Source organism: Chiloscyllium plagiosum, unplaced genomic scaffold (assembly GCF_037043375.1).
Source record: "Chiloscyllium plagiosum isolate Xiang-an unplaced genomic scaffold, Cpla_swu_hap1 HiC_scaffold_35, whole genome shotgun sequence".
Taxonomy (NCBI): Eukaryota; Metazoa; Chordata; class Chondrichthyes; order Orectolobiformes; family Hemiscylliidae; genus Chiloscyllium; species Chiloscyllium plagiosum.
In genome coordinates, this window is record NW_028270173.1 from 11,385,627 (window position 1) to 11,444,903 (window position 59,277).

The following is a 59,277-nucleotide window of genomic DNA, read 5'->3' on the forward strand; positions in this document are numbered from 1 at the left end:
CCAAACTGCCCCGTGGCCCAACATTTCAAATCCCCCTCCCACTCTGCCGAGGACATGGAGGTCCTGGGCCTCCTTCACCGCCGCTCCCTCACCACCAGACGCCTGGAGGAAGAACGCCTCATCTTCCGCCTCAGAACACTTCAACCCCAGGGCATCAATGTGGACTTCAACAGCTTCCTCATTTCCCCTTCCCCCACCTCCTCCTAGTTTCAAACTTCCAGCCCGCACTGTCCCCTTGACCTGTCCGGACTTGTCCGACCTGCCTAGCTCCTTTTCCACCTATCCACTCCACCCTCTCCTCCCTGACCTATCACCTTCATCTCCTCCCCCACTCACCTATTGTACTCTATGCTACTTTCTCCGCACCCCCACCCTCCTCTAGCTTATCTCTCCACGCTTCAGGCTCTGCCTTTATTCCTGATGAAGGGCTTTTGCCCGAAACGTCGATTTTGCTGCTCGTCGGATGCTGCCTGAACTGCTGTGCTCTTCCAGCACCACTGATCCAGAATCTGGTTTCCAGCATCTGCAGTCATTGTTTTTACCTCGTAGCATCCGGGAGTATCAGCCTGTAATTTTGTGCTTAGGACACTGAAGCGGGTTGTGAAATATTGGAGCAGGATATTTCTTTTTTTGGTTAAATCGATGTGGCGTCGAGGTTTTTTCTCCTCCACAAGTTGACTTGCTTTGCTTCAAATGGTTCAGTTGTTCACACTGATGAGAAATGAAATGAATTTGCTTCTTGTGATTCTTTACGTTTAGAAACCTGTAAAAGCCCCATCCCAACCCCACAAGCACATCCCCTCTCCTCCCATCTCCACGGCATCTTGTTTTCAACAGAAGACAGACAAGGCCGAGGGGCCGGGGGCTGGGGGAGATGAAGCCGAGTGGCGCGGGAAGTGCACTGTACAGTTGCTAGGGACGCCAACGTGGTTGCTGGGGAAACAGGATGTGACATTCTCTTCTGGACGTCGCGCGCAGCTGCTCTGCTCCGTTTCAGCTGTAAGTGACGGGGAAATGGAGCAGGGGCAGACTCTGCTCTCAGGCTAAGGGTTTACAACGGGGGACGCGGCGACAGGCATAGGCAGCAGCTTTTAGTTGTGTTGCTCTCCCCCTCCCCCCGGGATATCCTCTCGAAAGGCAGCGAAATGTTTGCCTGGACCATGCTGGCGTTGTCAGCCGCGATCGTCCTGCGAGCAGCGCAATCCTACAAGCCGGTCATTGTGGTGCACGGTTTGTTTGACAGCCCAGGGGATTTCAAATTGTTCCAAGGTTTCATCAACGAGGTAAGCCGATGCCGCTGTTTTCGCTGTGCCCAGGGCCTGATTTCCCGCATGATCATGTTGGATCATAGCCTCCCGCCCCCCTCTCTCTGCTCTGTCAGTAGCTGTAAATTGAGGATCAGCCCCTCTGCTCTGAAATATGAGCTGTTTTGCTCTAGGAAAAGGGGGGTGTCGTGTTACACAGGCACCACACTGAATCTGCACCAAGATCCTGGATTAGGGCTAAATTACCAAATCGGAACCGAATGTCTACAAGTTTATCAAGTGTATCCCTGGTGGAAAGTGAGTCCGTTCATGGGATTTCAAAGACTTAAATGTGGTTTGACATGAAATATTCCGCAGACTTTAGCTGGGAGCAATTTTCCCAAGTAGCCAAAGGCAGTTTATTCGTTCAAGTTTTGACCTGACGGTTGAGAATTTATATAATGCGTAAGAAAAACGTCGTGGTTTTTTTTGCAGTGACTGGAATCTGAAATGCAATGTCAGAGTAATTGGTGGAAACTGAGTTAATCGAAAAGGCAATTAGATCTGATTTGAAACAGAAAGAAGTGTAGTGCTGTGGGGAGCAGCGCTGGGTGAGTTACGACTTGGAAGGGCAGACGCAGATATGACGGACTGAATGGCCTCTTCTGTGGTGTAACCGTTCCATGATTCTAGACCTTCTCCGAGATTCAGCGTCTAGTTTAAAGGCACAATCACCCCTTTTACCCCGCTGTGTCGGAGAGGCACTCTGCGATGAACTTGATGACGTTCCCACAGGCTCCCTCGCTCAACTGTGCCTTCCAGCGTCACATTGTCGTCAAGATACTTGCTCAGACAGAGAAGTTTAAAATAATATCTTAAGGACGGGGGGGATAGCGAGGCTTTGGCAGGGAGTTCCAGAGTTTATGGATAGGGAGCGGAAAACTCAGCGGCTGAGGAGTGATATAAATAGTCAATATATCTGAATTGGAGCAGTAACTTAAACCGACTGTGTCAGGAGGGAAATACGTTGGATTGAATAGAAAACAGTAGTTGTGTACTGCCAACTTTCCAATAACTTGGTAAACTCAGCAGGTTTGGCAGCCTCTGTAGAGAGGAAACAGAGTTAATGTTTCGAGTCCTGTGTGATGTTTCTACAGAACTGAAGGAGAGCTGTACCAGAGTCGAAATGTTAACTCTCTTTCTCTGTGCACAGATGCTGCCAGACCTGCTGAGTTTCTCCGGTGTCGTGTGTTTGTTTCCGATTTCCAGCGTCTGCAGTGTTTTGCTTTTATTTTGTTGATTTTGCAATTGAGCAGACTGTAAATGCAACACCACATTTTATCCCCTAAGCTTAGTGACTGGTGGCTTGGTTGAACTTACCCTCAAAATCTTCAAAGCAGACACTGGAAATTTCAGAGTTTGCCAAAATGAAGGAGAAAATTCGAAATATTTGAATAATCCAACTAATGTTCTGGGATTTTGGGTTCAAATCTAACCGTGGTGGATGGTGAAATTTAAGTACAATAAAAATCTGGAACAACTAAATCAAAGGTGTTCTATTGGTGACTATTGTCGATTGTTGTAAAACCCATCAGGTTCATTAGGGAAGGAAATCCACCATTCTTAGCTGGTCTGGCCTACATGTGACTCCATCCTACAGTGTTATGGTTGTCTCTTAACTGCTCTCTGGACAATTAGGAATGGATAATAACACCCACACACCATGAAGCAATTTTCTAAAGGTTCATAGCACTCTTGAGTGAATAATTTCTCCTCCTCCTCCTCCTTGATGGCTGCGTTCTTATCCTGGGTGTATCACCACTAGGTGTGGACTTTTCATCTGAATGAAACAGTCCCTCAGCATTTACCAAGTCTCACTTAAGGATTTTGTTTCCACTGATCTACAGAAAATATAAGCCCATTCCAATCAGTCTCTCCTCATAAAAATTCAGTTGTTCATCCCAGGAATTAATTTGATTGTTGTTGGAAAAATGCAATAAGTTTATAATTGACAAGCAGTTGAACAGAAAAATAATCATGTAAATTCCAAGCTCTGTGAAGGAAAGTACACCAAGTATTTACTCTCTGACATTGAGTGATTTACACTCATTTCATCTGTTGGGCTATATGAATCTATATGCTGTGGATGTTTTAGGAGCATTAGTCACATGGGGAGTGTGTCATTCTGACCATAATCCATCCACAAATACTTGTTTGGCTGGTATTCCTCAATGATTGCTCTGACCCAGCATAAAAATACAGATAAGAAAGCGCAGCTGTGAGAATTCATGGCCGAAATTGATTTCTCCCATGGAAAGCCAATGACAAACATGACCTGGATTCTCTATGGTTTCTTGGTGGTTGACAGTCAAATATAGAAAGGAGAACTGTATTATCAGTACAGTAATAAGCGAAGAGGGAGTGTGTTGATATGAGAGGGAGATGAGTTCAGGCTGAGGATCTGGAGATAAGTTATTGCTGTTTGTGTACTAGGTGAGCAGTCAGATATTTGGGGTTCAGTTGAGGAGTCTTCTCTGTAGTTGAGACTGAGATGTGTTACTGCAATAAAGATATAAAAGCCTGCATTGAGACTTTCCTGACCTCACATGCTTTACAACTAATTAAGTGCCTAGTATGGAGCAGCACGAGGCTCAGTGGTTAGCACTGCTGCCTCACAGCGCCAGGGTCCCAGGTTTGATTCCAGCCTTGGGCAACTGTCTGTGTGGAGTTTGCACATTTTCCCCGTGTCTGCGTGGGTTTCCTCCGGGTGCTCCGGTTTCCTCCCATAGTCCAAAGATGTGCAGGTCAGGTGAATTGACCCTGTTAAATGGCCCATAGCATTAGTCAGAGGGAAGTGGGTCTGGGTGGGTTACTCTTCGGAGGGTCGGTGTGGACTGGTTGGGCCGAAGGGCCTGTTTCCACACTATAGGGAATCTAATCTAATCTATAAAAATATGGGAAACATGACAACCAATTTGTGCACAACAGGATCCCATTAAGAGCTGTGTGATAATGATGAGATTGTCATCTTGTGGTACTGGTGGACGGCTTGACCAAATTAAATGTTGGTGTTAATTTTAAGTAAGATTCTGATCTTTAACCCCTAGCTGTATTCAGAAGTAGGCTTTGGCTGTGCTAGCTAGCAGAACTTTGTTTTATTTTTAAGAAGCAAGCCGAAGAGAGATCAGGGGCATGAACATCATATGAACTGGAAGATTTGTTTTGTTATTTGCATCCACAGCCATAGGTTGTTTAACAAACATACACTGACTCCATCCTATTTTTCCCTCCCCACCAGCACACCCCATCCTCACCAAAAAAAGAGTCAGGACATTTCACTTGAGATATGAGGACAAAAGCTAGTCTGATACAGCCAACAGAGCTCAGAGGAGGATATCCCCTGTTTGTGCTGTCTTTTGTTTGAGATATTAATTGCAAGTTCTGTTTGTCATGTCAGATAAATATAAAAGATCCCTCAGCCACAATTTGAATGTAGAATGAGGGACACAGACTGTGTTTTACTTGACCTGAAGTCCTTGGTGAAATTAGTTGCTTAAAAAGCTGCTTACTTTTTCTGAATTTAAAAGCCCTAAAACTTTATGCGCTGTGTAGAATTCAAAATTAAAATCACTTAATGAGGTATAGAACTGAGATCTGAAAGCATCCTTTTGTGCTCGTTTTCTTAGCCAAATCTTTGTTTAAAACTCCAGGGCAGGATCTGTCACTATTCATTCCCCAGTGACTCTGGGCACTGAGACATAAAGTGCACTTGTCAATTTGTGAAGAATGCTGAAGGCAGCAGATCAGGAATAATCTGTTTGACTACACCAAGAATTCTTTTGGCACACTGCCGAAATGATCAGCTGCCTACCCGATCTGAGATGGTTCAATTGACAGACGATTCATCTCGGTGCATTCTTCCAATTTTTATGTTTATTTCTCGTTAACAAGCCACACCTAAGTGAAGAGTTTCAATTCTCTCTCACTTGATTTGCTTTTAATTATTTTATAGATGGATTTCTGCTCTTTCTCTGAAGCAAATTGCACAACAAGTCGCTTTTCAGGGAGACCTGTATAGTCAATCAGATTGGGAAGGATATGAGATCAGTACCTCATTCTAATTGCTGACTTGTACATTTTAATTATCCTCTAGGATTTACTCCTTCCAGCTGACCCCTCTCCTCTTACACACACACACGCACACCCACCCACCCACCATTGTATTGCCATTGGTTTGACATCTTGTGAATTGGTCGGATGCTGCCTGAACCGCTGTGCTTTTCCAGCACCACTCTACCCCAGAATCTGGTTTCCAGCATCTGCAGTCATTGTTTTTATCTTGTGAATTGTGAACTGGTTTGAACTGGCTACTTGGGAGTCATGTACAACTCGGAAACAGACCCTTCGGTCCACCTAGTCCATGCTGACCAGATATCCCAAACTAATCTAGTCCCATTTTCCAGCACATGGCCCATATTCCTCTGAACCGTTCCTATTCATATACGCATCCAGATGCCTTTTAAATGTTGCAATTGTAGCAGCCTCCACCACTTCCTTTAGCAGCACTACCCTCTGCATGAAAAGTTGCCAGGTCCCTTTTATATCTTTCCCCTCTCACCCGAAACCAATGTCCTCCAGTTCTGGATTCCCCACCTCAGGAAAAGACTTTGTCTATTTATCCTATCCATGTCCCTAATGGTTTTATAAACCTCTAAGGTCACCCCTCAGCCCTCAACACTCCAGGAAAAACAGCTCCATAGCTCAAATCCTCCAACTCGGGCAACATCCTTGTAAATGTTTTCTGAACCCTTTCAAGTTTCACAACATCCTTCTGATAGGAAAGAGACCAGAATTGCACGCAATATTCCAAAAGTGACCTAACCAACATCCTGTATAGCTGCAACATGACCTCCCAGCTCCTATACTCAATGCTCTGACCAATAAAGGAAAGCATACAAAATCCCTTCTTCACTGGATGTAGGATTGCTTGCTGAGCTGAAAGGTTCATTTTCAGATGTTTCATCACCATACCAAGTAATATCATCAGTGAGGAGAAAGTGAGGACTGAGATGCTGGAGACCAGAGCTGAAAATGTGTTGCTGGAAAAGCGCAGCAGGTCAGGAAGCATCCAAGGAGCAGGAGAATCGACGGTTCGGGCATGAGCCCTTCTTCAGGAATGAGGAAAGTGTGCCAAGCAGGCTAAGATAAAAGGTAGGGAGGAGGGACTTAGGGGAGGGGGCGTTGGAAATGTGATAGGTGGAAGGAGGTTAAGGTGAAGATGATAAGGTGAGGGTGATAGGCCGGAGTGAGGGTGGGGTCGGAGAGGTCAGGAAGAAGATCGCAGGTTAGGAAGGTGGTGCTGAGTTCGAGGGTTGGGACTGAGACAAGGTGGGGGGAGGGGAAATGAGGAAACCGGAGAAATCTGAGTTCATCCCTTGTGGTTGGAGCGTTCCTAGGCGGAAGATGAGGCGCTCTTCCTCCAGCCGTCGTGTTGCTATGGTCGGCAATGGAGGAGGCCAAGGACCTGCATGTCCTTGGTGGAGTGGGAGGGGTAGTTAAAGTGTTCAGCCACAGGGCGGTTGGGTTGGTTGGTGCGGGTGTCCTAGAGGTGTTCTCTGAAACGTTCCGCAAGTAGGCGGCCTGTCTCCCCAATATAGAGGAGGCCACATTGGGTGCAGCGGATGCAATAGATGATGTGTGTGGAGGTGCAGGTGAATTTGGTGGATATGGAAGTGTCCCTTGGGGCCTTGGAGGGAGGTAAGGGGGGAGGTGTGGGCGCAAGTTTTGCATTTCTTGTGGTTGCAGGGGAAGGTGCCGGGAGTGGAGGTTGGGTTGGTGGGGGGTGTGGACCTGATGAGGGAGTCACGGAGGGAGTGGTCTTTTCGGAATGCTGATAGGGGAGGGGAGGGAAATATATCCCTGATGGTGGGGTCCGTTTGGAGGTGGCGGAAATGACGACTGAGGATACAATGTATATGGAGGTTGGTGGGGTGGTAGGTGAGGACCAGTGGGGTTCTGTCCTGGTGGCGATTGGAGGGGCGGGGCTCAAGGGCAGAGGAGCGGGAAGTGGAGGAGATGCGGTGGAGAGCATCATCGATCACGTCTGAGGGGAAATTGCAGTCTTTGAAGAAGGAGGCCATCTGGGTTGTTTGGTATTGGAACTGGTCCTCCTGGGAGCAGATGCGGCAGAGACGAAGGAATTGGGAATATAGGATGGCGTTTTTACAGGGGCAGAGTGGGAGGAGATATAGTCTAGGTAGCTGTGGGAGTCGGCCGGTTTATAGTAAATGTCCGTGTTGATTCGGTCGCCCGAGATAGAAATGGAGAGGTCTAGGAAGGGGAGAGAGGAGTCCGAGACGGTCCAGGTGAATTTGAGGTCGGGGTGGAAGGTGTTAGTAAAGTGGATGACCTGTTCAACCTCCTCGTGGGAGCACGAGGCAGCGCCGATACTGTCATCGATGTAGCAGAGGAAAAGGAGGGGGAGTGGTGCCAGTGTAGCTGCGGAAGATGGACTGTTCCACATATCCTACGAAGAGGCAGGCAGAGCTGGACCCATGCGGGTGCCCATGGCTACTCAACATACGGCGAGACATTGAACAATTTTTCCGCCGCCTTCGCCTCCGCGCCTACTTCTTCAACCAGGATTCTCGCCCACCCTCTCGCCTCCAACACTCCCCATCCACCTGGACACCTCGTGCTGGCCTCTTACCCGCCCTCGATGTCTTCATAGCCAACTGCTGCCGCGACATTAACCGCCTCAACTTCTCTACCCCTCTCACTCACTCCAACCTCTCACCCTCGCAATGTGCAGCCCTCTACTCCCTCCGTTCCAACCCCAACCTCACCATCAAACCTGCAGACAAGGGAGGCGCGGTAGTAGTTTGGCGCACCGACCTTTACACCGCTGAGGCTAAACGCCAGCTCGCGGACACCTCCTCCAACTGCCCCCTTGACCATGACCCCATCTCCCACCACCAAACCATCATCTCCAAGACCATCCATAACCTCATCACCTCAGGGGATCTCCCATCCACCGCCTCCAACCTCATAGTCCCACAACCCCGCACCGTCCGTTTCTACCTCCTGCCCAAAATCCACAAACCTGACTGCCCCGGCTGACCCATTGTCTCAGCCTGCTCCTGCCCCACCAAACTCATCTCTGCATACCTTGACACGGTCCTGTCCCCGTTAGACCAAGAACTCCCCACCTACGTTCGGGACACCACCCACGCCCTCCACCACCTCCATGATTTTCGCTTCCCCGTCCCCAACACCTTATCTTCACCATGGACATCCAGTCCCTGTACACCTCCATCCCCCATCACGAAAGACTCAAAGCCCTCCGCTTCTTCCTTTCCCGCCGTACCAACCAGTACCCTTCCACTGACACCCTCCTTCGACTGACTGAACTGGTCATCACCCAGAACAACTTCTCTTTCCAATCCTCCCACTTCCTCCAAGCCAAAGGAGTAGCCATGGGCACCCGCATGGCCCCCAGCTATGCCTGCCTCTTCATAGGATATGTGGAACAGTCCATCTTCCGCAGCTACACTGGCACCACCACCCCCCCCCATCTTTTCCTCCGCTACATCGATGACTGTATCGGCGCTGCCTCGTGTTCCCACGAGGAGGTTGAACAGTTCATCCACTTTACCAACACCTTCCACCCTGACCTCAAATTTTCCTGGACCGTCTCGGACTCCTCCCTCCCCTTCCTAGACTTCTCCATTTCTATTTCGGGCGACCGAATCAGCACGGACATTTAATATAAACCGACCGACTCCCACAGCTACCTAAACTATACCTCCTCCCACCCTGCCCCCTGTAAAAGCGCCATCCCATATTCCCAATTCCTTCGTCTCTGCCGCATCTGCCCCCAGGAGGACCAGTTCCAATACCAAACAACCCAGATGGCCTCCTCCTTCAAAGACCGCAATTTCCCCCCAGACGTGATCGACGATGCTCTCCACCGCATCTCCTCCACTTCCCGTTCCTCCATCCTTGATCCCCACCCCTCCAATCGCCACCAGGACAGAACCCCACTGGTTCTCACCTACCACCCCACCAACCTCCATATACATCGTATCATCCACCGTCATTTCCGCCACATCCAAACGGACCCCACCATCAGGGATATATTTCCCTCCCCTCCCCTATCAGCGTTCCAAAAAGACCACTCCCTCCGTGACTCCCTCGTCAGGTCCACACCCCCCATCAACCCAACCTCCACTCCCGGCACCTTCCCCTGCAACCACAAGAAATGCAAAACTTGCGCCCACACCTCCCCCCTTACTTCCCTCCAAGGCCGCAAGTGATCCTTCCATATCCACCACAAATTCACCTGCAACTCCACACACATCATTTACTGTATCCGCTGCACCCGATGTGGCCTCCTCTATATTGGGGAGGCATGCCGCCTACTTGTGGAACGTTTCAGAGAACACCTCTGGGACACCTGCACCAACCAACCCAACCGCCTCGTGGCTGAACACTTTAACTCCCCCTCCCACTCCACCAAGATCATGCAGGTCATTGGACTCCTCTATCGCCAGACCATAGCAACACGACGGCTGGAGGAAGAGCGCCTCATCTTCCGCCTAGGAACGCTCCAACCACAAGGGATGAACTCAGATTTCTCCGGTTTCCTCATTTCCCCTCCCCCCCACCTTGTCTCAGTCCCAACCCTCGAACTCAGCACCACCTTCCTAACCTGCAATCTTCTTCCTGATCTCTCCCCCCCCACCCCCACTCCGGCCTATCACCCTCACCTTATCACCTTCACCTTAACCTCCTTCCACCAATAGCATTTCCAACGCCCCTCCCCAAGTCCCTCCTCCCTACCTTTTATCTTAGCCTGCTTGGCACACTTTCCTCATTCTTGAAGAAGGGCTCATGCCCGAACCGTCGATTCTCCTGCTCCTTGGATGCTGCCTGACCTGCTGCGCTTTTCCAGCAACACATTTTCAATATCATCAGTGAGCCTCCGGATGAAGCACTGGTGGTATGGCCCCTTTCTATTAATGTGTTTAGGTTTTCTTGGGTTGGTGATGTAATTTCCTTACAAATTTGTTTCTCAATTTCCTGGTGACTATTAGGGGATCTATGATACAATCCTAATAAGGTGATCATCCCTTTCTTATTTCTCCGTTCCACCCAAATAACTTCCCTGGATGTATTTCTGGGAATATTCTCCCTAATTACAGCTCTAGTGCTATCCTTTAACAAAAACATCCCTTCCCCTACCCCCACTCCTCTCTTGCCTCCCTTTTTATCCTTTCTGTAGCATTTGTATCCTGGAACATTAAGCTGCCAGTCCTGTCCATCCCTGAGCCATGTTTCTGTAATTGCTATGATATCCCAGTCCCATGTTCCTAACTGTGCCCTGAGTTCGTCTGCCTTCCTGTTAGGCCACTTGCATTGAAAGAAATGCAGTTTAATTTATCAGTCCTACCTTATTCTCTGCTTTATCCCTGCCAGCCCTGATGGTTGATTCGCTTATTTTCTCAACTGTACCAGTCTCAGATTGATCTCTTTCCTCACTATCTCCTTGGGTCCCACCCCACCTCCTAACTAGTTTAAGTCCTCCTGAGCAGCTCCAGCAAATCTCCCTGCCACTCCCCTTCCAATTCAGTCCTTCTTGTACAGGTCACATCTACCCCAGAAGAGATTCCAATGATCCAAAAATGTGAATCCTTCTCCCATACACCAGCTCCTCAGCTATGCATTCATCTGCTCTATCCTCTACTTCTGGCCTCACTAGCTCATAGCACCAGGAGTAATACAGATGAGCCTACCATTGAAAATCTTCTTTTTAAAATTCCTGCCTTGCTTTCTATATTCTCCCTTCAGAATCTCATCCTTTTCCCTTCCAATGTCGTTGGTACCAATGTGTACAATGACCTCCTGTTGGAACCTCTCCCCTTTGAGAACATTCTGCACCCTCTCTGTGATATGCTTGGTCCTGGCATCACACCATTCTGAATTTTCACTGCTGGCCACACAAATGTCTGTCTTTGTCTCTGACTAGATCGCTTGGAACCTGACGTACCCCTCATTGCATTAGAGCCTATCTTGTTAATAGAAACTTGGCAGTTCGTGCTACATTCCCCTGAGAATCCATCACCCCCTACATTTTCCAAAACAGCATACTTGTTTGAAATGAGAATAGCCACAGAAGATCCTGCACTACCTGCCTACCTCTCCTATTTTTCTTGGAATTAACCCATCTACCTGACTCTCTCTGTGGTTTTTCTCCCTTCCTATAACTGCCATCCATCACACCCCCAGCTCTTGTAAATTACTCACTGACTCTACCTGTCGCTCCACCCGATCCAGTCAATCTGACAAGATTTGCAGCTAACGACATTTATTGCAGATATAATCCTCAGTAACCCGTAAATACACTCAAAACTCCCACATCCGACAAGAAGAGCATATCACTCTACTGAAGGTTTTGCTCCTTCCAATTTACAGACTCAGAAAATTGCACCATCTTATTGCTCATCAAAATACTGCTTAAGGCTGACTTAAAACTTATGGTTTATATTTTTAAAATTTAATCAAGAGACACATCCCAATAAAAATATATAATCAAGAAAGAACCCACTCAACTCACTACTGTCAATTTACAACAAGGCTATTTACTTATCTGTTTGTGCTGTGACCTCTCCCAAACAGATTCCTCTAAAACCAGTTGTGAATTTTATTTGTTAAGTTTTCCTGGACACACTCCGATATTCAGCGATACATAAATTCAAACAGCAAAGGCAATAACTGTGCAGATTCACAGCTGTGTCAGCAGTATAGGTTTCTTTCTCTCTCTCTCCCTTACAGACCATGTGCTTGCTGCCTTTGTCTGCCTTTCTTTTAAAAGTGCCATTGTTTTGACTTTATTTTTTCTCCAAAGTTCCAACAAAATTACAACGGCATATAAAACAGTAATTGCTGCTCCTGGAATTCGAGGAAATCACCTTCAACACCTAAAATACCTCAAATAAAGGGAGCAGCTACTACAGCTACAAATTTTTCCCATCTTCCATCTTGGATTACTCAGTGGAGCCAAATCACGAACAAAGTGTACCTGCTGACCTTCAGTATGGAAGGGAAATGGCTGTGCAGCTAGAGAGGGCAAGGCAGATTCGGCTGAGTACCATGTGCACTTTAATCACATGGAGCTAAATTCTCAGAGGCTTCAGGATTGAGACAACTATTGGAAATGGAAAGGACAAGAGATTTTGACCAAGCCATGTCAGGTAGCCAGAGAGGAGATTGAGGGCAAGTGTTGGGGTAGACTGTGATGTTGCAATGCTAAGGGAATATATGTGAAGTTTCTAGAGGCAGTGAAGGCGATGAGTTATACTGAATGAAAAGTGTTGAGATATAACCCTGCTGTGATACAGAGTATAATTTCAACTAACACCACCATGAAGGATTCTATTGGATCTCAGATGGAATGATTGCTTCACACCCTCAGCCCGATACTTTTCAGGAATGTTAGTAAGACGGTAGATGTGGGGCAAGAAGTAGGCCTTTTGGACGATTGTGTCTGTTCTGCCATTCAATTAAGTTCAGATCAAAAACCAATCCTGTACTTCAATTTCCTGCCGTATCCCTGAACATCTTGATTTCCTTACTTAAAAATCTGTCAGTATCAGTCTTGAATATGGTTAATGATCCAGCCAAATGGAAGGTAAAATCAAGTGATGTCTGAAATGAGAGACCCGTTTGATCGCATGTGATTCCCAGTGAATGGTTTGGGCTCAAGTTAGCTGTTGAACGTCAATGAAGTTCAAATCTTCTGTCCATAACTACAGAGCTTCCAGGCAGGGTGAATGGTTAACCATCATAGTAATTCTAAGGTGCTTCAGCTCCTATGGCTGAGGTTAGGTTGCAAGGTTCCTACTTTGAGATTAATAAACATAAATATGGACATCGATTGAATCTGGTACCTTTCTTGTCACCATGTCCTCAGCGTTACTTGGGTTTAACTCCCCATCCACAGGACTATTGAGAGTTTGAAATTTTAAATTTTAGTTTAAAACTTGTTTGAAACTATGCAGTCTTTAGACACACTGAAATGTTGTAATCTTCACACTGGCCACGTGAGGGCTGTGACATCTGTATCATGTTGCTGAGAGGAATGGAAGTTGGACTATTTCAAGGTGAGTAAATATTTGTGGATGCAAAGGATTTACCCACAGTAACATCAGAGACTGAGTTTACTTTGCTGTTTATTTACAAACAGCCAGTTAGCATGGCTGTTAAACAAGGTCACCCTTAAAATACTTAGTAAATAGCCAATTCTATCTTTTGAATTTCTGGGACAATATTTGCTCAGGGGAGTTGCTGGATTTATAGATGTTGAAATTTTATTTGCATCAGCTCTGTGGGTTTGTAACTTGTTCAGTATCACTGCTATTTTAAAGTTGATGTTCTCCTTGTTCACACTGTCTGGCTGCTGACTTATATCTTCAATCAGGGGAAATGTAGAATAATAGTGTAGGGGAATGGGTCTGGGCGGGATACTCTTCGGAGGGTTGGTGTGGACTTGTTGGGCAGAGTGGCCTGTTCCCACACTGTGGGGATTCTATGATATCTGGACACATTGTGTGATGCAGTTCAGATGGAGGCTATTTCATCCATTGGGCCTGTGGCAATTCTTTGACTGAATTTTCCAGTTGATTATCCTCTGTTCTTTTCACCACTGTTCTGAAAGTTTTCCCATTAAAATATTCAACAAAGTCCTTTAACAAAACCTGACAGCTAAATCTGCTCCCACCATCCATTCAGACAGTGCATTCAAATCTGTGACAATTTGCTGTTTAAACTTTACTGTTTCCTTGTATAGTTCCTGGTTGTTCCACCACTCTGATTAGTGACTTTCAGTTGCCACGAGAAATAGTTTATCTTTTGTATTCACTCTATTAAAAACTTGTACGATTTTCAACATCTTTATCAATCTACCCTTAACCTACAAGGAACGCAACTAGACTTTCTTTGGGGTGTCCATGTCCTTCACGTTAGTACCATTGTAGTGAACCTCCTCTGCACCTTTTCAAAATGTGATGCCAAGAATTGAACATAGTCCTCCAGCTGAAGTGTAACCAGTGTTTTATAAAGTCTCTCAAAGCCCACTTCATCACAGCTTACCAGGGCAGGGAGGGGGCAGTTAATGAGAAAAGGTTGGTCAGTGTGGCAACCTCTTTGTATTAATTATTCCAGGCTTATTGTTTCTTGAAGGGAGAATTGAATTGAAAGTGGGAAGGTTATGCTTCAGTTATAGAGTAAAACCACATCTGGATTGATGTGTACAGCTTTGATCACCTCATTTCAAAAAGAATGTGAAAGTGTTGGATGTAGTTCAGAGAAGATTTACTGGAACGGGTGGATAGTCTTATGAGGACCAGTTTGATTGGCTAGGTTTGTATCTGCTAGAAATCGGAAGATTCATTGGATTAGAATATAAGTTCCTGAGAGGTGTTAACTGAGTGGATATGGAAGAATGTTTCTTTTTGTGGGAAACTCTAGAAACTAGGGGTCACTGTTTAAAATAGGCAGTGCCCTTTCAAGAGAAAGATTTCTTTTCCCACAAAGGGTTGACAGTATTTGGAATTCAGGGAGGGGAAAGTGAGGACTGCAGATGGTGTCAGAGTCAAAAGGTGTGGCGCTGGAAGAGCACAGCCGGTCAGGCAGCATCCAAGGAGCAGGAGAGTCGATGTTTCGAGCATAAGCTCTTGAGGAGTAATCGGGTCAGCCGTGATTTTATCGAATTGCGGAGCACTCAGTGGATTTGCACAACTCCTGCTCATAACTCATACATTTGTATGATCATATATTTCTTTTTTATATTTACACATGGGATAAGGGCATCAGTGGGTGGACTGGCATTTATTGCCATCTCTAGTTGCCTTTGGGAAAATGATGGTGAGCTGCCTCCTTGAGCTGCTACAGTCCTGAGGATGTTTGGAAAACACAATACTGTTAGCAAGAAAGTTCCAGGATTTTGACCCAGCTACAGTGAAGGAACAATAATACATTTCCAAGTCAGTACGGTGTGGTTTTGGAGGTGTTGGCCTTCCCGTGTATCTGCTGCCATGGAAGTAGTTGTGGTTTTGGAAGGTACTGCCGAGGGAGCCATGGTGAACTTCTGCAGTGCATCTTGTAGATGGTGCACCCGATTGCTTCTGAGGATCAGTGGTGGAGGAAGTGAATGTTTGTTTTGGATGTGGTGCCAGTCAAGTGGGCTGCTTTGTCTTGGATAGTGTCAAACTTCTTACTGAAGCATATAAGATCCTATGGGGACTTGACAGGGTAGATATTGATAGGATGTTACATCTTGTAGAAGACACCAGAACTCAGAGACATAATTTACAAATAAGGGGGCAGATATTTTAAGACAGAATTGTTTTCTCTAAAGGTTGGGAGTCTTTGGGTGGTGGAGAGGGAGTGATTGATTTTTGGTATTTCAGAGGTAAATAGATTCTTGACTACTAAAACGTCAAAGATCATTGGGTTCTGGAAGAATGTGGAGCTGTGGCTACAGACAGACCAGATAGAATTTTATTGAATATCGAAGCAGGCTCAAAGTAACTATGGCTAAGGTAACTAGAGATTGAAATTAATGGATAGTATTCATTAAGGTTTTAAACATTTTGTCACAAGGTTTTGGAGCATAAGCCTTTTTTTTTAAGATTGAATAAATTTTTGTCTTGGTATCCGTAGTTTCATTGGGTTGCAGAATATGGGCGTTCTCCCAAACAGACTGCAGTTTAACAGGAGCTGCACTGCAGATGTAATGGATTGGCCATGAAATCACTTTGGGATCTCCCAAGAATGTGTTAGACAGAGGGGAATGCTCATGATTTTATCCCTGTGAGCTATGAAACCTTTTCTTTAAATTGTTTGAAGGAATTTAGCCGTGAGGAATCCTGTGTACTTACTAATGAAAGGTTTCTGTTTTGTTTCTGCCTACGCTCAGACACATCCAGGTACCAACGTGACTGTCATCGACCTGTTTGATCACACACAGAGCCTGAAGTCACTGTGGAGTCAGGTGGATGGATTCAAAGCAGCCATCTATCCCATCATGCAGAATGCAGCGAATGGGGTTCACATGATCTGTTACTCCCAAGGTATGGCTCTACGAGGGGTTTCTCTCAGAATGCTGATAGTGTGATTGATTAATGCATTTCACCATGTTTTCACCATGTAGATTTGTGGCATATGTGGCTGTTATTTATTTGGCTGTTATACTCACTCCACATGACCTGGCGAAAATGGAAATGCTGAGATGATTTCTCCTGTCAATTATGCCTATATACCTGTAGTGTGGTTTTTGAAATGGAGTGGGATAGTTCTTACTTATATAACTTGCCTTTTGCTGCTGGGTCAAAATCCTGGTACTGCTTCCCCATCAGCTGCATCACGTCAACTGTGGTGATTCAAGAAGGTGACTCAATGTCACTTACTCAAGTGCAATCAGGGATGTGCATTAATACTAATCTTAAATGAATTTTTTTTTTAAAGTGCAGAGGTAAAAATTGCCAGCTGAACTTATGGTTCCAGTCTTCCCTCTCCCTCCTTCTCTTGTACCTTTCATGACCAGTTGAGGAGTTTATTGAGTAGAACTAGCAATTTTCAGGGGGGCTTTGTTGGGCAGAGGTTTCTTGTGTTGAAAGAAGGATATTGAACATTATTTTTTGATACAGCATCCTCTCCACTTCTGCTACTCTGGCTGCAGTACTGTGAGAGTTTGCTCTTGAGGGGTTTGGAAATCTCAGCTTCCTGAAAAACCGATTGGTGTTTCCTCCTTATTTCTGTCAAATGTTCTTGAAGAAACTGAGTGTATGTTTTCTATTCTAGGTGGCTTGATCTGTCGAGGTATCCTCTCCACGATGCCAGACCACAATGTGGACACCTTGATATCCCTGTCCTCTCCTCAGCTTGGCCAGTATGGAGGTGAGTTGCAGACTTTCTGTCGCTCCCATTGTGACAAGACACTTGAATTGAGAAGTAGAAATGACTGGGGCCAGCTGGGGATGAGGCAGGGGATAGGATATACAGTGGGGCAGTGTACAAGCTGAGTGCAGGCAAACTGGCTGTATTGTTTCACTTGGATCAATCTCGCGTACTCTCAATCAAATGCCAAAGAGATAGGGACCTGAAGCACAAACTACCCTGAGTGCTAGCATTTTGTATGCAGTCAGAAGTTCATAGGGTCAAGTGCTGATTCTGAGGATTGAATATAAAATGCTGGCTGACACTGCAGCGCAATGCTGAGGGGTTTCTGCACGATTATCTTTCAGCTGCGATGTTAGCTGGAAACCCTGCCAGTCCCATCAGGTGCCTGTCGGAGATTCTATGACACCATCAAAGTGACATCACTAAAAAACAGGTTTCCATGTCTGAGTATTTCACTCTGTCTGAAGACTCAATTAGTATGTTGCACAGACAAGGAAAGTGTCCAAGCCACTTCAATTCTTCCTGTTTTTCAAAAATGTGCACAAATTATTGGGATGTGGGCGTCCCTGGCTCAGCCAGCTTTTACATTCCAACCCTTATGGCCCAGTTAAAGGTTAACCACGTGCTATGGGTCTGGAGTAGGCTAAACCAGGTAAAGTTGGCAGATTTCCTTAGGAAAAGGACATTAATGAACCAAGTGGGTTTTTACAACAATTGACACTGATTACATGGTCAGCAACTGGCTAGCTAGTTCATTCCAGATTTTTATTGGATTTATTTGCCCTTTTGGGATTTGAACCCATGACCCCAAAACATTAGCCTGGGATGTTAGATTACTAGTGACATTGTGACTGGGCTGTTGCCTTCCCTATATATAACTGCCCAACTCTGGTGGGGGATATTTAACAAATTCTTGATGGAAATAGAGAGCCAATGACAAAAAAAGGACAAATGCATCAACTAAAGGATATCCTTAGTTACAACAAGTAAATAAAGCCTTCAGCTAAGCAACTGACACAGGGGCAATGGAAGATGGTGGGTAAATGGAGTTGAATCATGGAACAGCCATGAATGTGGTGGATGACAGAACAGACTCGAGGAGGCGAATGGCCTCCTACTTTCCCATGTTGCTCCAAGAAATAGCAAGAAGGGGAAATCTATGAGAAATACCAAAGAATCAGAATGCAAGATCATAACAAAGTTACTGTTATTACAGCTGTGATGGGAATGTGCTGATTACCAAGCCCCAACACCCCACCAGTAGGTGTACATTTGTTGATTCAATTATCAAAATGACCAAATATTTCAATTCGTTACCATTATAAAGTAAAAGAAATATCACAAAGCTTCTGTAACTGAATAAAAATAAGCTATTTATTATGAGCAAAGATTATTCCCAAGATCTGAGAAAGAATGATTAATTTATAAATTATGATCTGGAATTGAAACTATGCTCCCTTAATTCCACACACATCTACACTCCAGTACAACAAAACAAGTCTCCGCTGAGATGTTGGCTTATTTTCAAAACACAAAAGGGAACGAACCCCTCCATTGGACCAAAGACTTGGGAACGGAGGATAAAATGTGATGACGTTTTACTGTCGTTGAATTTCTTGTTGATAAAGCTAAATTACTGAAAGCTGTAGAGTGTTGATAAATGTACAGTTTGGATTCCAATCGATTTGGATTTGAGTCATTAAGATTGTCACGGACTGTGACCTTAGGGTCTAAAAAGCAGGCAGAAAAACTGGTATCTGGAGCTCCCAGAGATGACTTTGAAGAATCAGAACTTTGAGAGAGAGACAGAGAGAGAGAACTCTTGAGATGTTGTCTTTACTTCCTCAGAGAGGGTTACTATGAGCATAGGTTTGGAGTGCTCTCAAAGTCAGGATTTTTTAAAAAGATAATTAGGGTAGTAAATCTATTCCCTTATCTCCTTGAACTTTGCTTAGCTGACTCTTCCAAGTCACTTGATTTACAATAAGACAGCAGGCAGCTTACAGTACATCAAATTATTGGCTTCAAGAAATCACACATTGTAATCTTTTTCAAACCACAGAATGTCCAAATAGTATAAGACCTTATAGTAAATCCTAGACAGTCTCCAAATAAAAAGAAAATGTATTCTCAACGTTATCTCAACTGATTACGTGCTCCAGCTATGATTTTTTTTTATCCTGGCTAAATGCAGAACAGTTGTGGAGCTTTGCCCTCTGATTGGCCCAATAGGATAGTCTATCTGGAGTGTTAACTATATCCAGTGTGAGCTGATGTACCGGTGAGTCCAGGAGTTGGTGCCAAGAATTACATGTTGCTACCAAGAATTCACGAACAATCCTGCAGAGATTAAAACAAGTCATTGGCAGGAAGACAAAAAAAAACTGTGGGAGGATCTAAAAAGATTAGCCCAGTAGGCAAGAACAAATCACACAGTGGCTTAGTGGTTAGCACTGCTGCCTCACAGCACCAAGGATTGGGGTTTGATTCCAGCCTCAGTCTAGAAGAGTATCAAAGCTGTAGGAGAATACTTAAGAGGGAAATCAGGAGGGCAAAAAGTGGACATGAAATAGCTTTGGCACATAGAATTAAGAAGACTCCACAGGGTTTTTACAAATACATTAAGGACAAAAGGGTTACTAGGGAGAGGATAGGGCACCTCAAAGATCAACAAGGCAGCCTTTGTGTGGAGCCGCAGAAAATGGGGGAGATACTAAACGAGTATTTTGCATCAGTATTTATTGTGGAAAAGAATATGGAAGATGTAGAATGTAGGGAAATAGATGGTGACACCTTGCAAAATGTCCATATTACGGAGGAGGAAGTGCTGGATGTCTGGAAATGCATAAAGGTGGTTAGGATAAATAGGCAAAGTCTTTTCCCTGGGGTGGGTGAGTCCAGAACTAGAGGGCATAGGTTTACGGTGAGAGGGGAAGGATATAAAAGAGAGCTAAGGGGCAACATTTTCACACAGAGGGTGGTGTGTGTATGGAATGAGCTGCCAGAGGAAGTGGTGGAGGCTGGTACAATTGTAACATTTAAAAGGCATTTGGATGGGTATTTGAATAAGAAGGGTTTGGAGGGATATGGGCCAGGTGCTGGTAGGTGGGACTAGATTGGGTTGGGATATCTGGTCGGCATGGAGGTGTTGGACTGAAAGGTCTGTTTCCATGCTGTATGTCTCTGACTCTATGACTGAATGACTGTATGTGTGGAGTTTGCACATTCTCCCCGTGTCTGTGGGTTTTCTCTGGGTGCTCCAGTTTCTTCCCACAAATATGTGCAGGTTAGATGAATTGGTCGTGCTAAATTGCCCATCGTGTTCAGTGATGTGTAGGTTAAGTGCGTTAGTCAGAGGAAATGTAGAGTAATAGCGTAGGGGAATGGGTCTGGTGGGATACTCCTCTGAGGGTATGGACTTGTTGGGCTGAATGGCCTGTTTCCACATTGTTGGATTCTATAAACATCTATTCAATGAACTAAGTCAGATAGAATATAATGGAAAGTGACGTGTGAATGTGTTCATTTTGCATTAAAGTAAAAGAGTGATGAATAGTGAAAGCGTGAGAAATGTTGGTATTCACAGGGACCTGAGTAACTGTGACGTGAATTTCAGAATATAAACAGGCAGGTACAGCAAGCCGTTAGGAAGCAAATACCATGTAAGCTTTTTTAACAGAAAGGTCGGGATATAAGATTAATGAAGTCTTTTTGTTAGCTGAGGATTCTGGTAAAAGATCACAGACCTGAAATGTTAACTGTTTCTCCCTGGTCATTCAAAATGGCTGCCAAACCAGCTGAGTATTTCCGGCGTTTTCTGCTTTTAGTTTAGGTTTCCAACACCTGCAGGATTTTGCTGTGTTCTAAAGGACGTTGGAGAAGGCAGATCTGATGCAGTGCATGTACCTAAGATAGGATACATTAGATGCCTGGAGTGTGTGAAGCAAAGGTTCACGAGATTGCGTGCTGGTATGCATCGAAAAGTGTGGCCCTTCTTCAGGCAGGGCTTATGCCCGAAACATCAGCTCTTCAGATGCTGCCGACCTGCTGTGCTTTTCCAGCGCCACACTTTTCGACTCTGATCTCCAACATTTGCAGTCTTCACTTTGTCCTGCATGCCGGGATGAGGGGAGTATCCCAAAATAAGGAATGAACAAGCGAGATTTTTATTCCCAGGATTTTCAAAGAGTTGATCTAATTGAAGTATCCGACATTTTGAAGGGCTTGACCAGGTAAATGTTGAGAAAACCCTTCCCCTGATTATGGGTGGCACGGTGGCACAGTGGTTAGCACTGCTGCCTCACAGCACCAGAGACCCGGGTTCAATTCCTGACTCAGTGACTGACTGTGTGGAGTTTGCACATTCTCCCCGTGTCTGTGTGGGTTTCCTCCGGGTACTCCGGTTTCCTCCCACAGTCCAAAGATGTGCAGGTCAGGTGAATTGGCCATGCTAAATTGTCCGTAGTGTCAGGTAAGGGGTACACGTAAGGGTATGGGTGGGTTGCGCTTCGGCGGGTCGGTGTGGACTTGTTGGGCCGAAGGGCCTGTTTCCACACTGTAATGTAATCTAATAATCTTATCTAAAGCAGGTTTGCAAGCTCAGACTGAATGGTTCCTCTCTGCCCTGAGCTGTCAACGTTCCAGCCTTCAGAACTGACTGAGGGTGATATTGAGGGTTAGTGCCAGAAATTCCAGCTTCCATTTTAGTCCTGCTTATGTTTTGTTGCTGAGCCTCATCCTTCTTCACTCAGTTTTAAAACACAGGACAAGATCAGCTGTATTGTGATAGCTACTTGCTACAGATTAAAATAGTTACCTCTGTGTGGAGACATTGTGCAGCCAGGATTGTGTTACTCTGTTATCTTAAGGCAGTTGATAATATCTGTTTACATTCAGGTTGCTGTTACTCTGAGAGAGCACCGTTAATATTCCCCAGAGAGAGCAGGGGATTTGAATCTTGTCTCTGCCGAGATAGCAATTCGTCTAAACACACTCAATCCAAAGAACAGTTAGTATTCCTTGTGGGGAAACTGTCAGTGTAGACCAACGGGAACCTAAACTTAACTAGATTTAACTCCTTTGAGATATCAGTTATACAGGCCTGGCTGTGCAGTATCTTCACACAGAGATAACCATTTATCAGGAGTGATCTGTTTGCTAAATTTAAATATTATTAAAATAGTTTGTGTCTGCACACTGAAAGCAAGTCCTGATTCTGGTGATTAACTCACACAGGCATGGTCTGGTGAAAACTGCTGAGAAATTTGGTTGTCATAGTAAGGGAATCCCTTTTTAGTGTAGCACTCTCTCCATTTTAGACAGGAGGGGGATTACAGTGCAACGTTGCACCGGTCCCGGAACCAAACACCAGTCTCCTGCTAAATCTTGCATGTGTTTGACTGGGAACAGACACTTTCTATGTGCCTGGTTATGTCTGTGATAGGGAGTAACGACTAAGCCTCCTATACATGAGCACACACATGTGTCTGAGAATAATGTCTGCATCTTCATGTCCTTCTGAAAGTTGTGACTGATCCTCAGTGTGTGATTTCAGTGACTGAGTCGCTTTCTGTTCAACAGATACCAATTACCTGAAATGGCTTTTTCCAAATTATGTGAAGTCCAATCTCTACCACTTCTGTTACACACAAATCGGACAGTGTTTCTCCATCTGTAATTACTGGAATGGTGAGTAACAAATTCTTTTGTGAAGAATATATGTACTAAGTGGCAGTACATCACACACTGTTTGTACTTTGACTGTGTACAGAGAGTGTGTTGGACACTGTTTCTGTGTACAGTAAGTGTCAGTGCTGCCTCTGTGCTCTCTTTGTGAGAGAGAGAGAGAGAGAGAGAGAAACGATTGGTGGTTGTTTAATCTGAGTGTTACCATATCTCAGGTGAAGGGAGAGGATGAAACCTTCATAGTGTCTCAGCTGGTACACAAATTGAACTCGTGCTATTGGCGTCAAACCGACTATCCAGCCAACTGAGCTAACTGACCTGTGCTTTGAAAACAGTTTGAATGTAATTAGAATCTCATGTGTCCGACATATCTGAGTTGTTTCTGTGTCTGTTTCAGATCCTCATCATCACAAACTTTACCTCAATAACAGCAACTACCTGGCCTTCCTCAATAATGAGAGGGAAAATCCGAATGCAACAGGTAAAGTGGAGATGGATCACAGAATGGTCTTGGAACCGGATTCCTGTGGAGTAGGGATGAGTCCACAGACCCTTCCAGGGAGGAGCCCTGGAAGTTTTGATCCTATTTCTGATATTCAGTTTTTGCCAGTCGATGGGGGGGGGTGATAGGGTCTGATTTATACAGGAGAGAAACTGGAACCCAACATGACCTTTTGAACCTAACACTGAGCTCAAACAGACCACACTTTGATTTGCTGCAAGGACCTGAATTTGCATGTCGGAGTCACAAGAAGGTGTGGTAGGTGTAAACTCTCTTGAAGGATAGAAAAGCTCTATCAAACTGACATGGTCTGAAGTTATTTAAACCCTGAGCCCTTTAAACTCATTCTTGAAAAGAAAACTGGCAACAGCTTTCAGTGAGAGTTTTAAAACAAAAACCTTTTGCTGGACTACTTCAATTAATCATTATTTCAATTGGAAGGTTCTAATTTCACAGATTGATTGACAGTTTAGAATATTGCTGAAGAAAAGAGGTGTTGTGTCAAAGATTTTTGTCCTGCATTCATCAGGGAGAGTTGCAAGAACAGCAAGTTAAGGGAAAAGCTATCATTAAAATTGTATGAGGAAAGTGGTAATTAGCTAGCAATTGGACTGTGATTGGTAGAGGTGTTGCCATGGAGAAGGCTCCCAATGATGATGATTGACTGTTAACTGCTGAGCTTTGTTTAAATTTTAAACCAGACAGATTGAGTGATAAACTGGTCAGGGATCACCTCAAGATGTGAACCAGTGAATAGCTGTCATGTAGTTTATTGAGTTGATATGGGCATTGTGGACTTTTTATTGACAGTATTCTGTATATTAATATATGTAGCACTTACTTCTTTTGCAGATCCCTTTAGATCTGTGCCTTCTTGATCTTGTTTCTGATATAAAGTGGAAACACTTTCTGTCTATTTACTCTATCCAGTCTGCTATGATTTTGAAAACTTCTATCAGATTGGTTTGTGTCACATAGACAGGGTGATTAAAAAGGCTTTTGCCTTCATTGTTCAGTCCTTTGAGAATAGAATTTGGAAAATTTTATGTTGAGGTTGTGCAGGACATTGATGAGGCCGCTTCAGGAATACTGTGTCCAGTTCTGGTCGCCCAGTTATCGGAAGAATAATATTAAGCTGGCGAGGGTACAAAAGGGATTTACTGAGATGTTGCTGGGTAAGGAAGCTTTGAGTTATAAAGAAAGGCTGGATAGCCTGGGACCTCTTTCACTTGAGCGTAGGAAGTTGAGAGGTGATCTTATAGAGCTTTATAAAATCATGAAAGATGTAGATAGGGTTAATGGTAGGTATCCTTTCCCTAGGATGGGGGATTTCAAGATTAGGGGTATACTTTTAAGGTGAGAGGAGAGTGATTTTAAAAAAAACACGATGAGCAAATGTTTACACAGAGGGTGGTTTGTGTGTGGAATGAATTTTCAGAGGAACTGGCAGATGCAGGCCCAGTTGCAATGCTTAAAGGGTATTTCAATAAATACATGAACAGGAGAGGTTTGGAGGGACATGGGCCGGGAGTAGGCAGGTGGGACTAGTTTAGATTGGGATTATGTTTGCACAGACTAATTAGACCAAAGAGTCGGTTTCCATGCTGTATGACTATGTAACAATCTTCAGAACTGCCGTTCTCATTCTGGGAACCATTCTTCTGCACTGTCTCCAATGCATTGATATCTTTCCGATAAAGTGACGCTCAGAACTGTCCCAATACTCCAGCTGAAGCCTGACAAACATCTTGTTTATATGCAACATCACCTCCTTGCTCTCGTACTCTGTGCCCCGCTAGTAAAACTGTATGATTATTCACTGTACATTCCACTGTCCTACCGTTTCAATTATCTCTGCGCAATATACACCCAGCTCCCTCTGCTCCTGAACCCACTGCATATACACCCAGGTCCCTCTGCTCCTTGACCCACTGCATATACACCCAGGTCCCTCTGCTCCTGAACCCACTGCATATACACCCAGCTCCCTCTGCTCCTGAACCCACTGCATATACACCCAGGTCCCTCTGCTCCTGATCCCAGTGCTATACATCCAGGTCCCTCTGCTCCTGAACCCAGTGCTATACATCCAGGTCCCTCTGCTCCTGAACCCACAGCATACACACCCAGGTCAATCTGCTCCTGAACCCACTGCAAATACACCCAGCTTCCTCTGCTCCTGATCCCACTGCATATACACCCAGGTCCCTCTGCTCCTTGACCCACTGCATATACACCCAGGTCCCTCTGCTCCTGAACCCACTGCATATACACCCAGCTCCCTCTGCTCCTGAACCCACTGCATATACACCCAGGTCCCTCTGCTCCTGATCCCAGTGCTATACATCCAGGTCCCTCTGCTCCTGATCCCAGTGCTATACATCCAGGTCCCTCTGCTCCTGAACCCACTGCATATACATCCAGGTCCCTCTGCTCCTGATCCCACTGCATACACACCCAGGTCCCTCTGCTCCTGATCCCACTGCATACACACCCAGGTCCCTCTGCTCCTGAACCCACTGCAGAATTCTTCCAACCAAACCTCTCACTTCTCTACGTCAAATCTCATCTGCCCACTCCACCGAAGCATCTGTGTCCTGTGGAGTTTGACACTGTTTTCCTCATAGTTTACAATTATTCCAAGTTTCATTTCGTCTGCAAACTGCGAAATTGTCCCCTGCATCCCAGGACAAACATCATTAATATTTAACAGGAAAAGCAAGGATCCCAACATTACTCCCGAGGAAACTCCACAAATGACCCTCATCCAGTCCAACTGGAGTTGTGCAGAACTCCAGAGGAGAGTAAAGTAGTGTCTGACCCACCGTCCCCACCCAGTCCCACAGGGAGGCAGTGTCTGACCCACCGTCCCCATCCAGTCCCACAGGGAGACAGTGTCTGACCCACCGTCCCCACCCAGTCCCACAGGGAGGCAGTGTCTGACCCACCGTCCCCACCCAGTCCCACAGGGAGACAGTGTCTGACCCACCGTCCCCACCCAGTCCCACAGGGAGACAGTGTCTGACCCACCGTCCCCACCCAGTCCCACAGGGAGATAGTGTCTGACCCACCGTCCCCATCCAGACCCACAGGGAGGCAGTGTCTGACCCACTGTCCCACCCAGTCCCACAGAGAGACCGTGTCTGACCCACCGTCCCCACCCAGTCCCACAGGGAGACAGTGTCTGACCCACTGTCCCACCCAGTCCCACAGAGAGACCGTGTCTGACCCACTGTCCCCCCCAGTCCCACAGGAGACAGTGTCTGACCCACCGTCCCCACCCAGTCCCACAGAGAGACCGTGTCTGACTCACCGTCCCCACCCAGTCCCACAGGGAGACAGTGTCTGACCCACCGTCCCCACCCAGTCCCACAGAGAGACAGTGTCTGACCCACCGTCCCCACCCAGTCCCACAGAGAGACCATGTCTGACCCACCATCCCCATCCAGTCCCACAGGGAGACAGTGTCTGACCCACCATCCCCATCCAGTCCCACAGGGAGACAGTGTCTGACCCACTGTCCCACCCAGTCCCACAGGGAGACAGTGTCTGACCCACCGTCCCCACCCAGTCCCACAGAGAGACCGTGTCTGACCCACCGTCCCCATCCAGTCCCACAGGGAGACCGTGTCTGACCCACCGTCCCCACCCAGTCCCACAGGGAGACAGTGTCTGACCCACTGTCCCCACCCAGTCCCACAGGGAGACAGTGTCTGACCCACCGTCCCCACCCAGTCCCACAGAGAGACCGTGTCTGACCCACCGTCCCCACCCAGTCCCACAGAGAGACCGTGTCTGACCCACCTTCCCCACCTAGTCCCACAGAGAGACAGTGTCTGACCCACCGTCCCCACCCAGTCCCACAGAGAGACCGTGTCTGACCCACCGTCCCCACCCAGTCCCACAGAGAGACCGTGTCTGACCCACCGTCCCCACCCAGTCCCACAGAGAGACCATGTCTGACCCACCATCCCCATCCAGTCCCACAGGGAGACAGTGTCTGACCCACCGTCCCCACCCAGTCCCACAGAGAGACCGTGTCTGACCCACCGTCCCCATCCAGTCCCACAGGGAGACAGTGTCTGACCCACCGTCCCCACCCAGTCCCACAGGGAGACAGTGTCTGACCCACCGTCCCCACCCAGTCCCACAGGGAGACAGTGTCTGTTTAAATTCAATTCAGTTCGATTCAAGTTGCTGGTTGTTTATCAGTGTTTGACAGCTATTTTTGGTTTCTGAGTTGTTGTTGTTTTTGTCCTTGTTTTTATTAGAATGGAAGCAAAATTTTCTGAGGATCAAGAAACTTGTTCTGATTGGTGGACCAGATGACGGGGTGATAACTCCATGGCAGTCAAGGTAAGAGTCTGTTCCTGATGGGGTGTGGAGTGTGAGTGGCTACATAGCTGGAGACTACCCTCTGATTCTAGTACCAATCTCCCTCCAACTGGGCCACAGGCTCCAGACTCCGCCCGGACTGCGTTCCTGAGGCTGGAATACCCTGTCCCAGACGCCACCCGAATGGGTACCTGAGGCTGGAATACCCTGTCCCAGACTCCACCCGGACTGCGTTCCTGAGGCTGGAATACCCTGTCCCAGACGCCACCCGAATGGGTACCTGAGGCTGGAATACCCTGTCCCAGACTCCACCCGGACTGGGTTCCTGAGGCTGGAATACCCTGTCTCAGACGCTACCCGGACTGGGTTCCTGAGGCTGGAATACCCTGTCTCAGACGCTACCCGGACTGGGTACCTGAGGCTGGAATACCCTGTCCCAGACGCCACCCGAATGGGTACCTGAGGCTGGAATACCCTGTCCCAGACTCCACCCAGATTGGGTACCTGAGGCTGGAATACCCTGTCCCAGACTCCGCCCGGACTGGGTTCCTGAGGCTGGAATACCCTGTCCCACACAGCAATGTGGTTGACTCTGAACTGCCCTCTGGACAAACAGAGAGTGGGTAATAAATGCTTGTTTAGCCACCGACACTCACGTCCTGTGAGTGAATTTTAAAAAGGGGGATGATTTGGGATGGAGTATGTGTGTGCTCATGAAAGGGCTGTTCATTCTGTAAGGTGTTGTCCAGGGTCTGGAAGCAGGTTACACAGCACACCGAGATTTAACAACGTCTCAGGACAGCTATGATCTATTGACAGCGTAGGATTCATTCAATCGGACCAAATTGCTCACAAAAACATTAGCCCTTTGTGGTGAGGAATGTTAAAACATTCCCAGTCCTTTGTGAAAGGTGATTGCAGGAGTGAACAACTGAGGCTGACGATCAACCAGGGGCCTTTTCTCATGTCCTTCTCCCAACATCTGTCTGTCTCTCTCTCACACGCACACAATCTTTTCCGTCACACTCTCTCCCTTCCTATCTCACACTCTCACACACTTTCTTTCACATTTACGCTCTCACGCAAGTGCACACACACACTTTGTCGCTCTTTGTCTCTCTCACTCACTTTCTCTCTCTCACACACTCACTTTCTTTGTCCTCTCTCTCTCTCTCTCTCTCACTCACTCACTCACTCTCAAAAATGTTGCCATTTTGCCTCCCCACTTTATGTTACGAGATGTTAATTAAAGCCCCTTTCTGTTTCTCTTTCAGTCAGTTTGGATTTTACGATGAGAACGAGACAGTGATAGAAATGAGACAACAGCTGGTGAGTTTTTGAGTGCTCACATCAGTGAGTCGCAACCTGAGGGGTGGGGGGGGGGGGTTGTCATCCTGGGGCAGCGTCTGTGAGGGAGGTGATGTGGCTCAACACAGGCCAGGGTCTGAGGGAGGTGACGGAGGGGACCACAGTCCAGGGTCTGAGGGAGGTGACGAAGGGGACCACAGGCCGGGGGATGGGGGAGGTGACGGAGGGGACCACAGGCCGGGGGGGTGGGGAGGTGACGAAGGGGACCACAGGCCGGGGGATGGGGAGGTGACGGAGGGGACCACAGGCCGGGGGGTGGGAGAGGTGACTGAGGGGACCACAGGCCGGGGGATGGGGAGGTGACGGAGGGGACCACAGGCCGGGGGGTGGGGAGGTGACGGAGGAGACCACAGGCCGGGGGGTGGGGAGGTGACTGAGGGGACCACAGGCCGGGGGTTGGGGGAGGTGACGGAGGGGACCACGGCCGGGGGATGAGGAGGTGACGGAGGGGGCCACATGCCGGGGGGTGAGGGAGGTGACGGAGGGGACCACAGGCCGGGCGATGGGGGAGGGACCACAGGCCGGGGTGTGGGGGAGGTGACAGAGGGGACCACAGGCCAGGGGGTGGGGGAGGGACCACAGGCTGGGAGGTGGGGGAGGTGATGGGGGTTCCCAAACATCACTGTCAGGTTGATGGGGTCTTCTCCTATTTCTTCCATAGAATGTCTGGGCTGTGAGAGATGTGGCCATTTTCTCCAAGTCTCCCCTCCCTCTGTGTTATTCTGCTGTAAATGGTTACATTTCATCTTTAAACAGATCTTATTAATTTTCTTTATTGTCACATTGGCACCTCACTTTGTTATTCGTTGCCTCAGTATTGTTCCAAAACTGTTTCATTGGTATCAGTTCTTCCAGGTGGTCATTTCAGGTTATTTCAGTCTGGTTGGTTTTCTCTATAACTGTGTATTCTGTGGACTGCTTTCTGTATTTCCCGTTTCACTTGTGATTTTCACCATCTGAAGTATATTAGTTTTGGTAATAGTGACATGAAGAAATGCTTTACTCACACACCGAGTGGTTAATGTCTGGAACAGAATGTTTGTCTGTGAGGGAGTGAGGTGGAGGTAGATCCAATTGAAACATTGAACAGGAGGATAGACTGTTATCTGAAAAACTGGTGTTTATAGAGAGGCAGGAGAATGCCATTTGGTGAATTGTTCATTTGGAAATCTGGTGCAGACATGATGAGCTGAATGGACTCCTTCTGTTCTGTAACTCTTCTGTGATACTGTTGTACATTTCTTTTGTGTCTTAGCTGCTTGTGATGAGCAGGTATTATGTCCTTGTGTTCCTGTTCTGTGTATCTGGAGGGTGATAGGATCAGAGGTGAGAGTGTTGTGCTGGAACAGCACAGCGGGTCAAGCAACGTCTGAGGAGCAGGATAATCGATGGGCCTCCTCCCTTTTCCTGATGAAGGGCTTTTGCCTGAAACGTTGATTCTCCTGCTCCGCAGATGCTGCCTGACCTGCTGTGCTTTTCCAGCACCACACTCTCGACTCTGATCTCTGGCATCTGCAGTCCTCACTTACTCCTGTGTGAGAGGATCATCCTGGTTGAATAATTGGGGCCATTGATGGATAGTTTGAATCCTGCAGTGAGTCACTCCCCTCCTGACTCCCCACTTCCCTGGATGAGTACAGCTGCACCAAACTCAAGAAGTTTGACACCATCCAGGAAAAGCAGCACATTTTATTGGCATCTGCTTCACCAGCTTCATCACTCACAGCCTCCGCAGTGTGCACCAACTGTCAGAATATCCAGGAATTGAGTCGATTCTCCTGAAATCTCCCAGGGCGATCCATTCTGTGGTTTCCACTCTTCCCCTCCACCTCCACAATCAGAGGGAAGTTGCCTCATAGATTGAATGGTAGAGAATTGTAAAGTACTCCACCTCCAATCAGAGGTTGGCTCTCTCCTGTACTTGCTTCTGATAGCCATAATGTGGAGGTGCCGGTGGACAGGGCTGGACAAAATTAAAAATGACACAACACCAGGTTATAGTCACTTGTTAGCTGAAGAAGGAGCAGCACTCTGAAAACTTGTACTTTATTTGGAAGCACTAGCTTCAGATTGCTGCTCCTTCGTCAGGAGCTGGTGTCTATAACATGGCATCGACCTGTTGGACTATATCCCGGTGTTGTGTGATTTTTAACTTTGCTTTTGATAGAGCCAGCTGAAAACCTGGAAGAGAAACAGCTTGTGATTGGTGAGCAGCAAGGAACATCAGTGCTGGAGAGCAGGTTTTTTCCATGAGATGGGAATGGCAGGCTGGAGAAGGAGGATCTTTTGCTGGACTCTGTTTCCTGGAGTGGATGTCAGCCAAAGGAGGTCAGGGGTAGAGAGAGAAGAGGGAGGCTGCAAATGGGAAATGGCAGCTTGCAACCAATGTACGGCTAAATGGGATCGAGGACATTTAAAATCACCACCGAGATACTGAATTCCTTACAAATCAATATGGAACATCTTATTGAGGGCTGTATAATTTCAGATGTTTCTCTCTTTGGAAAGGTGTGGTTAATCCTCCTACAATAAACCTTGCCAATCATTAAATTTGAATCTGAGATTGAGATCCGGGTGCACTAACAGGGTTGTAAACCAGCTAGTTAAATCGTTTCAGTTTTATATCAGTGCCATGTAAATGTAGGAGCTGTGTCCTTGCCAGAGGAAGATGTGGTTAGTTCGGCTAATGGTTTTTGTGTCTGGAATAAAAATCAATTTTTAAAAATAAACTTTGTAAACTTATGCTGTTATCTTGTGCCAGTCGCTGTAGTTTCTAGGAAATTAGTGCTTTCTTTGTGTTTTAGTTTAATGGAGAGTTGATTATTATTGAGGATATTAGTTAATCTACTTCTGCATCTGTGTATCCAAATACATCAACACAAACAGAGAAGGTAAAGATACAGTGAGACAGCATTAGAACATAGAAAAGTACAACACAGAACAGGCCCTTCAGCCCACGATGTTGTGCCGAGGATTATCCCTAATCTAAAATAAAATAACCTAACCAACGCACCCCTCAATTCACTGCTGTCCATGTGCATGTCCAGTAGTCGCTTAAATGTCCCTAATGACTCTGCTTCCACCACCACTGGCAACGCATTCCATGTATTCACAACTCTCTGCGTAAAGAATCTACCTCTGACATCCCCTCTATACCTTTCCCCTAATAACTTAAAATTTTGACCTCTCGTACCAGTCGATCCTGCCCTGGGGAAAAGTCTCTGGCTATTGACTCTATCCATGCCTTTGTATACCTCGCTCAGGTCACCTGCCTTCCTCCTTCTCTCCAGAGAGAAAAGTCAGAGCTTAGTCAACCTCTCTTTGTAAGATAAGCCTTCCAGTCCAGGCAGCATCCTGATAAACCTCCTTTGCACTCTCTCTCTCTCCAAAGCCTCAGTATCTTTCCTATAGTAGGGCGACCAGAACTGGACACAATATTCCAAGTGTGGTCTCACCAGGGACTTGTAGAGCTGCAGCAAAACCTTGCAGCTCTTAATCTTGATCCCCCTGTTAATGAAAGCCAAAACACCATATGCTTTCTTAACAACCCTATCCACTTGGATGACAACTTTGAGGGATCTATGCACTTGAACACCAAGATCCCTCTGTTCCTCCACACTGCCAAGAATCCTGTCTTTAATCCTTTATTCAGCATTCAAGTTCGACCTTCCAAAATGCATCACTTCGCATTTATCCAGGTTGAACTCCATCTACCATTTCTCTGCCCAGCTCTGCATCCTGTCTGTATAATGTAACTGTTGTTCCAGAGAAAATCTCAGGAGCATCGGAAAAGAATTATTTTGACATCTACAAGATGCCATATAATCATTGGAGCTCCTTAGTCAGCTCTTTGCAAATCTACCATTTAGAAGGACAAGGGCAGCAGACATAGGGAACATCCCCACCTGCTTCCCTTAGTATCACTGGGTCAAAATCCTGGAACTCCCTAATGGTGTTGTGGATCTCCCTGTACTAAAGGGACTGCAGCGATTCATGCAGGCACCTCTGAAACATTTTCTTCGGGGCCATTCGGAATTGACAGTAAATGCAAGTTTAGCCACATGCCCCACGAAATGTTTATTCTTTTTTTAAAAAAATGTAAATTGAAAGTAGAATCAGACAGTGCAACTCCAGCACCACCTGTCTGAGGGATAAAATTAAGTTTTTTCAGCCGGTGCAGCAGCACCACCTAATGTCTTTATGATGGTACTGCATCGACATATTTCATTGTTTAACCTTTACTGTTAGATTGTATAGCAGCTTACTTAGTGCAACAACACAACTGGTTAGCAAAGCAGTAAAACTAAAGCCACAAACTTTCTGCATTTTCTAAGAATATTTTAACGTATCTTGGTGGGGACAAGAGAAACTTATTCAGGATCTAAATTTAGATTTATTTATGTTAGGTACGTCAATTTCTTTTACTGTCCGAGCTTTAGTCACGACTTCACTTACAATCGTAGGTGTACTGAGTTACTTTGTCAAGATGTTTATTAAATACGGTGATGATGAACAATTTTGAAATATAAACATCATTTTACATGGAGACACACTGCCACCTCGAGGCTGAAATTTAAGTTTTACAAATTTATGTATGTCCTGCATGACTGGATTTGAACAGCTGATTGTACTGTTATTTCACCCAAATATTTTATTTATAGTTAACAACCTATTTCTGAAAACTGCATTCCTAACTTCAACAAGAAACTCTAGCGTGAGAGATGCAATGCTTCCTCCCTTTTCACCATCCAAGTTCCCCTCGGTGAAACTGACTTACAGTACTTTACTTATTTCATGTTTATATATTGTAGTTATGCAGTCTGAATTCACATTGCCAAATGGAGAACTCGTCTGTTCAGCCAACTAGCATCATCCTTAGGTTCTAGATACCTGTCTTTTTAATTCTATCTTTCACTTAACAAAATGCTGGAAAAGCACTGGTCTGGCAGTGCTTGTAGAAAGAAAAAGACTGACTGTGTTTTAGGTCAGTGAGTCATAGTCGTAGAGTCATAGAGATGTACAGCATGGAAACAGACCCTTCGGTCAAGCCCGTCCATGCTGACCAGATATCCCAATCCAACCTAGTCCCACCTGCCAGCACCCGACCCATATCCCTCCAAACCCTTCCTGTTCATATACCCGTCCAAATGCCTCTTGAATGTTGCAATTGTACCAGCCTCCACCGCATCCTCTGGCAGCTCATTCCATACACATACTACCCTCTGCGTGAAAATGTTGCCCCTTAGGTCTCTTTTATATCTTTCCCCTCTCACCCTAAACCTATGCCCTCTAGTTCTGGACTCCCCAACCCCAGGGAAAAGACTTTGTCTATTTATCCTATCCATGCCCCTCATAATTTTGTAAACCTCTATAAGGTCACCCCTCCGACGCTGCAGGGAAAACAGCCACAGCCTGTTCAGCATCTCCCTGTAGCTCAGATCCTCCAACTCAGGCAACATCCTTGTAAATCTTTTCTGAACCCTTTCAAGTTTCACAACATCTTTCTGATAGGAAGAAGACCAGAATTGCACGCAATATTCCAACAGTGGCCTAACCAATGTCCTGTATAGCTGCTACATGACCTCCCAACTCCTGCACTCAATACTCTGACCAATAAAGGAAAGCATACCAAACGTCTTCTTCACTATCCTATCTACCTGCAACTTCACTTTCAAGGAGCTATGAACCTGCACTCCAAGGTCTCTTTGTTCAGCAACACTCCCTAGGACCTTACCATTAAGTTATAAGTCCTGCTAAGATTTGCTTTCCCAAAATGCAGTACCTCGCATTTATCTGAATTAAACCTGTTTGGTTTCTCCAGCGCTTTTGTTTTTTATTTTAAATCGAGGGCCGATTTGTTCTATGTTCATGATTAGGATAAATAGATAAAATCTGTGGTAAGGGACTCCAGAGCTAGAGGGTTTAGGGTGAGAGGGGAAAGATCTAAAAGGAACCTAAGGGGCAACTTTTCCCCACAGAAGATGGTACGTGTATGGAATAAGCTGCCAGAGGAAGTGGTGGAGGCTGGTACAATTGCAACATTTAAGAGGCATCTGGATAGATATAAGAATTGGAAGAGTTTAGAGGGACATGGACCTGGACCATCTCTGACACCTCCCTCCCCTTCCTGGACCTCTCCATCTCCATCAGTGACGACCGACTTGACACTGACATCTTCTACAAACCCACCGACTCCCACAGCTACCTGGATTACACCTCTTCCCACCCTACCTCTTGCAAAAATGCCATCCCGTATTCCCAATTCCTCCGCCTCCGCCGTATCTGCTCCCAGGAGGAGTGGTTCCACCATAGAACACACCAGATGGCCTCCTTCTTTAGAGACCGCAATTTCCCTTCCCACGTGGTTAAAGATGCCCTCCAACGCATCTCATCCACATCCCGCACCTCCGCCCTCAGACCCAACCCCTCCAACCGCAACAAGGACAGAACGCCCCTGGTGCTCACCTTCCACCCTACCAACCTTCGCATAAACCAAATCATCCGCCGACATTTCCGCCACCTCCAAACAGACCCCACCACCAGGGATATATTTCCCTCCGCACCCCTCTCCGCCTTCCGCAAAGACCGTTCCCTCCGTGACTACCTGGTCAGGTCCACGCCCCCCTACGACCCACCCTCCCATCCTGGCACTTTCCCCTGCCACCGCAGGAACTGTAAAACCTGCGCCCACACCTCCTCCCTCACCTCTATCCAAGGCCCCAAAGGAGCTTTCCACATCCATCAAAGTTTTACCTGCACATCCACTAATATCATCTATTGTATCCGTTGCTCCCGATGCGGTCTCCTCTACATTGGGGAGACTGGGCGCCTCCTAGCAGAGCGCTTTAGGGAACATCTCCGAGACACCCGCACCAATCAACCAAATCGCCCAGTGGCTCAACATTTCAACTCCCCCTCCCACTCTGCCGAGGATATGGAGGTGCTGGGCCTCCTCCACCGCCGCTCCCTCACCACCAGACGCCTGGAGGAAGAACGCCTCATCTTCCGCCTCGGAACACTTCAACCCCAGGGCATCAATGTGGATTTCAACAGTTTCCTCATTTCCCCTTCCCCCACCTCATCCTAGCTTCTAACCTCCAGCAACTCGATCCCCTGACCTGTCCGGACTTGTCCGACCTGCCCAGCTCCTTTTCCACCTATCCACCCCACCCTCTCCTCCCTGACCTATCACCTTCATCTCCTCCCCCACTGACCTATTGTACTCTATGCTACTCTATCCCCACCCCCACCCCCACCCTCCTCTAGCTTATCTCTCCACGCTTCAGGCTCTCTGCCTTTATTCCTGATGAAGGGCTTTTGCCCGAAACGTCGATTTTGCCTGTCCTCGGATGCTGCCTGAATTGCTGTGCTCTTCCAGCACCACTGATCCAGAATCTGGTTTCCAGCATCTGCAGTCATTGTTTTTACCTCCTTAGAGGGACATGGGCCAAGTGCTGGCCAATGGGACAAGGTTAGGTTGGGATATCTGGTCGGCTATGGGCGAGTTGGACTGTTTCCGTGCTGTACATCTCTATGACTCTGACTTGCAGGTTTTTCTGATTTTATTTCGGATGCTCAGCATCTGCAAATTTTTAGTTTGGTAGCACAGCCATGATTCCCCATCAATGATACTTGGCGGTAGTGCCGGTGGCGGCCCTACACCACCGTTCTGCATCGCCGTTCAGAAATCTCAGCGCCACTTATTGCTCGCAGTACCGCTCATCGCCAGAAGGTGGTAATATTGCACCAAACTTTCTGCAACTGGTATTAAACTGTTGAAGTGGAACTCGCTGGGACTATCCCGGGGAAGTGGAGAGAGGGGGGCTGTAAGAGTACAGTTTAAAAATAAGTTTTTAAGATGGGGTATGGGATTTTATTTTTTTCATTCAGAGAGATGTTAATTAGTTTCTCCCCAAGAAGGCAGTGGAGGCCAGATCTTTGAATTTCTTTAAGGCAGAGGCTAGATTTTTGATAAGCAAGTAGGTAAAGGGCATGGGAAGCAGATAGGGAAATGGAACTGAGACAGAAATAGGTCAGCGACGATCATTACCAAATGGCCGAACAGGGTCAAAAGGGCTGAATAGTTTGCTCCTATTCCTAATTCCTCTGATCCCATGTTTGGACAGAATGCTCTTTAACAGTTCTTTGAAAATATGCACACTTTTGCAGAACAATAATGTGAACATAAAGTTGTGAAAAGTAACTTGGGAACTGCCCCGGTAACCTTAACTTACTCAACCACTTGCTGTCCCATCCCAACATTATCTGAAAGAATGAGTCTGGCTCCTGGGGAACACTGAGCACAGGCAGTTCCACTTCACCACCACCTCTCTGACCCACACCACTACAGCTGTGAAGTTGTCCAACAAACACTATTGGACAATCGAAAACTTCCACCTGCTAAATGACAAAACGGTCCAAATAGTTGATAACTGGATAACAGCGGTTAAATTCTGAGGATTTTAGGTCTCATTTCTTTATAATTTAGAAAGTTACGGGTAATCTGATTAATGTTTTCAAGATATTAACAGGAAACAACAAGGGAGTAAGTGAGAAATGGTTTCCACTGGTTTGGGATTCTAGAACCTGGGCACGTAGTCTGAGAATTAGGGCCAGACCATTCAGGAGAGATGTGATGATGCACAACTAACTACAAAGGGTGGGAGAGATTTGGAACTCCTTTCCACAAACAGCAGTGGATGCAAGATCAGTTGTTAAGTTTAAATCTGAAGTAGATTTTTTGTTTATTATACAAAGGTATTAAATGGTATGGGGCCAAAGACAGGTACATGGAGTTCGGCCACAGATCAGCCATGATCTCATTGAATGATGGAGCAGGCTCGATGGGCTGAATGGCCCCCCCCTCCCGTTTATCTCTCCACCCCAGAGGCTCCCTGCGTTCATTCCTTATGAAGGGCTTTCGCCCGAAACATTGATTGTCCTGCTTCTCGGGTGCTGCCTGCCTTGCTGTGCTTTTCCAGCACCACTCTAATCTGGCTTCCTCCTGTTCCTATGGCCTTTGGTCAATACTGTAGATGTCACTCCCTCACTAGTAAACCCCAAAACCTGCTCCCCATTCTCTGGTTGGGTTTTGCAGCCACCGAGTTCTGTTTAACCTCACTCAGAGCTTCAGACCATACATTCCCATCATCACCAAATCACCTGACTCTAGTCCTGCCCATCGACTGAAAACCTTATTAATTTCTTTATTCCCTGAGACTCAGTAATGCCTTCTGATGACAAGCCTAAGATCTGTAATTCCATCTAATTCATTTGATCTCTCCACCCATTTTGCCTTGTTTGATCATCTACCTTAATGTGCTTCAGAGTTACATTTTTGTTTGATCACATTCCTGTAAGGTTTGTGGAATATTTTACTCTGTTAACCTTGCTATGTAAATGCAACTTGTTGCTGTCATCACTTTCCTCCCTCAATAAGCATCAGCTGACCTTGCATCATGTCCAATCCACCATCAACCCTGTGCTCACTGACTTGCATTGATTCTAGATTCCCAAACATGTCTTGTTGAAACTCTAATCCTCCTGTGTAAGGTCCACGATCTTGCCTCCACCCAACTTTAAACAGTTCCAGCCTTTAAACTTTACAAAAGTTACCCTTCTGATTCTGGTCTGCTCCCCATCCCTAATTTTCATCGCTCCATCTTTGGTGACCGTGCCTTCACCAGCTGTGTCCAAACTTTTGGAACAATCTTTATCTACTCCTCTGATTCTCTAACCCTTTTCATCCTTTTCAATGCTCACACTCCATGTACAAGGCTTTGGCCACCTGCCCTAATATCTTTCCCTTTGGTTAGCGGATATCATTGTCATCCTGTGAAGATCTTTTCTTCATTAAATCATCAGCGAAAAGCACAGTTTAACTTTAATGAGAGAATGATTGATTGATTCTCCCAGAAATACAGAGCAAGTGCAGAGTGGATTATAGAATCCCTACAGTGTGGAAACATGCCATTTGGCCCAACAAGTCTACACCGATCCTCTGAAGAGAATCCCACCCAGACAATTCCCCTACATTTATTCCTGATTAATGCATCTAACCTATACATCCCTGAACACTATGGGCAATTTAGCATGGCCAGTTCACCCTAACCTGCACATCTTTGGATTGTGGGAGGAAAGTGGAGCACCTGGAGGAAACCCGTGCAGACACTGGGAGAATGTGCAAACTCCACACAGACAGTCGCCCAAGGCTGAAATTGAACCCAAGGCCCTGGTGTTGTGAGGCAGTAGTGCTAACCACTGAGCCACCGTGCCACTTCTGATGGGGTCAATTAAGAGAACACTAACATTTCTGTTTTAAACATCTGAGTTTACCTGGTCCCTTTGTGTTTGAAAGCCCACCTGCAGTCCGGTCTACAGTTCAGTGCACACAGTGCAGTGGATTTAATACCTCTGGCCATGTTTAAGCATTTATTCCTCTATCTTCTCAGGGGAAACCGCTCGAGGCCAGTGACTGTTGTTCCTGTGACAGTTATTAATGCAACGTGAATGTTTATGTTTCCTCTGTCTTTTGTGTTCTCTTTATTTCTCTCGACCCTGACTCATTTTTAGCTGGTTACTGGCCACTGGGCCAGCGTTCCAGAGGCAGGGTAATCTCCAATGTTTGTTCTATGTCATGGAATTTAATCAGACAGTGTGTGAGGCGAATTACAACCTCATCAACATTTGATTGTGTGTTCAAGTCAAAGTCAAGTTGTATGGAAGTTGAAAATGAAATAAGATAAAACACGTGTTCTCTTTCCATCCAGGTTTACATCAAGGACTTGTTTGGCTTAAAAAGTCTGGATAACCAGGGAGCCATTCACACTTTTACAGTGAACAATGTGCATCACACCAAATGGCACTCCAACCGCACTGTATTCGACAATTACATTCTCAAATGGCTCACGTAAAAGACGTTAAGCAGGACATCCATGTTGCAAAGGACAGGCGAACTGTGAACTTGGAGTGTGCAACAACCAAACTGAACCTCGGAAAGATGGCTACTCTGCAGGGGATGGGGGAAACTCTCCAGATCTGGGAGGATTCCTGGGGTGCCCTCTGGTTAAATGCATTGACAATCAACAGTGGCCACTGATCAGAGGGGACTCAAGGTCATCAGTGCTGATTCCAACAGCCTTGGAGTGATGGGGAGGGGGATTGTCGAAAAGGGTGGGGGTGAGTGTGGAAATGAGTGGAATAACCACAGCCACTGAAGAAAGATACTCCACACTGAGAATCAGCAACAAGTTTAAAGATTTAACTTTTGCAACTTCTGGCTTTTTGTCTCTTACATCTTCTTCAGTGAAATGGTAGGGAACCTACATGGATGCTGCTTTCTAAAGTGTGTGTTACTCTGAATCAATACAAGCTATTTTTTCAAATTATTTTTAAACATGAGAATAACATTCAAAGACTACCTCTGGTATTCTGCCCATTAGACATACACAAAATGGAGTGGGAAAGGGAGCAGGGAAATGGATCCTTGGAGCTATTCCTGACTTGTGTAAAGGCTGTATCTAAACATCAAGGATGGAAGTTGGGTTGTGAATTAATTTGTAGTTCGCCTCATCATTGAATATAAATGTCCACCCTGATGCCTCCTTTCCTATATTTCCTGAACAGGTTAATAACAGGTTGTTGCTGTAGCATTTACTCATTACATCTGACTCTTCAATTCCCCCCTCCTGTTTGATTTCCCTTCCTTGGTAAAGTTCACTGATCAATCTGGTCTGGTTTGGCTTTGTTCAGAGTTCACCTCTCCTTTAGTGATTTGGACATCTAATCTTTTAAAGGGAAATGTAATTTTCTTTTGAAGGGAAGAAAAATGTTTTCTATATCTGAACTTTTCAAATGAATAATTTTGAATGAATGGAGGGTTTTTAAGCGTCAGTAAGGTTTTTGTCTTTTATATAAAAATTATGAAAGGACTTTGAAAACAGGAAAATGTTTGGTTTTGAATAATTATTGAATGCCTCAGGAATATGAGGGTGCCCAATATATGCGATGGGAGTAAAATCAGTTATACAGAAGGGAAGATGTGGCTGGGATTGGAGTGAGCTCCTTATTCCGGGTGTACCACTTTTTCCAGGAGGGATTGCTTTTGTACTGCAAGAGACTGGCAACGTGCTACAATAATTTACTGTACATAAATGGAATATCAGGAACTTATCACCATTCCCACCCATCACTTTAATTATAGTGAAGGGCTAATAGGGAATGATCTGCCTGTTCTAGAGGAAAAAACATTTGTTCAAACCTCTTTACAACTTGTAAACACTACTGACCTCAACCTCCTCTTATGTATTGGTCAATATTTGGTCATGGGAATTACTGTTTAAATTGGAGCAACTAGTTGTCCAACATTTTCCCACTATTGATTGTGTTTTCAATCTTGGGTTCTATTCAATGAGCTGTCTTTAATCATTCCCTTGAGACACCCTCGTGGTATTGCTGAGGGAGTGGGAGGCGGTGGGCAGTGGTAGTGCCAATGCCTCAAGTAAGTTCTTTAGAGGTGAGGGAGAAATTGTGGAACAAAAGGTTGCAAGAATTTAATAGAGAGCAGATTCAGCATTACCCTAAAAAATGTCTTTACTCGCTTTTCAGTCAATGCTAGAGTCAATGTGGGCATTGTCAATAGAAAATGAAATAGAAGGAATTGGGGATCTGAAAGAAACAAAATACTGGGAATACCAAGGGTGAATCGTCAGTGTCTGATAACAACATCAGGAATGGTTGCTAAAATGCAGGTATTAGAATTCTCAGACACAGTCTTATTTTTTCCTAATCATAAAAGTAAGTGTTCAGTAATGAGTTTATGAAACTCAGGGTATGAAAACACTAAGTCTGTATTTAGTTTTAACTAAGAGTGTGCAAGGAGACTATTTACAAAGCTCACTGACTTAAGATTTAGTTTGCAATATTGCAGTTGATTGAGATTTTATTTTCTTGAAGTCCAGCTTTCACTGCAGTTGCACCTGTATCCTGGATCTCTGGGAGTTCTCTGAGCATCACCATCAATAGGAATATCTGATGAAAAGTGATCGAACTGAAGCATTGACTGACTGACTGTTTTTCTCTTCTGTCTACAAACACTGCCTAGCCGACTGAGTACTTCCTGCATTGTTTGCATTTTTATTACAAACATAACTCCTCAATGTTGTATTTACATAGGAACAGGAATGGGCCTTTGTTCAGTGAGATTGTAGCTGATCTGCCATTCAGTCTTCTTTAATCTGATAAGTGTTCATAAGTGATAGGTTTAGAGATATTTTACAGTCTATCTCGGTTAGTTTAGCTGCATGAACAACAGCCCTAAATTGGGATATTATCCAACAAACACTTTCCAATCCTGTTGAACTTGTCAGTTCATTACTTTTTAACCTATTTATGTTAAACTGCCAATGTCGCCTTGTTAGATAGTACATAGAGGCTTTTGATGGGCGTGCACTCATTCAGTGCTAACTCAGTATCTTTATGGATTTTTGATCTGTTCACAGATATACAAGGCTTTGTGTTTGACAAATGTTAGTTCGTGTGAAAGCATGAGCAACAAATTAAGGATATTTTTACTCTCAGCCACATTGTTATCTAAACAATGGGGGAGTAATTTAGTTTGCAAGGGGCAGGGGTGGCTCAAACAATACAATACAATATTGTGCATTCAGTGTTAGTGTGCATTTTACAGTTCCTGCCATCATTCAGATATACTTGGTTACTCTGTTTCCGGGGTTTTAACAGCATTTTAACTTTTTTTGTGTGGTTTGAAACTACTATGGGCTTAGGTTCCTGGGAGTTGCCTGGGTGAGCAGTGTCTCTCATACAGACATATTTTAACAAGTGGCTGCACACTCTGGGAAAGATCAGACATTACTGATCCCTCCAGTTAGACATTGAAGTGTTTTGAGTATTCACTTGGTCCTGTCAAATAGAGGGTGAAGTGACACACGTCCCACACAGCTGTTGTCCCAGAACAAGGCTCGCTGGCAGTTTTTGCCAATTCCATCAATAATTAATACTGATTCTGGTTCTATCCCCTCACCATTTTCATGGAGTTTGGATTAATTCTGGTTGGACAGCAGCATGACTTTTTCATGAAAAAGCTGGAATATTAATTAGTTGGTAAAGTTGATCGTGGCGAACATAACTGGAGCCTGCTGTAATCCAGTCTGACGGCTGATGCTGTGAGGTTTCTATGTTTGAAAGAGAGCACTGTGCCCTTCATGATAAAGTGGAACCCTAGATTTTCATCTCCAGGTGCCTGACTGCCTCACTGGGCCCTCATCCTGGAAATGGGAATACAGTTGCTGATCTGTCACTGAACTCTCCTGCTAACTTGCTTGCTTGGTTCCTGTTATGCAACCTTCTGTAAAGAATCTGGGGAATACTCAATCTTTCCGTCCCTTTCCCAGAGAAGTTAGGAAAAGAAATACCTTCACACAGAAATTGTTCAAATGTTTTCTGGTTATGAAGATGCAGTGTGTAGTTGATATTCAATAGTTAACAGGCCAGTCCTTTCCCCATGCAATCCTTAGTTTAAGAATATAATGAAGGTTGAGTTATCCATGGTGATAGCTGATCCAAGGAAGCAAATTGCTCCTTTCGTGTTGATTTTGAGAGTTCCAATGCACCTCCAATCGAAGGAGGTTGGTTTTGATTATTCTGTGATGTTTTGAATAAGTCGGTGCCTGTGATGGTGGATGGTGACCTGCTGAGATAGTGTCGGTGGTAAGGCTGGCATCATTGTGGTGAGGGGCTTCATCATTTGCTACATGTGTAATTCTGCCGGATGCTGCTACCAGCTGCTGTACTGGAATAACACTGAGGGAATGAAAACATTCAACCTGAATCAACAAAATGTACTAATTATCAACAAGTTATGCTTTTCCTTAATTTATTGAGCCTTGGTTTTACCATTTTCTGGAGTGTTTGTAAATTATTCCAATGTTGCCTCATTCTCCTACTGTCTAATAAAAGTATTTTAAAGAAGAATTTGTGACTAATGCAAACCTTGCTCAGTTCAGTGTTTCAGGTTGTGTCAGACTCCCTGGCTGAGGGACTTGTTCAGAGCCTCTGCAGCTGTGCTTGGTACCTCTGCCACGTTCAGTCTTCCTGATTAAACTATTATCTCACCATTGTATATATCCCAGGACTGAATTTCTTCAGTCACATTCCAGGGGTTAGACCTTGTTCATCTAGTCAGCTGGAGCAGGGATAAGGCCATTCAGCCTGTTGAGACTATGCTGGCTTATGCAAAGAGAGGCCAGAGTCCCCTGTTCTGTCAGAGTCTAACACTTCCTTCTTTTTTCAAGTAATGATCTCCTTCCCTTTTGCTATCACATCAGTATTGTTAGTGTTTTATTTAATCACTGAAGTGGTCAATTTGTTTCTCTTTCTCACTATTATCAAGAACAAAAGAGACTTTCACTGCATTTCATAAATAAACTCAAATATGATTCATTTTTTAAATGCAAACATATTCTTACAATAAATGGCAAGACTGGTTAACAACTAAGCTATATTCCCTTAGTTTGCAAGCCACGACAGACAAGATAGTACAACATTGTAATGGTGATATATTGTGTTATCGGTTATCTTTAACTTATTCACCAGCTCACTAGAGGTACAGTTAGTAAGTTTGCAGATGACACCAAAATTGGAAGTGTAGTGGACAGCGAAGAGGGTTACCTCAGATTACAACAGGATCTTGACCAGATGGGCCAATGGGCTGAGAAGTGGCAGATGGAGTTTAATTCAGATAAATGCGATGTGCTACATTTTGGAAAAGCAAATCTTAGCAGGACTTATACACTTAACGGTAAGGTCCTAGGGAGTGTTGCTGAACAAAGAGACCTTGGAGTGCAGGTTCATAGCTCCTTGAGAGTGAAGTCGCAGGTGGATAGGATAGTGAAGAAGGCGTTTGGTATGCTTTCCTTTATTGATCAGAGTACAGGACATTGGTTAGGCCACTGTTGGAATATTGCGTGCAATTCTGGTCTGCTTCCTATCGGAAAGATGTTGTGAAACTTGAAAGGGTTCAGAAAAGATTTACAAGGATATTGCCAGGGTTGGAGGATTTCAGCTATAGGGAGAGGCAGAACAGGCTGAGGCTGTTTTCCCTGGAGTGTCAGAGGCTGAGGGGTGACCTTATAGAGGTTTACAAAATTATGAGGGGCATGGATAGGATAAATAGACAAAGTCTTTTCCTTGGGGTCGGGGAGTCCAGAACGAGAGGGCATAGGTTTAGGGTGAGAGGGGAAAGATATAAAAGAGACCTAAGGGGCAACTTTTTCACACAGAGGGTGGTACGTGTATGGAATGAGCTGCCAGAGGAAGTAGTGGAGTCTGGTACAATTGCAACATTTAAGAGGCATTTGGATGGGTATATGAATAGGAAGGGTTTGGAGGGATATGGGCCGGGTGCTGGCAGGTGGGACTAGATTGGGTTGGGATATCTGATTGGCATGGACAGGTTGGACTGAAGGGTCTGTTTCCATGCTGTACATCTCTATGACGCTATGACCGTATATTCCCAGTACCATTTTTACAACTCCTTAAAACCAGGAAAGTAAAGATTGGAAAAAAACTGATCAGGCAGGGATTAGAGGGCAACACTGAGGTGGATGTCCTGGTACTACAGACTGAAATGCACACTGTGCATAAGCCTTCTCCCCCTGAGAGAATAGCAAGGTAGTCTAAGCAAATGTCTCCGCCGAAGAAGAGGCCAGTGGAGACATGGGAAAGCCTACATTGGTTAAGGGGAACATACCCGCTTCATCCCTGGGACAGCGTACAAATTCTGAGCGTCATTGTAACTAAAAGAGAAGGACGCTGTCTCTGTGAGGCAGTCTCAGCGTACGAACAGGAGCTGCAAGCTGGCTGGATAGCAATATCACAGTGGGTACAGGGGTATAACCAGCATTAGACCGATTGGATAAAATGCACAGTTTGCTGTCAAATACCCACAGAAGTCCCAGAATATGAGGAAAGGTTTGCGATGACCTGGGAAGAACATGCAGGAGTCCCGTTTGTACAGGATGACCAGGATTTTGAAGGTTGTGATTATGGCCCACCGAAGTTTGCTTTTGCAGCCGGACTTAAACCTGAGCTCACTAGCATGTTAAAGCTTGCCAAAGTGGATTGGGACCAGAGGGGGAGTAATTACTATGACTAGGTGGGCAGAGCCCACCAGCTCAACTGAGACGTGGGTGCCAAATTGCGCGCCCTTCAGGCAGGACCAATGAAACAGACCCCCCCCAATTACCCTAGGAAGACCCAAGACAAGCGCCCAGGGAAGTGTCACTTCTGTGGGAAAGAAGGCCGCTGGGCTGGGGGACACTGGCAAAAAGGAAATGGGAGAAGTTGTCTAAGAAGCAATGAGGAAGAGGGGATGCTGGAATTTGGGAGTAACACCAATCTCCCAGAACAATTTAAAAATAAACTAAGCATCCAGTAGCAGCAGAAGTTGACAAAAAACCTGCAAGAGCCTGCCCAGTGCCCCTCTGTGCTCCTGCTGGCTTTATGCCAGAACAGGGGAGACTGACTCTATATGAACATTGGAGATTGAGTGCCTTTTGGACACAGGAGCAATATTGATGTGCCGACCCCAGTGGTACGAGACCAAACTCCTGTGAGATGGGATAGCGAGAACAGCTTACGGAGCAGGAACTGACAGGATTATAATCAAACGGACTGAACCCATACGCCTTGAATTCGGTTCCCAGGAGCTACCTTTATCTGGATAGGACCTGTAACCCAGCCACTCCTTGGGATAGATAGCCTCACCCAGCTGAATTCCTCTTTACATTTCAGTGATGTACGGGTAACAAGGTCCATTAGAACCCTACAAAGGGAAGTACTAAAACACCAACCCATTGGGGCTAAAGACAAGGTTGACTGCAGATTATCAAAAATGGAACCTGCCACCGTTACAGGAACACCTCCACCTTGTACCAGACAGGAAAAATGAAGTGTTTTGAGAAGATTTGTAGCTCAGGTTGAGGTTCTGGATGTTACCTGATATGTTGACGAAACATCTGAAACCAAACCTTTCAGCTCAGCGAGTAAACCTACATTCAAAGGAAAAATGGACTTTAGTAAAAACCCACAGTATCTCTAATAGCCTGATGTGGCTGTGGGAAATGGATATTAACTACAGCTAACAGGAAAACCAAATGATTTGTCACAACACACTGCACTGTCACAGTATCGGGGAAGCCTATCACCTAGAGCATCTGCACAGCCAACAGAGTTATGGGCTCTGACTGAAGCTGCAGAACAGCAGTGGGTCAGTCTGCCAACGTTAACACAGATACCCATTATGCTGCAGACTGTCATCTTATTGTCTTACTGTCAGCTACTCACCGATGCTGTAAGTTCTGCTTCCTCACAGGTGTCGGCTGCCCCCACCGGAGGTGAGTGGGTTCTTGTGAAAAAGGCCCACAAGGAGCCCTTAGCTGTGAAGTGGGAAGGACCATTCCAATGCTGTCAAGGTCCAAGGAAAGGAAGCCTGGATTCATGCTTCCCACATCAAACAGAGATGTCTGAATACGGTGGGACCAGAGACTGACTGACCACCATGATGTTTGTTCTTGTTAATCTAACTGTGCATATCTCTTTTTGTAAAGTGTAGTTGCCAAAATGTTAAAAGTATGTAAGCTTGGATAAGACTTGTGTGATTCTCTTCAAAAGGTCTCAGTAGAATCAAAAGTGAGGGCTGAGGGATAGTGTGTTATGAGATATTGTGTTATAGGTTATCTTTATTCATTCATTCACCAGCTCGCATTATTTAACTGCATTTTCATGCCTTATCAGCCCTTGCTACAAACAGTGTTTACCTCTAAATATGTGTAGCATACAGAACAATACCACCCCCATCAAGTCTCCATGAAACATTATAATATTAATCAGCACTTACCAACCATCTCCTCGACCTGAATAGATTCCCCAATTCGTAATTACCTGTTAAATTCCTTTTAACTGGGCCATGTCCCTTTAAAAACTGACTAAACAGTGCTTCACTGAAGTTGCACGAATGAATGAAACTCATAACTGGCAAATAGTAAATAACTCTCACAACCCAGCTGCAGTAATAAGTTTAATATCCTTTATTCTTTTATTAAGTACAGGTACAATTTCTAACTTATTTGTTTGTTCAATATATCATTTCAGTTGCATGACACTCTAATCTTTTGCTATAAATTCTGTGTCTTATGATCTTAGACTCCACAACCACCTGATGAAGGAGCAGTGCTCCGAAAGATAGTGCTTCCAAATAAACCTGTTGGACTATAACCTGGTGTTGTGTGATTTTTAACTTTGTCCAACCCAGTCCACATCAACTCCTCCACATCAACTCTTAAATACGCAAGCAGACCGGACAGATACTCTTAATCCCACCAGATGTAGCAGCCAGCATTTAGCACGTTTTAACCCATCTCCTGTCTCATCGAGTCATAGAGTCATAGAGATGTACAGCATGGAAACAGACCCTTCGGTCCAACGCATCCATGCCGACCAGATATCCCAACCCAATCTAGTCCCACCTTCCAGCACCCGGCCCATATCCCTCCAAACACTTCCTATTCATATACCCATCCAAATGCCTCTTAAATGTTGCAATTGTACCAGCCTCCACCATATCCTCTGGCAGCTCATTCCACACACGTGTGAAAATGTTCCCCCTTAGGTCTCTTTTATATCTTTCCCCTCTCACCCTAAACCTATGCCCTCTAGTTCTGGACTCCCCGACCCCAGGAAAAAGACTTTGCCCCTCATAATTTTGTAAACCTCTATAAGGTCACCCCTCAGCCTCCGACGCTCCAGGGAAAACAGCCCCAGCCTATTCAGCCTCTCCCTGTAGCTAAAATCCTCCAACCCTGGCAACATCCTTGTAAATCTTTTCTGAACCCTTTCAAGTTTCACAACATCTTTCCGATAGGAAGGAGACCAGATTTGCATGCAATATTCAAACAGTGGCCTAACCAATGTCCTGTACAGCCGCAACATGACCTCCCAACGCCTGTACTCAATACTCTGACCAATAAATGAAAGCATACCAAATGCCTTCTTCACTATCCTATCTACCTGCGACTCCACTTTCAAGGAGTTATGAACCTGCACTCCAAGGTCTCTTTGTTCAGCAACATTCCCTAGGACCTTACCATTAAGTGTATAAGTCCTGCTAAGATTTGCTTTCCCAAAATGTAACACATCGCATTTATCTGAATTAAACTCCATCTGCCACTTCTCAGCCCATTGGCCCATCTGGTCAAGATCCTGTTGTAATCTGAGGTAACCCTCTTCGCTGTCCACTACACCTCCAATTTTGGTGTCATCTGCAAACTTACTAACTGTATCTCTTATGTTCGCATCCAAATCATTTATGTAAATGACAAAAAGTAGAGGGCCCAGCACCGATCCTTGTGGTACTCCACTGGTCACAGGCCTCCAGTCTGAAAAACAACCCTCCACCACCACACTCTGTCTTCTACCTTTGAGTCAGTGCTGTATCCAAATGGCTAGTTCTCCCTGTATTCCATGAGATCTAACCTTGCTAATCAGTCTCCCATGAGGAACCTTGTCGAACGTCTTACTGAAGTCCATATAGATCACATCTACTGCTCTGCCCTCATCAATCTTCTTTGTTACTTCATCAAAAAACTCAATCAAGTTTGTGAGACATGATTTCCCACGCACAAAGCCATGTTGACTATCCCTAATCAGTCCTTGCCTTTCCAAATACATGTACATCCTGTCCCTCAGGATTCCCTCCAACAACTTGTCCACCACCAAGGTTAGGCTCACCAGTCTATGGTTCCCTAGCTTGTCCTTACCACCCTTCTTAAACAGTGGAACCACGTTTGTCAACTTCCAGTCTTTCGGCAGTTCACCTGTGACTATTGATGATACAAATATCTCAGCAAGAGGCCCAGCAATCACTTCTCTAGCTTCCCACAGAGTTCTAGGGTACACCTGATCAGGTCCTGGGGATTTATCCACCTTTAACCGTTTCAAGACATCCATCACTTCCTCCTCTGTAATCTGGACATTTTGCAAGATGTCACCATCTATTTCCCTACAGTCTATATCTTCCATATCCTTTTCCACAGTAAATACTGATGCAAAATATTCATTTAGTATCTCCCCCATTTTCTGTGGCTCCACACAAAGGCCGCCTTGCTGATCTTTGAGGGGCCCTATTCTCTCCCAATTACCCTTTTGTCCTTAATATATTTGTATTCTCCTTAATTCTATTTGCCAAAGCTATCTCATGTCCCCGTTTTGCCCTCCTGATTTCCCTCTGAAGTATACTCCTACTTTCTTTGTACTCTAAGGATTCACTCGATCTATCCTGTCTATACCTGACATATGCTTCCTTCTTTTTCTTAACCAAACCCTCAATTTCTTTAGTCATCCAGCATTCCCTATACCTACCAGCCTTCCCTTTCACCCTGACAGGAATATACTTTTTCTGGATTCTTGTTATCTCATTTCTGAAGGCTTCCCATTTTCCAGCTGTCCCTTTACCTGCGAACATCTGTCTCCAATCAGCTTTTGAAAGTTCTTGCCTAATACCATCAAAATTGGCCTTTCTCCAATTTAGAACTTCAACTTTTAGATCTGGTCTATCCTTTTCCATCACTATTTTAAAACGAATAGAGTTATGGTTGCTGGCCCCAAAGTGCTCCCCCACTGACACCTCAGTCACCTGCCCTGCCTCATTTCCAAAGAGTAGGTCAAGTTTTGCACCTTCTCTAGTTGGTACATCAACATACTGAATCAGAAAATTGTCTTGTACACACTTAAGAAATTCCTCTCCATCTAAACCTTTAACACTATGGCAGTCCCATTCGATGTTTGGAAAGTTAAAATCCCCTACCATAACCACCATATTATTCTTACAGAAAGCTGAGATCTTCTTACAAGTTTGTTTCTCAATTTCCCTCTGACTATTGGGGGGGTCTATAATATAATCCCAATAAGGTGATCATCCCTTTCTTATTTGTCAGTTCCACCCAAATAACTTCCCTCGATGTATTTCCAGGAATATCCTCCCTTAGCACAGCTGTAATGCTATCCCTTATCAAAAATGCCACTCCCCCTCCTCTTTTGCCTCCCTTTCTATCCTTCCTGGAGCATTTGTATCCTGGAACATTAAGCTGCCAGTCCTGCTCATCCCTGAGCCATGTTTCCGTAATTTCTATGTCTCCCAGGACTGAAGCCCTTCAAACCTTTGGTGTTACATTGTTTTATCTATAGTATACACATAGTAATGGAATTTTAATATATGCAAGAACTGTGTGTAAAGGGGATGTTGTAAGAACTATATTTCTGATCTTGCTGCCTCAAACTTGTGCTGTGATTGCTAAATAAAGAGGCTATTTTCACCACTCATCAATTTCAGTCATTATTTGAAGACATCCCACAACAGTATTTTTTTAAAAATGCAAAGGTGGGGGGGAGGGAATCCAAGATGGCGGCACCCTGTTAGGATCGTGTTTGCTGGACTCTGCACCACAACACCAACCGACAGAGATTGAACCTGTCTCTTTCACTTTACCGTGAGTAATAATGCAGTAAAGGAGCTAGAAACTGGAAAAGAATGACTTATCTTTGTCCTTGCAGCTGGAGAATGCCAAAAAAGAGGAGGAGGCTGGGCCAGAGGCGGAGCCCAGCCCACTGAAGCTGGCCTGCAAAACACAGAAATCAAACTTGCCAACATATACAGAAACTACCCAGAGTGCTCCAGTCTTGACCATACAGGCTAACATAAAAAAATCAGACATGGCCAACCCCTTCCTAGGCCAGAGAGTACACTCCCTAAAATAGTTTTTCACAATCAGCTCCCAGTCTAATTAGCACTGCAGTCTCAACACCCTAAGGGCAGGCTCATTTCCCATTGAAACCAATTCCACATCAACAAACAGGCAGACCGAGAGGCTCTGGAAGACTTCACTCACAGGAGGAACACAATGGACACACCTGGATGCCAGGAAAGGGACATTTGCACATATTTGCGCAGCCAGGGCATACATTGAAGAATCATCCAGAAGACCCACTAATGGAGATGGCCGGAATCTCCTGTGTCAATTCCAAATGAATTGCTACTGCCAGACGCTTGATTAATTTCTGTTCTGTTTTATTCTTGTTTTAGTATTTTCAACATTTTCACCATTGTACTGTAACTGCTTTACAATAATCACCTCTGTGTTATACCCCCTATAAAAATATATCAACATTTCTGTTCGGGGAAGAGCATTTGGCCATCTGTGCAGAGAATCAGTTCTGTGTCAGCCTGGTTAATTTCTCTTCCCACATTACTTCGTGTCATAAACTGCTTGTCAATTTCACTACGATCCTTGTTTGCGGTCTCTGATCCAATGGACTCAATTCTCCGACAAGCGCACAGAGTAGAGATGAAATACAGGCACATGAAAAACACTGGTAGTCAACAATAAGGAAAAGCTATTGGTATTTTATAGGTATCTTGGGGGCAAGATAATAATCAGGGAAAGAGTAGTGGCCAGTAGCAATGTTTGTGAGGAACCAGAAGTCATAGCTGAGATTGAAAAGGAATACTTTGCATTTGTACTCACTATAGGGAAGGACCATGTAGGTGTGGAAATCAGGGAGGGGAACTGTAATATATTTGAGCAAATTAGCATTGAGAGGGCAGATGTATTATGCAGTGAGGGGCAAGGGAGGAGATTGCGGAGATTTTGACATTAATTTTCAACCTCTCTCTGTGAGGATGAGGGTTCCTAAAGTACTGGAAGTCAGTTAATGTGGTCCTATAATTAAAAAAAAGAAAGGTAGGAATATACCAGGAAACTACAGGCCAATAACTCTAACATCAGTGGCCAGAATGCATTGAAAAAGTCTGAGGGACAGAAAAAACTCCACTTGGAAAGGTCAGGATTAATCAAGGGGCTTAATTAGGGGAGGCAATGGCCTTAGTGGTATTACAGCTAGACTATTAATTCACAGACTCCGATAATGTTCCGAGGACCTGGGTTCGAATCCCGCCATGGCAGATGGTGGAATTTGAATTCCATAAAAACCTGGAATTAAGAATCTAATGAAAACATTATCAATTGTTGAAAACACCCATCTGGTTCACGGTGTCCTTAATGGAAGGAAACAGTCATTCTAACCTGGTCAGTCCGATACGTGTCTTTAGACCATGGAAATGTGTTGACTCTTAATTGCCATCTGGGCAGTTAGAGATAGCCAATAAATGCTGACCTAGCCAGCAATGCCTACATCCCACAAACAAATAAAAGACAAGGATAGACAACAGGGCTTTGTCATATTATAAAAAATATGGTTGATTTTTTTGTGGTGGTAACTAGGTGTGTAGATGAAGGCAGTGCAGCTGATGTAGTCCACATGGACTTCAGTGAAGCTTTTGACAGGGTAAACTCTTGCATGACAGACTGTTTAAGATCCTATTAGCACATAGGATACAGGCAATTTGATCCAAAATCACCTGAATGGCAAGAAGCAGAGGGTGAAGTCGAAGGTTGTTTTGTGACAGGAAGCTTATGTCCTGAAGCAAAGCACAAGGTTCGGTGGTAGGTTGCTTGCTGTTTGCAGTATACATTAATGATCTAGACAAGCTTAGCTTCCCAATTATGTTGGAGGGGCTAAGTACGATTTGTATGTTTGTGGATTCTACTGATAAAGTTAAGAAGGCTGAGTAGGCTACTTTCCGTGTTGGATCAGAGGCTGAGGGTTGACCTTATCCAGGTTTATAAAATCCTGCGGGGGATGGATACAGCAAATAGCAAAGGCCTTTTCCCCAAAGGGAAAGGAGTCCAAAACTAGAGGGCACAGGTTTAAAGTGAGAGGGGACTTGAAAGGCAGAGAGTGGTGTGTGTATGGAATGGGCAGTCATTGGAGGTGGTGTAAAATGATGCCATTTAAAAGACATTCAGATAGATACATGAATAGGAAGATTTAGAAGGACATGAGCCAAATTCTCACACATGGGACTAGGTCAGGTTGGGCTGTCTGTTCAGGTGGAACAAAAGGTCAGTTTCTGTGCTGTATAACTCTATGACTCTATGAATGTTAAAGGTAGAATCAATAAGTTTACAGAATACATGAAAATCGGTGGTGTGGTAAATACTGAGGATGAAAGCTTTAGACTATGGAACAATATAGACTGGCTGGTCAGATGAACTGAACAGTGGCAAATGGAATTTAATCTTGAAATGTGTGAGGTGATGCATATTGGAAGGATGAACAAGGAAATGGAATATACATTAAACTGTGAGACCACTGGATTTACCGAGACTCAGAAGGATTTTGATGTGCATTTCCATAGATCTTTGAACACAGCAGAACAGTTAGATTAGGTAGTAAAGAAGGTAAATGAGATATTTGGCTTTAGTGATTAAGAAATTGAATACAAGAGTAAGGAGGTTATGATGGATCTGTATGTAATGTTAGTTAGGTCACAACTGGAGTAGTGTGTGCAGTTCTGGTCACCACACTATAGCAAGAATGTGATAATACTATTATCACATTCTTGATATGTGATCACAGCAGCATGTCAGTAAGCCAAGTTTGTTTTTAAATCATTGTAAACAAAAGACGCAATCAGTGTTGAAACTGCTCATTGATTTTTTATCGGGACCTTGATATCTCCTTCAGATAATCCAAAGATTGGATAATTGATATTCGGATAATCGAGACTCATCTGATAGATGCATGCTAACCAGCACAGACACGATAGGCCAAAGGGCTTCTTTCCATGTTGCTATAAAATTCAGCAGTTACACAATGACTTAGTAATATTTGAAACAATCACTTCACTGAGACACAATATGACAATTCTAAGACAAGTAAATATTGAATGTTTGTATTCTCTTGACAATGAATGGTAGGTACATAGTCAACAAAGATAACTATAGCATTCTACTTTATGTTTACAGAGGGGTTATACATAGTGTCAAACTTGCCCTACTCATGCATAGATATACTGTACATAATCAGCTGACTGGGATTGGGCCCTGAAAACATCTGTATATGTACTGCTGATGATGTAGAGTTTCCTTCCCTGGCTGTCTGTGGAGCAGATTTCCTTGGCTGCTGTTCTTGTACTCCCAACAGAACAGCTGGCCCTCTCCAGCCATTGCACTCCTCGTGGGGGGCCCCTCTCATAGCCAGGAGGCCATATCCGGGGGAATAATCTGCTGATGACCCTTTTCACCTTTGCACCCAGTTTCCCAGGCGACCATGGACCGCTGATGAAGCGGTGCCATTCCTTCAGTTTCAGTGCTGTAGCTGCCATTCAAGTGCCTGCCAATCAGACACCAGTCACTTGCACTGAAGATTACATATTATTGAGAATACTGAGTCTGGGATCACATGAAATTTCCAGCCAACGTCTGCAGCAACATCTTTGAGACAGGCTGCTGCTTTCCATTGCCAAAGAATGTTGGATGTGCTTTTCAAACCAGTATGTTCCTCATGCCACTTAAGGGTGGCTTTTGCAGCCATATATTTATATGCAATATTTAAATCAATTTTTAAAAAAATCAATCGATTTAAAGAAAATTGTAATCAGATTTTTTTTAGACTGCCTTTGTCTCAACCTTTCAAAGGGACATTAGCAGTAAACACAACCCTGTCATTCTCCTAACACAGATGCTCTCTGTCTTGCTCTATTTGCGTGTACAGTATATGTGCATTGCCTTTTAAATCTTTATAATCTGTCAGTCTCTGCAGCAGAAAGAGAAAAACTTCCATTTTCATTACATATCCACTGAAGCAAACCCATTATTTTACTTATACTGTCTCCTTTATGAATTCCTATGTTTCACTTTTCATTCGTCTGTCTTCTTACAAGTGTTGGCAATTTTCCAACAATCATACTTTATTTAATCTGTAAGGATATCAAGGGTTATGGAGAAAAGGATGGAAAATGGATTTGAGGATTATCAGATCAGCCATGATCTTATTTGATAGTAGAGCAGCCTCAATGAGCTGAATGGCCTACTTCTGTTTCTATATCTGAAAGTCTTATCCCTCCAAGGTCCTTAGAAGTCCCACACTTCCCAGCAACATTTTCTCACTCGTTTCTCACTTATTCAAATGCCACATGTAGTGCATTTTATTTCCATAAAATGAAAACTTTAATCTTTTTCCTTAGATTAACTACTTCCTTTTCATTTCACTTTACACTTAAATGCATATCTGTCTTTTGTCCAGGTGGACAAATGTTACAGCCTCCTCTATTGAGGTTTGTAGTTGAAGGGAAATTTTTAGGTTAGTGCAAAGTGAACACTCAGCTCACTGCCCAGTTTTGCTCTGATTTAGCCAGTGGTAGGATTGCTCATAACCAAATTTGCCACCAACTGAGGCCCTGAATTATCCAGGAAGTCTGATAAAAAAAATTTACGTCAGGGTTTCTTGTCGGCTTCCAGGCAGGTTCTTCAGGCAAAGGCTCTCAGTGATCAGTCAGTGTCTTAGTATTGGGATCCCCCCACTTCGTCCAGACCAAAGGGGTAGCCGTATGGGGCCCAGCAATGCCTGTCTCTTTGTTGGCTATGTAGAACAGTCTATCTTCCATAGTAACACCGGCACCACTCCCCACCTCTTCCTCCACTACATTGATGACTGCATTGGCGCCACCTCGTGCTCCCGCGAGGAGGTTGAGCAATTCATCAACTTCACCAACACATTCCACCCCGACCTTAAATTCACCTGGACCATCTCTGACACCTCCCTCCCCTTCCTGGATCTCTCCATCTCCATTAATGACGACTGACTTGACACTGACATTTTTTACAAACCCACCAACTCCCACAGCTACCTGGATTATACCTCTTCCCACCCTACCTCCTGCAAAAGTGCCATCCTGTATTCCCAATTCTCCGCCTCTGCCGTATCTGCTCCCAGGAGGACCGGTTCCATCACAGAACACACGAGATGGCCTCCTTCTTTAGAGACCGCAATTTCCCTTCCCAAGTGGTTAAAGATGCATCTCATCCACATCCTGCCTCTTCGCCCTCAAACCCCACCCCTCCAACCGTAACAAGGATGGAACCCCTCTGGTGCTCACCTTCCACTCACCACCAAGGATATATTTCCCTACCCACCCCTTTCCGCTTTCTGCTTTCTACAAAGACTGTTCCCTCCGTGACTACCTGGTCAGGTCCACACCCCCAACAAACCACCCTCCCATCCTGACACCTTCCCCTGCCACCATAGAAATTGCAAAACCTGCGCCCATACCTCCTCTCTCACCTCCATCCAAGGCCCTAAAGGAGCCTTCCACATCCATCAAAGTTTTACCTGCACATCCATCAATATCATTTATTGTATCCGTTGCTCCCGATGCGGTCTCCTCTACATTGGGGAGACTGGGCGCCTCCTAGCAGAACGCTTTAGGGAACATCTCCAGGACACCCGCAACAATCAACCCCACCACCCTGTGACCCAACATTTCAACTCCCCCTCCCACTCTGCCGAGGACATGGAGGTCCTGGGCCTCCTCCACCGCCACTCCCTTACCACCCGACACCTGGAGAAAAAACGCCTCAACTTCCGCCTCGGAACACTTCAACCCCAGGGCATCAATGTGGACTTCACCAGTTTCCTCATTTCCCCTTCCCCCACCTCACCCCAGCTCCAGCCTTCCAGCTCAGCACCACCCTCATGACCTGTCCTACCTGCCTATCTTCCTTCCCACATATCCACTCCACCCTCCTCTGACCTATCACCTCCATCCCCACCCCATCACCTATTGTACTCTATGCTACTTTCTCCCCACCCCCAACCCCCCTCTCATTTAACTCTCCACTCTGCAGGCACTCTGCCTCTATTTCTGATGAAGGGTTTTTGCCCGAAACGTCGATTTTCCTGCTCCTCGGGTGCTGTGCTTTTCCAGCACCACTCAAATCGAGACTCTGGTTTCCAGCATCTGCAGTCTTTGTTTTTACCCAATCATGAGAGGCTGGACTTCTAATGTGTGCAGTACCAACAATAGCCACTGCAATTCTAATGGCGCTGCTGAGCAATGAAGAGCTGCTAGCTTTTGATTGGCCTCCTACTCCCAGTAGACAGAACCGCCGCCTTACTTTCCTTAATTCTAAACAATAATCCAGAAAAGCAGCAGTAAACGGCTCAGGTCAGCTCTCTAGGTATATCTGTCACTCATGGTAAATTATTCCATGTGACAGTGAGATCCACTTGCCCATCGCTCTCTTAGTAAAGAAACTCCTTCACAACTTCCTACTGGAATTATTTGTAACTTGCTTTTACAGCCCCAAATTTCAAAGCTCTGAAAAGTCAAAGCATGGTAACTGAATACATCAGAATGATAGTTTTAAAACCTCTCTCAGGTCTTCTCTTTTCAAGACTAACATAGATCAATCTTTGCTATTATACCTTCTTTTCTCAGTTCTTATAAATATTTTTACACATTTTTCCTATAACTCAGTATCCTTTGAGGAATATCCTCTTTCTGTTTCATGTCTGCAGCAATCAAAGTGGGCAATTCTCAGTGAATTGTAACAATGTGAATGTAATTTTTGCTGTCTAGATTTGGACAATCAGTCTTAATTCAGGTTTTTGTTTGTTTATTTCAAGATGAAACATCTCAGAAGAGGAGGTAGGACATGCACTTTACTGAAACTCTGCAAGTTGGTCTTATTGTGTCGGGATGACTTTATGATCAATTTATCATCAACTGTTTAATATTTGCAGGGTAAGTGATCTCGAAATTGTACCGTCACTAGATGATAGTGTTCTCTTCATTATAAAATTCAACAGCCCTTTACCATTCCCAGTGTGGAGAGAAATATTGGAGGACATTAACACTGATAAACATAGATAAATTATTTTGTCTTGATTTATCTCTTCTAATTTGAATCGTCTTTCATATAAATATTGAAAAGAGTGAGGTAGTTAGCAGCAGAATCTTGCCTATTGACTGGAGAGTCACTGTTTGGGATAACTCAGTGAATCAAGCATCACTCAACTCCTTGAGAGGACAGCAGTCAGTATTCCAGCTGACTGGATCCTGGCCACTCGTAAATGGCATTGAGTGCCTTTGAGTGAGAGATCCAACCAAGGAATCACCAACTTTATCTCAGTTTGCTGTGCTACATTATGTTGCATTCCTACTAGCTCCTCACTGCTGGGTTAATGGTGATGTCGGTTTGCAGCATG

The 59,277-nt window shown here is 45.1% G+C and overlaps 1 protein-coding gene across 1 annotated transcript; it reads left to right on the forward strand.

Annotated features, from left to right (window-relative positions):
• Positions 1-1,011: 1,011 nt before the first annotated feature.
• LOC148140060 (lysosomal thioesterase PPT2-A-like) lies at positions 1,012-44,085 on the forward strand. The gene is made up of 8 exons (XM_087979235.1): positions 1,012-1,283; positions 16,222-16,375; positions 17,106-17,201; positions 22,785-22,892; positions 23,287-23,370; positions 27,663-27,747; positions 29,001-29,055; positions 39,864-44,085. Exons 1-8 carry the CDS (start codon positions 1,146-1,148, stop codon positions 40,005-40,007), a joined length of 864 nt encoding a protein of 287 aa, XP_087835361.1. The 5' UTR covers positions 1,012-1,145; the 3' UTR covers positions 40,008-44,085.
• Positions 44,086-59,277: the final 15,192 nt, after the last annotated feature.

Bases quoted from the DNA above. Each gene is read 5' to 3' on its own strand.
- LOC148140060 (XM_087979235.1), top strand. From the start codon at position 1,146: ATGTTTGCCTGGACCATGCTGGCGTTGTCAGCCGCGATCGTCCTGCGA. The intron at 27,748-29,000 runs GTAAGAGTCTGT...TTTCTCTTTCAG, and splicing joins ATAACTCCATGGCAGTCAAG to TCAGTTTGGATTTTACGATG. The intron at 29,056-39,863 runs GTGAGTTTTTGA...CTTTCCATCCAG, and splicing joins TAGAAATGAGACAACAGCTG to GTTTACATCAAGGACTTGTT.